The sequence below is a fragment of the Coloeus monedula genome (assembly GCF_965178545.1).
Source record: "Coloeus monedula genome assembly, chromosome: 3".
Classification (NCBI taxonomy): domain Eukaryota; kingdom Metazoa; phylum Chordata; class Aves; order Passeriformes; family Corvidae; genus Coloeus; species Coloeus monedula.
Window position 1 is genome coordinate 98,529,096 of NC_138783.1, and position 72,089 is coordinate 98,601,184.

General features: G+C 36.7%; 1 protein-coding gene across 4 annotated transcripts; it reads right to left on the bottom strand.

Moving 5' to 3' along the window:
* Positions 1–8,693: 8,693 nt before the first annotated feature.
* On the bottom strand, positions 8,694–41,578 carry PNPLA4 (patatin like domain 4, phospholipase and triacylglycerol lipase). Of its 4 annotated transcripts, XR_014226309.1 has the most exons (10): positions 41,230–41,578; positions 40,050–40,349; positions 39,215–39,341; positions 33,475–33,659; positions 29,477–29,571; positions 29,177–29,312; positions 25,837–25,902; positions 20,736–20,888; positions 9,545–9,610; positions 8,694–9,400 (listed from the first exon to the last, which is right to left on the bottom strand). XR_014226309.1 is itself a non-coding variant. In XM_082278932.1 (9 exons), exons 2-9 carry the CDS (start codon positions 40,206–40,208, stop codon positions 9,605–9,607), a joined length of 927 nt encoding a protein of 308 aa, XP_082135058.1. In that variant the 5' UTR covers positions 40,209–40,349; positions 41,230–41,578; the 3' UTR covers positions 9,537–9,604. The 4 variants fall into 4 exon arrangements, 3 of the variants coding, with proteins under 3 accessions (XP_082135058.1, XP_082135057.1, XP_082135059.1); XM_082278932.1 differs by lacking the exon at positions 8,694–9,400 and having other exon boundaries at positions 9,537–9,610; XM_082278931.1 differs by lacking the exons at positions 8,694–9,400; positions 9,545–9,610 and adding an exon at positions 17,999–18,840.
* Positions 41,579–72,089: the final 30,511 nt, after the last annotated feature.

A 72,089-nucleotide genomic window follows, 5' to 3' on the forward strand; every position in this document is an offset into this window, starting at 1 on the left:
TTAATGCCTTCTTGAAAGGGGAAAATGATCAGATTCTGTCAAAGGGATTGCTCCAAAGCGATTTAATATGTCTCAAGGTGAAACTGACAGACAGAAAGATCTCATAGTATTTTTATTCTTCCTGCCAACAGTTGAAGAACACGTACATTAGGCTTGATAAGTGAGTTGCTTACTTTTGATATGAGAAAGCACCTGTTGACTTGTCAGTGAACAGAGCTACTTCTGAGAAGGCTTCATCTTTTCTGTTTGAAGTTTGAAAGGATAGTTCTGATAAAAATGTCTTTTGTATCTCAGGTAAGGATTGACTAACACCTGGCTTAGTCTTTTCTCTGGCCAGTGAAATGTAAGACCATCTGCTCCAGAGTTTTCACTGTGGTGTCAGCATTCATGAGACTGAGAAACTCTTACAAGGACTATCACACACTTATCCAAGGAAAAGGTAACAGCTGGGCAGATGAAACTCAGTCCACATAACTTCACAATGCAATTGATAGGGTAGATGCTTCAAAACATAATGCAAGGTGAGGATTTCTCTGGGAATGTGTGGTTGCCAGTAACATCAGTTTACATCACAATTATATCATCATTGTGCAAGCAGGTTGTGCAAGAAGGTATTTCTTCTTTTCTGTGTTTCCTGCCACATGAACATGATAACTTGTTTCAAGAGGAATTCTCATTGGTTTTCTGGGACTCTTGTGTTTAGAGTTTTGAGACTATCTTATCACAGGGCACCCTAAATGTAGTTACATCTCAAGCGAGCTTAGAAACCAAAGCTAATATAAAAATCTATGGCTTCTTTACTGAATTGATTTCTCAGTGGGAATACATAACAGGACAATGTTGTGCTTTGCACTAGCTGCCTGGAGATTTCTGCATGGATTTTAAAGGTTTGATATTGATCTATAAAAAACAAAACAATTTGGTTTTTGGCTATTTGATAAACTGATTGCCTTCTCTGATGCATCAGCAGATAGTGAAAAGCACTGCAGTAAAGTTTCTGCAATTTAACAGGGGAAATTATACTTCCAGATCAGGCGATCTCCACTTTAAATGCAGATGAGACCAGAGGGAATGAAGATGGAGAAAAAAACAGCAAAGGAAGGGTGTTTCACCTCTATAATAGCTTGACAATTACTGTGTTCTGATGCTTTGTGAAATGCAAAATTTCATCTTCATAAGCTGAGGAAACATGGTAGCTTTCATTTCTTAAGCAAGTGCTGTAAAACATCAGGAAAAATGTTCATTACAGATTTTTTGAGACAGTTCAGAGCTGACCACACACATTAAGAACCCTCTGAACACATATGAAGGATTGGGCCTATACATGCAGTCTTAGCAGATCATATATGATTAGTGAAACTATGGAATTATCACTTTCAGGTATCTCCAGGATCAGAATGTTGAACCACTGTGTCAGTTTTGGTAGAAATATTTTGATTCATGCAGCCTGATAGAATTTAGTGCCACTAGCCAGCTTGAGTGTTTGTTAAAGATTTAACGACTGTTTTGGATCTCTCTGTGCTGGATCAAGAAAAAAAACCCCAGGAAGACTAAGTCATCTCAATATATTGTAGACTCCTATGACCTGGTCAGCTGAAGTGTCTCATAGACTCCTTTACATAAAATGACAGCATCTCCCCTGACTATGGTGACCGCTCAAATACCACTTACACACACACAGAGCTAAATGCAGGTGGTTTAGTCTAAGCTTTTTCCATGCCTACTCAGAGAATATGGAAGCCACCAGAATGTGCAAGCATGCTTTCTGTAGAGGGAAAAGCATGTAGATGTGTCCAGAGAGAGAAGTGAACTGGTGACAGGTTCTCCATTGCTCTGTGTGGAAAGTATCATCTTCTTTACCTCCAACTTTTCTGATTAAAGCAGCAGCTAAGAGTCCACCCAGTAATGTTCATTAACAGTTAGTTTTCTTACTTGCATAACATTTATTTTTAAAATTCAATCAAGCTATTTTCTTCTAAAGATCTTTGTTTAAACAGTAACTAGTTTACAATTTAGTAGTAATATGTAACAATCCTGGGGTAGCTGACTTCAGAAACAACTTACTCTAATTTCCAAGCTGCAGATCCACTACTGACATGCACTGTTGGCATCTCTATCCATACCTGCTTCTCATAGAATGATCTGGGCTGGAAGGGACCTTAGAGATCACCTAGTTCCAGCCCCCCTGCCATAGACAGGGACATCTTTCACTAGACCAGGCTGCTCAGAGCTCTATACGACCCAGCCCGAAACACTTCCAGGGACGGAACAACTTATTCAAGGAAAACTGCATAAATTTGGTTTCCAGATTTCAAATGATTAATGGCATTTTTAATTCATAGTGGCTAGTAAAGAGATGTATACTCATGGTAAATATTCTGGTGTTGATGGCATACCCTCTCTTGGCTGTAAAAATTAGGAACTGCGAAATAATTAAAATAAGCTTGTAAATTTGGTTAAATAAGACTACATGCTCTTCCATATTTCATCTGTGTTTTCATCTATTTTCTCTCCCTGTTGGGAATGTAGGGTACCATTAGAGTATTTGCTTTTCCCTTCTGAATTTAATTTATACTCCTTATGTTTCTGTTTTTCATTAAAAAGGATTGTGCAGTGACTCAACTTCCTACTAGGGCAGACATTGTTATAGAGACACCCAGCAGGAGCTTACATCCTTGGCTTTAACTGGAGAGCCTGCAGGTTTTGTCTGAAGTTTTCAGGAATAGCCACTGGTCATGGAGCAACTTTGGAGTTGGGTAGGTTCTCTCAGTCTGTGCTATTGCTGTAACTGTCTCTCACCTTGTACACCTGAGTAAAAAACACAGAGAAATCCTGAGGCCATACACACTCAGCAGCAACAAATCACATCCTCCATCATCAGCCAGTGCTGGATCCATGACATCTGTGTCATTCTTGCCTCATCTTTCTCAAAGGTCTCTACCCTTACCAGAGCTGCTATTCCAGAGGTCTGCTGTTTTTCACCATTAAGATTTTATTGTGTTTGACTGCTTTGTTGGACTCTAATGAATAAACCTAAACAATAAACTGAATGCAAGTTATGCTACTTGTTTAACATATGCTAAGGAGATGCCTATTTTAAGTTGTTTTATATTGTAAAGTAGCTGTTTTGGGGTAGCTGTCAAACTACAAAGCACTGTTTTATTTCATACAGCCACATCCATCTCCACTTTTAAAGAGTTCATAAAATGCTTGATTGCTTCTCACAGACAAATACCTCCAAATGAGGATTGGTAAAGGTTATTACTGTCTGAGACTGATTCATCCCTCATGTCCTGTTATCCTTTTTTACTTCTCCAGCTGGAAATTAGCACAACATTTATTTTATCATCTCTTGGTATACTGTTATCAAAACAAATTATATACTTGTTTTTCATTTAGCCACTACATAATCATGCCACTCCTCCAGACTGCAACCACAGAGCAGTGAGGCAGCCACTCAGTTACATTCTCAACTGTCACATAAGTGATAGTGTAAAATAAAAATGGAGGAGCTACAGTCTACTCATTACATACATCCATGTTTTTCTTCAATCCTGTGGGAGGACAATAATAAGGTGGAATTAATGCCTTTTTAGTATATATTGACATTTTTTATAAGCCTAAATCTAATCCTTATTTAAGCAGAAAATTAAAAACATACTTTTCAAGTAATCAGACTCAATTTTCTAAATTCCCTGGAATTACAGTTGAAGCTGGAATAAGAAACCACACAGGACTGACATGACAGAAAATCTAAATGCGATTGTATTTATATGTTGGTATCTCTATAATATCATCATAGACCCAATTCTTATTTTCATCATCATGAGATGGTCCTGAAATAGATCTACACACTGATCCCCTGATCCTTAGGGATCTCAAAGCTATGCACTTCTTTTTAAGATTTATAATGTCATTGCCCATTTCCTGACTGGTCGAAGTTTCAAACCTTAAAATCTTCACTGTCAGCCATTCAATGCACAGGGAAAATATAAAATATTTAAAGATTAATATCTCTCCTGTGCTAGAGAGTAAAAGCACTTTTTATTCAAGGGCATTTTAATAGTTCCTACTCTATGCCATAAAAGAGCATTTTTATATTTCATCTTATTTAAACTCTTTATTATTTCAAATCTGTCATCATGTTTTCTCAGCCACAAGTTTCACTTGCATAGCTAAGTACAAAAGTCACCTGATTTCTCTTCCTGAAAGTGCTTATGCCACATGCTTATCCCTCCTATGGGACACAGCTTCTTCTCAAACATGTTTAATGAATAGAAAAAGAATTAAGCACAAGCTTGTCTGTAAGTATGAACATAGATCTTGGTGAGCCAAACCTCGAGGCTATGGCAGGATTTCAGCTCATTAGTAATTTTCTCTAGTGTTTTAGAAAGATAATGCCTACTTTCTGCCTTGTATACTAGTAACACAGAAACTTCAAGCAATTAAAATAGAAATTTTTAATGGTTGAGTTAGTCACAACTGTAGGCAAGCCTTTCTGTTTTCTGAATATTCATCCACTAACCCAATGCTTATTTTTAGCCTGCAATTCTACTCAGTAGTATAGTTCGGCACTATTGCAATTACATATTATTAGGACCATGTTAAACTTTACCAGGACCAAATTCATTGAATCAAAATACTGAGATAAACACTGAGTTAAAGTATAAAATAACTTTGTTGCTATATCATTAATGAAATTAATTTTCAGGATAAACAAACAAAAAAAACCCCACCCTGTTTGTTCAGATACTGAATAGCTGTTTAAATGTACACGTGAATCCTAGACTAGCTTCATTAATTTATTTATGCTTGTCTTTGATCCATTTTCTCTTTTTTTTCTATTCAATCCAGTATCTTAAAGGGCTTTTATCACTGTTTTTCAAAATATAGATTTTATAGATAAAAGTAGACTGTTATCTGAGGAGTTACTGTCTAATAACGGGAAATTTGCTGGTTTGCACTTTCTTTTTTGTTTCTCTATTTAACCTGGTTAGTTTCAGATATGATGAATAAGAAGCCTATCCAATTAGATATTCTTATCTTCAAATGTTGGTAAAAATAATGAAATACATGTGTATATCTGCTGATAACAAAATGAGGTAACACAATTAGTATTTTTTTTTTCCCTGGGATGTACCTTTGAATGAATGTAAATTAAAAGAATGGAATTCTTTAATACATAAGTGCAAGTTATTACTAGAGTATAAAATCAGTTATTGAAGATCAGTTTAACAAAACACCCCTGAAAGTTACCACCCAGTTAAATAGCATCTACTGGAAAGCTGGAGGGTTTGATAGTAGCCTTAATTTTGTTTAAGGAATGTGTGATATTCCTGTACCACATAAGAAAGCAGTGGTTATGAAAAGATGCATTTCAAATAGAAAATCAGTTGACAGGGAATTCCCAGTAGGACTGTGGAGGAATATTCTTGTATCTATAAACAAGATGGAGGGATAAAAGAATAGAAATTAGATTTTTAACCCTGAATAAAGGGGTTTCAAATGAGTCCAGCTTTAAATCATAACAGTTGCAAGAAATTTTGGAATTTTTGTTTGGAAAAATAATACCAGAAAATTATCCTATATATAATGTATAAGTATCACCTTAAAAAATAAAAAAGGGAGGGTACTAAAGGGCTATAGAGGAGATGCAAAACTGTTTCAGTGATGAGAAGCTGAAGGCAGAGCTCAGAATACAAATTAAGGCACAGCCGTTCATGGTGACAGTGATTAGTCATTGCAGCAGCTGACCATTCAGTGTGTTGACTCTCTGTCTCTCAAAGCCTTCAGATCAAAACTAGATAGTCCCATGGAATTTCTCTCTTAGCCAAACCCAAACATTTAATCTGTAGCAGCAAGGCTGGGTAACAAGCTTTAACTAAGCCAAGGAGTAACTTTTTGGATGAAATTTAAGTCTATAGAAGATGCTACAAGGACATCAGCTATCCTAGTGGGCTTCTGTAAATTCTGAAGGTGTATATTAGGAGGTTAAATACATTGCCCTCTTTGCCATCTTACACTTTTCGGCAGCTAATGCTCACATGTCCTGGATTGCAGGTTGATAATTAGACAGTATCATTTCATCAAAGAGAAATAATGCTTCCTCTGAATCATTCCTGTAGTACATTTGACTTCTCTAATTGGATTAATACTAGATAAAGCAAAGTCATCTTCATCCATGTGGTGTTTAAGGTGCAAATGGAACTTCGAGGAAAAGCATCAGAATTAGGTGTCTGCCGCAAACTTTGTTATATTACATCATAGGCACTGCTCCCAATCTTAGAGGGTTTTAGTTTTTGGGGTTTTTTTTGAGATGAGCAGCTTCAAGAAAATCTGCTATACAAAACCAATCCTACTCCTAGTCATCTGAAGAAAATTCTCAGAATGTAAAAATAATCCCAGTGGAGTTAAATTAGAAACTATATTGGAAGCTAATATGTTGCAATGTCCAAGATGTCTGGTGGTACAAAGGGAAATAGTTACAGTGAATGAAACCACAAGAACCTCCCCTTAAAAACAAGATTAAAAACATGTTTTTAGCAGAGCTTGAATTTGCTTTTCAACTACTTGCTGAAAGCTGTGTTATCAGTAGTCTCGGCTGAGGTTTTAAAATCTCTGCATTAGCAATCCCAAGAAAATGATGCAATTTGGTATATTAATTATGACAACTTACTTCACTCACTTTGGTAAGTAGGGATTTTTTTGTTTATTTATTTTAGCCCAGAATTCACCAAGCCCTAACTGATTGAGGAAGGGAATGTAATTTAGCAATCAAGGATGAAAGTGTCATTTGCTCAGTTTTACTCCTTAAACTCTTCAAACTGCTGTTTTATGGAGGAAAGCAAAAGTTAGGGAAAAAAAAAGTATAAAAATACTTAAAAGCGTAGATAGAAATTAAAAATGCATCTGACACAAAATTTAAGTTGTATCTGAATGAAAACCTAAAAACCATGGGTCCATATCTATGTTGGTATTTTTATAATTAGTTGAACTGGACAATATATTGTTTCAGGACTTTTATAAAACTGTGTCTTGGAGAACTTTCAAAGGTGTCACACTAAAGAACTTAAAAAAAAGTAGTTATTTGGGACTATTTTTTTATAGCCTGATAAAAATGCAAAGGGTATTTCAGATATGCATCATCTCTTTCCCTTCACAAAGTTATCTACCCTGCCTTCATTCAACTGACGTGAGACTGGTTTTTCATGGGTAGTGAAATATTGCTATTGATGTGCTATACTGATGTTTTAATATATTTATTTTTCACCCAAATTAAAAGTGAGGCCTGGAAACTCTTCTGGATTATTATCAATTTAAAAAGTGTTTCATATTAGCTTTCAGGAATCTCTTTCAATAAAGACCAGTAATTTCTGAAAATTCATTTCTTAGTATTTATGTTCAAACTACATGCCTTTTAAAGGGCATGTAGTAATAGGACAAGGGGTGACAGTTTTAAACTGAAAGAGGTAAGGTTTAGACTGGATATTAAAAAGAAATATTTTACTGTGATGGCAGTGGAGCACTGGAACAGGTTGCCCAGAGAACCTGTGGCTGCCCCATTCCTGGAAGCATTCAAGGCCAGGTTGGATGGGGCTTTGAGCAACCTGATTTAGTGGAAGGTATCCCTGCCCATGGCAGGAGGTTGGAACTAGAGGAATCTTAAGGTGTCTTCCAACCCAAACCATTCTATGATACTAAGAAATGACAAAAAGTCTGAAAAGAATGCCTATATAAAAACAGGAATAACCAGATATTTAAAAACTCTTGTTAATTTGTTCTTATATATTTAAACAAAGTTTTATCTGCTCTTACTCATGACTTTCCAATTTCTTATACTCCATATAAAAATGCATATGCAACCCTTAACAGAAAAACCTGTTTCATTTGAAAGTAATTTTACAAACACAAGGACATTTACAATGGAAACCTGGTTTTATGGTTTCTTGTAAGGCTGTAGCAAAACTATTGTTTGCTTGACTGGAGTGCACCTTTCACTGTATGCACCTGTAGCTGTGGCTGTCTGTATATCCGTGTGTCAGCCACACCCATGCACTCCACTGGCCAAGACCACCCTTCTGACGAGAGCATTCCTCTATTTACTTGTATGTGCTTTATTTACACCCCACAGCCAGCAGCAGGCCAGAGCTGTCGGTCATGCAATACCCTGCAGATGCCAGCGTGCTCCTCAACTCCACAGTGTGGATGCTGTGTGTGTTTGAGTACCCCAGTGATGAGAACGAAGAGCCAGTCGTGTACTGGAGGAAAGGGCCTGACTGCCACAACCAGCCGAGTCTACAGTCGAGCCCCAGCACAGGAGGGCCACAGGTGCACATTACAAAAAACATCCTCAGGGGATTCTCCATCTTAAAACTGAGCAACGTTGACCAGAACACCAGTAACTCCTATTTCTGTGATGTGATGCTAACAGAGAAAATCCAGGGCAAGTGTGGAAATGGCACCAAACTGACTGTGCATGGTAAGGAGCGTTTGAGAGTGACAGAAAAGGGAGTGACAGAAAAGAGACTTGATGTGTGCAAGGTGAAATAAATTTTCTTTCAGCCTTTCTGCCTTCTCTCCCACTGCTTGTGTCTGCCAGAAGAAAGGTGTGAAGAAGCAGTGTACAATCATATGAGTAGGGTGGGGTAGGCACAACTTTTGTTTGGTGTTACCTATTTATACAGCTGGACAGACTTCTCAGTGACTGTGAGTTTCTGTGGATCTAAACCAGTTCAGTTCATTGTGCTGTGGAACAGTGACTATATATTTTATACAATTCTGAATATTTATATATTAAAATATATGGCATCTGAATTTATATATTTATTTTAATGATTTTTCTTAATCTCCTCCACAAACATTTGCTGAGTCTTTATGCCAAACTTAAAAACACCCAAACCAAGCCCCTGATAACCATTTTTATAATTTTCTTCAGTCTTTATAAACAAATGATCTCTTGAAAAATGAAGGTTTTACTTTCTCTTCCAGTTTGCCAAAATATGTACAGTAAAATCACACAGCAGTGTGAGTTTTTTAGAGAGCGTACACAGGACTAGGGATGTGTGGAAGCAGAGGTTTTTTTCCATTTGCTGGTAAAATGTTTTTCAATAATTTATAAACTTTCCCCGTCTTCTAATTATGAATTGAATTTCCACAACGCTGCTGAGCATCTGGCCTCAGTGACTGAGATACACTATTTCACATGAGCCAAATTTTCTTCATGTGAACTTTCCAGAAAATCAGGTTAGCAAGTGCTAAAATGCCACAAAGCAGTTCTCTCATTCCAGATTTCACATTGTATTTTGTATATTGTCCAGAAATTTTTCAGAGTCCCTAAAAAACCACAGAGATCAAGGAAATTCTATTGACAATTACACCATAAGCATATGTTTGATTTAGCCTGAAAAAAAAAAAGGAAGAAAAAGTTGAGACTTGGTAAGATAATTATCATTTACATTGCTTTTTTACATTACAGATGTTTTCAGATATCCCACTTCTACTATACAGAGAATCTTATTTACTTTCCATTGCATAAGTAACTTACAACAGGTTCAAAAATCTCATGTCTGGAGTAAAAAAAAGATGAGATCTCTCTTGAGAAGCTTTACTCCTGAAAAAAAAGTAAAAGAAAATGTGATTAAAACAAAGACAGCTGTGCTTTTTGGTCAGTTCTCACTAATTCTTCAAATGAAATCTTATCAGAAAAGCTGATTTTTTCTATCTCAAATACTTATTCAATTTCTATTCAAATACTTAATTTTCCTTCTCTTTGTTCCAGATTTGAAATGCAAAGACTGTACAACATCAGATGAGCTCTGGTGGGGTTGGTTCCTTCTTCTTGGATACACCATCTTTATCACCACAGTTATCATAGCTTTTGCTGTAAGTAATAACTTCAAAAAGAAATAATACAAACCTAAAGATGGGTAGTGTCCTCTGATGGAAAGAAACAATAAGCAAATTAGCCTGAATATTTACCTGTGATTAAGTAAAATCACAGGTAAATTTTCTGTTAACTAAAGAGTTAAAGGTGTAGCCCTCAATGTTTTGAGGGCATGGCGTAAAAAAAAGGGAAGCCGTGATGTACAGACTAATTACAAGGGGGCTTTTTCTGAGCTTGCTGAAAACAGGGAAGCTATTTTCTATGTTGCTGGCTGATCCCGTTACTTTTACCTGGAAACAAAAGAGAAAACAAATTCCTAAAGTGATCAGTAGTTTGAAACACATCCTGCTTGTTTCATGCTTCTGGGCACCAGCTCCTAATTTCATGAGCTCCTCTGGATACACATCACTCTCTGTTCATCTTTTTTCTTACTCATGTTCTCTCCAACTAACCAGCCGTACCAGGGCTTTTTGCCCACCTCCACCCACTAGTTGGTTTGGGCCACTGGTGGACATTTACCTGGCCAGCAGTGCAGCACCCTGAGAGCTGAAATACTTGAAAAGACTTTTGCAAGAGAACAAAAAACCATTTGTTTGTATACAAAAATGTCTAAAACTAGGGTGAGTTCGTATGCTTCCCATTGTATTTTAAAAATCCTTCACTCTTTTCTAGCTGTAGTTCTGCTCCCCACTTCAGGAAAAACTTCATAATCATTTTAATCGAGTACTTTTTATGGAACCAAATCCTAAAAAGCAAGTAAATGAATAGCTCTACTTTGATCCTACTTGGTAATATCCTTCATGTAAATGAAACTATTTGGAAGCAAACTAACCTGTGCTGAAGCCAGCTAAGCTATGCCATAACTTGAGGCAAATGAGCATCACAAGTCCTTGAAAGCACGGATGACACTACATTCCTGCCTAACCCTAAACACGCTCTACTTGTGTTTATCAGGTCTGTACCTGGAAGTGTAATTCAAAATTATAATTTATTTGAGACCTCAAAAACTCCTTCTGCTTCAGCAGTATCTCTCCTCAAAGTTACTATTGTAGAGTCCCTTAAAAGTTAAGAAACATGTACTAAATTGCATCAAGAGGGAATAGGTACCAAACTTACACAGGCTTAGGGGAACAAAGTTCAGCTCTGGAACAATCAATAGAGTTTTAAACCAGTAAGCTCTTCTTACTCTAGAGAGATGGATCTTTCAGAGAGCCAAATCCTGACTGTTCTCTCTTTCTCAGCTTGTGCTGCTTAAAGGTACTGCTACTTCAGTGTTACTGACTCTAGTATTATGGCATTCTCTCTCTGCTGATACTGCCAGACAGCCAAGAACTTCATTATCACAAGACTCTGCACCAGTGACATGAGTTACAAGAATTACAAAGATATTTACAGTATCTGATTGCCCTTTTAGGTCAAGGTTTGGGTTTTGTTTTCTTTAACAACCAGTTGTTAAGTACTGTTACCTCAAAGCCACAACAAAACAAGAAATGTTCACAGAATTCAGGCAGTAGGAGACAAGATATGAGTATTGAGTGGCACAGTGAACTCATGCCAGAGAGAGATGTGGTAAAGAGTCAAACCGTGCTAAAATTCAACAGCAGCACAAGCCTGACAGAGGACGTATTGAATCTGAATATACAAGGTGAGCCAACCAACTCTCTCCTAAAATTAATCACTGTGAGCACAATTAGCAAGCAGCAGCAGTAAACTCCGATGAAGTTTACTTTCTTCATAGCAGCCCAAATGGTGCTGGTTTGGATTTGTGGTTAAAAGTGTTGATATCACAGCAGTGATTTGGCTGAACAGTGTTTGAAAGGCATCAAGGCTTTCCTTGTTTCTCATTCTGCTGCTCCAAAGAGGAGGCTGGGAGCAGGCAAGAGATGCTCAACAATAAAAGCTAGGGTAGGGGAGATGTTTTTGAGCTACCTATTGCTCAGAGACTGGCTGGGCATTGCTTTTCTGGATGGAGATGGTGAGTGATTTCCCCTGCATCACTTGTGGGGGATTTCTGTTGTTTTTTTTGTTAGGTTTTTGGCTTTCTTTTTTTTTTTTCTTTTTCCCTCTCTCCTTCACCTGTTAAATTTTCTTTATATTGACTCATGAGTTGTTTTGGTTTTGTTCTTCATATTCTGTCCCCAGTCCCATGGGGATGGAGAAGTGAGCAAGCAAGCAGCTCTGTAGATGCTTGGCTGCTGGCCGGGCTCAACCTACCACATAGAACACTGAAATTTATAAAGTTAGGAACTTTTAAAGGTCATTTGTTTACTAAATGACAAATGTTTCCTGCCATGAAAATGCACATTGTGTAAAAACCAGAGTGTAAACTAATGAAAGTGCAACTGCATGACTCAAAGGTCCTTTGGCCCTTACAGTCCACTGCTTAAATCCAGTGTGTCATGACTGGTTAAAGGCAGCTTCTGTACACACCTCAAAAAGAAGTCTGACCTGCCTCTTCTGAGTCTAAAATCCACTCAGCTGTTGCCTTGCTTCTTACTTCTGCCAAACACTCTCAGGACTTCCAAGTCTACAGTAGGACACAGCAAGGCACTATCCCAACGACACCTGTGCCTGACAACTGTGTCATTACAAGTGCTCGCTTGGGGATCCTCCCCAGAAGACATCTATCTCCAGAAAACCCTGTCTATACCACCTAAGAATCAAGAATCAATGAAAATGTCTCTCCCACCACTCCCATGCCCTATTTTTTTCAAAAGCAACAGGACACAAACATTTTGAAGGATAATATTGGGAACTGGAGAAGCATTACATGAAACTACTGGTACACCGTCAGACACATTTTCAGCCCATTTCTTGAGTACAATATGAATCACCCTTATTCTGCTACCTAAAAAGGCTTAGAATTCTTCATATAAGATACTACTTAACTGAATTAATCTAACACTGTAAGATATTCATTCTAAATAATTTTAAACCAAAAGGGATCGTAATTATTCTGCTGTATCATAATGGCCCACATCTGGCTATATTCCACTTGTTTATTAAGTTAGAACCAAATAAGCTGTAAAACAATAACTACGTAAGTATTAGTAACTTAGCTTACCTATTACTAACATTTTTACTACTAAAAATAGTAGTAATTTATATTGTCTGACAATTCATTAAGGTGCAGTTAAAATCAGTATTTTCACTTTTCATTTTGACTGTGATATGTGTAACAACTTTCAAACCAATTCAGAATAAACACTGGACTGATATCCCAGTAAAGTCAGCCATCTGTTCTCGAAACAGATGAGGTATCTGATGGAAACATTTTTACTGCCTAACAATATATGTTGTTGTGCCTATTGCAACAGATTCACCAGTGCCATACAAAATGCAAGAATAAGAGAAATACAGATAGCAGCTCTACCATGCAAAGTGAATGGATTTATGACCAGCCATCAAGACCAGTTAATAATGGGTTTAATCAAGAATATGAAGATATGTCAGTAATAAGGACTCTAAGTGACATTGGAAGGGAGATGATATGAAAAAGAAGGTGTGTGCAGTTGTAACCGAGATACGAGCATGTGTGATGCTACTTCTATCAAGGTAGAAAAGAAACACATAAAATCTCTCCATTAACCTGGAATGTTTCTTGTTCATGTATTTATTTCAAGTTAAAGAACTTTGCACTCCACACAGCTACAAATGACATGAGCATTAATGTATGTTAACTATCACCAAAATACTGTGAAAGCTAAAGGTATTCAAAACTCTTTTCAATGCCAACATATCTGACCACGTGAATTGGGGGTTTTTTTCTAATTAAAACAAAAGCACACAATTACAATTTTGTTTTCACCCAGGTTAAGGCAGCTTCTGTGCTTTAAAAATGCAGTTCTGTAAAACAGTATCTGTCCACTGTAATAAGAGATTGTCAGAGAGGATTTCCTCATGTGCTCCCAGGAATTATTTCTAATTCCTTACTTATCCCCCACATTTACAAATCCCTGCAACTCCTTCCACTCTTAGCTATTTAGCCAGCTATGCCATCTTGTAATGCACATTTTCATTCCAACATAATGAAAATACCTAAAGTGGTTTTAAAAGTGCTAGCTTCTATGTTTTTAAAGAAATATTAATTACCAAAATAATACTGACAAGTAGATAAGCTACACAGTTTGCTGCTGTAGGGCTTATGTGCCATATCTGGGACTGTAACAGAAACTATTTGGATTAAAAATGTGTGTTTTAAACTTGTCTTAAAGTGCGTAGAATAGTTGTGGAATCTAAGGAAATAACAACAATACAACTAAGATACATAGAAAGAGATTATCATAATTTGCATAGTACTTCAGGAAATGCAACCTTAGCATAGTATGTATTTGTGACTTGAAGGAAATGGATTTTTTTCACATTGAAATGCTGCAAGCTGAATACTGTGTTTCAAAGTTGCTTACAATTGTAAATATGTGAAAGGAAACAGTTCATAGAATAAAATGAGTGATTACACCCTTATACTTTAAATGTGCTCTAAGAACTGATACACGCTGCTCACTGGATTCAGCTTCATCACTAGCCTTTTTTTCTGAAATTCTTCCTTTCTGTAACAGTAAAGATGCCAAATAATTTTAAGAAATTTATCTGAACATTTGTTTCCTTTTGGTGAAAGTGTTGGCTAACACATTTAGACAAAGTGAAATGTGACTTTCAGAGGGAAAGATTGACTGTGAGTATTCAGGTAGAGAAGAACAGTTATGAAGTATCTTTTTAAAAATTATTATTGTTATTATCTGGACATTGGGAAGTAAACAATGGTCTTCCCTCCTTCTCTACCTAAACTGGGAACTGACTCCATTTTCGGTCATACATATTTAGGTTTCCAGAGTCAGTAAATCAAATTTTAATTGTGGGTGTAAATATGTAGCTAATTTCTTTTCCAGCAAAACTATCTCTTCAGAAGCACTTCAAATTTCCTATTTTGAAACTCTTTTAAGAATAAAATCCTTATTGCTTATAATTTATATCCAAACTCGTCATTTTAAAGGTAAAATTATAAATTGGGTTAAATACATGGAATGTTTATATATTTAATATAGAGCTTTAAGGGCAGAGATGTAGCAATTCCATAATTTTAGATGTGAGGTGTGAAGTCCGTCTGAGCCACAGATGCAGTTCTTCGAAGAAAAGAACTGAAGGCAGCAGTCACTGAACCAAAGTTGCCTCCAAGTACACAAAGCACAAAGAGGTCAATGTCTTCAGGAAAGCCTTTCAGATCTGACATTTTGTCAAAAACTGAAAAGGGTTCATACCTAATCCAGCAGACTCAACTAGAAGGTGTGTTTAAAAAGCACCCAATTCAGATAACTCATATACTTAAATTGGGCTCTTTTCTTTCCGCTTGATAACACTGCCTCCACTTCAGATCAATGGCCCTTCAAATGAAGGTCAGTGTGATTTCTGCAGTTTTTCACAAGCTTCTCAGAAACAGCTGAAAGTTGCTTCCAAAGAATTGGACATAAACTTCCACTCTGAAAGGTTAAGAATTCAGTACGTTCTGAGGAACTGAAAAAACATAATATGTAATATATTCTATCATCTAACAACAACAGCAAAGATGTTACTTGTTATGTTCCAGTCTGCAATGTCATGGATTTTTATGGAAGCCTACCACAGAATGAAACATCAGGACTGAATTCAGAATGAGTTTAGAACACAAATAATTCTTAATATTAGATGTGTGAAATACCCTTTTTTTAAATTTATATTTTGTTTTTTAAATGCGTATTGTAAAGAACATTAATATTTATATGAAATATACATTTACTGCAGTAAGTCAAAGAATCACAGAACCACTGGTTAACAGGTGCTTTGTAATTAAAAAAAAATGTTCATTCTCGTGAGAAAGTATTACTTTAGCCTGTCTCATCTTCCAGATTTGACTGTGTTTGTACTAACGATTTTCAAAAGAATTCATGAAATCTGAATCAAAAAACCAAACAAATCAAAACAATGGTTTCCCAGACAACACAGCCCACAGAACTAGTAAGGTTTCAGCAGAAATGGAACCTTCTATTTAAATTATAAGTACTGTTTGCAATCATCTTCATTGCAACACTTATCAACAGCATCATGGTACAAAGTAGGTATGAATTTTTGCAAGTTTCATCTGCTTCAGCTTTTTAAGATATTAGTAACATTTTTTTTAAAAAATAGTTGCACAGCCTATTTGCGTAGTACGTCCATCAGAAGACAAAATTTTGATGATTGCAGGTTTTGCCTTCAGCCACACAAGGACTACACGTAAAACACATCTAAAAGAAGAGAAGCAACAGAATCTATCTAAGAAGTATTCTTGAAATTAAAAATTCATTTATTTCATTGGGGTTTATTTTGATGAAGAGATCACTAACTGATTTTCAACTCCAGTTATTTAGGACCTGTTAAAGAAGGCTCTCTAATACTTTAGGATTTTGTGAGAAAATAAGGTGGCAAGGATCCTTTTTCAGCACATCCGATTTACAACATTCTAACAAAAAAATTCCAGCTATTAGCCAGGATAATTAGCTAGGAAAGATCCATATCAACTGAAGAATTTGTGAAGTGGTAAAAAAACCCTGGTCTTCCTCCATTCAAAAAGGCTCATATTCACTCCCTGAAGAATACAACTACTGTAAATAGGAAACAAAGTCTAAGAGGATCTGATCTTGTTAGATTTCTCAGTTTCTCTAAGTGAAAAAGAGCTTTTTCAAGACTTCACCAGAATTCCAGGAGAGATGTTACCATTGAATCAGAGACTTTGACCATTGCAGATCAGCATCAAAGAAGAGATTATTTTTAATAGTATTATCTACTACTGCAATTCATGCTGGAAACTATCCTCTGTACAAATGAGAATACAAGCGAGCAAGGCACAGGTTACAAAGGTAACTTGTTTCAGTTTTACATGCAAAAATGCTATCCTAAGATCTGGAAGTCATGCAAGCTATCCTGTATATAACTATCACTGTATATAGAACTTCATGCATTTAGAAATGGTTGCTGTTCTAAAATGAATTTAAGGTGCTTTACATCAGTCTTTTCTTTTTATTTAATTTCTTTCATTATCAAAAACAGTAATAAAATAATTCAATCTCTGCACATGATTCCTAATGTGATGCAATCTAAATATTAATATAAATCTGGTGGTTACTTGCTGAAGAGGCTTTCAAACAGCTATAAAAGATTTATTTCTTAACCACATTCTTCAGTTTGTAGGAATTCTAAAATTTCATACATGCTTGATTCAACCTCCAATTTTTACTTTTTTTTTTTTTTACTTATTCATAAATCAACTTAAACCTCACACTTATAAACCAAACACTCTTTGCTTTTAAATAAACAATTGTGGATTTTAGCATTTAGGCAGTTGTTGCATTGGTTGAATCCACTGCAGGAATGACCAAGAAGCCAAGAGCCCCAAAACAGTGGAGGGGTCCACTGGTGGGCAGGCTCAGAGCTCTAAGACCCTTTTACCCTTTTTAAGTTCATGTTCTAAATAGTTCTCCTTTCCTTGATACCCCACTGGTTCCCGGGTCCCTTGTTCCACCCCTCGCCTTTCCCACTGGTCACTGTCCTGTCACCCCACGCCCTTTCCACTCCCTGGCCCCCAAAGGATAGGCTCTGATGTTCTGCCCCTCCCCTGGTGCTGATCTGGATAAAACCCCGGCCCTGTCAGTGTTCAGTCTTCTTTGTTCCTGGATCCCTTCAGGTGGGGACCTCAATAAACCCCTCGGAACTCCATACAAAGGACCCCTCCCATCTGTCTGTCCTCCGCGATGCCGCAGGAGCTGTCCGGCTCTGTGTGTGAGAGTGGCTGTGAGTGTCCCCCAGCTCCGGTGTGTCAGGGGCTGTCTGAGCGCCTTGGCACAGCACCCCTGGAGCAGCTCCGGCGGGACGCGATCGGGACGGACGCGACGCTCTTTCCACACCCCCGCACCCAGCGCGTCAGGCAGTGAGACTGGAAATCCTGAACTTAAGGTAGTCAATGCAAGGTGAATGTTACAATAACAAGATACATGAATCTGAGTTCATTACCTGCTGAGTCTCATCAACTACTCTCCAGTAGACTGACAGTAGATAATCAGGTTGTTATAGCATTCCAAGGAACATGTAAATGAACTCTTGACAAAAGCTTCAGGAAAATATATTTATTCAATTTTGGCAAAAGAAGAAAATGTAATAAATATAACAATTTTTTACACCCTTCTTTACAGTTATTTTTATATCACATTTCTTCTAAAAAATTCAGGTAGTATTTAAAATTTTAAAAGAAAACATTCACCGAAAAAAGAACTTTTAATGTGAAAAAATACGTAGGAGTGCAAATGTTTTATTTTCTTGTGGCTAGTATTTAACTTTCAAGTCCTTTAGAACAGTGCAAGTTACATTTTAGATCAGTAACACTATGAGCATCCAAGTAATACACAGAACTAATATGCAGAATTATGTTGAGTCAATAATACAGATTTTAATTTTTCATGCTATAACACCAATTCTCCTCTAAAATAACACTGAAAAAGACTTTTCCAAATTTCTGTAATTATGACAACACAAGCTTTTTGCAAATCCCACACTCAAGTCCCCAGCTGAAGCAAACTGAATCCAAGTGGAACCTCCTCAAAACAAGACATCCACCAGGCACGCCCAGCTCCCGTTCTGACATGTTTATACAGCTCTGTGAAGTGCAGCTGATACTTTCTCAGCAGCAGCAGATGCAAGTCCATTGGGACTTTTACTTTCATGAACATGAACTGGGGTAGCAATCCCTGAGATTCTCTAGGATGCCTGTAGCTGTGTTTTGGCAGCCATCATGTTTTGCTACTTTTTCTCTGAGCTGCCTACTCAAACCAGTTTTCTTTCAATAAAAAGCGTACAGCATCATCAAAGCCATTTTGGTACAATGATTCCATTTTCTCGTGGTCTGGTGGGAACAAAGCTTGATTAAGTCTTACTAGGTTGGCCAGAGACAGCTGCAACAGAGCAAGAAGCTATAAATTAGTTTATTAATGCAACTTACCTAGATGTGACTGTTCTGTCATCTGCTTCATGGAGCATATGTAAAATGAAAAGACCAGCATGGCTTTGTCTACACCAGGAATTAACCAAGTCCAGGGTCACTGCTGAGTGCCAGGACAAACTGGTATGAACAGTCCACACACACAGAATTAAACTCACAGCATCCAAGACAGACTGTCTGCCTGTAAAACTGCCCAAAGTTTCTGAAACACTTTTAACTTTGGAAACACTCCCAAAACTGTCTGGCAGAGTGGTAGCTGGCACATGTTAAACTTGTGCAAGGAAATATTTTGACAACTTACTAGTGCAAACAACCATGTTCTTGGGAACATTCCCAGGCAATGTTTAACATATGAGTATAAATGTAGCTTGTACTACCAACAATTGAAGAACTACTCAGCATCTTAATTGGTCACTCTGATCATGTAAAAAGCTTTTGGAGCTTTATTCTTGAATACAGACTTTATTAAATTGTTTACAACAGACTAAAAATAGATTTAATAATGTTCTGAACAATTTGTCTATATAAATAATGTAATACTTAGCCACATTATTATAAACAAATTTGCAAAACAGTATCAAAATCATCTTCATTATTTGAAGCAATTATTCAAATTCTGACACTAGGAGATGGAGAGATGGAAAACTATTCACATTCCAAAATAGATAAATGAAGATGTACAACTCTTAATTTATACAACCACAATTTGCCGAAATGAAATTATTCTTCGTGATCATTTTTACAGCCCTAAAAGCAGAGGTGCTTCAAATTGAATAGTTTAAAATGTTGCCTGGGATTCTGCACGAGTTTGCACATGACCCCAGAAGCAATTGAACTGTGCAATTAATTTTCTGTCTCTAAACTAAACTAATCACCAGCTCATTTTTCATCCTCTAGATACAAAACACAACCAAGAAATATACAGTGATTGCATAAATTTCCAAGATATATGAAATCAATAATCTCATACTTTATGACCTTTACAAAGTACTACCATGCTTAATACCTCTCTGTGAAACATCATAAAGATTCAAAAATTGGTCCAATTGAGAAAGGCATTACATAATACTAATTTTGGTAAAATTAAAAAAAAACATTAAAAACTGCTTACAAAGAAAGTTTAAAAAAGTATTAATTATTGTTAATCTTTCTTTCTAATGGAATATTATTGACCACTAGTCTATCACTATTCAAGATTTTCTTTCAGCACATTGAAGAAAGCAAAACTGTGGTTAAAGTTTGTGAGACAAAGGTTGCAAAGACACAATGTCAACAATGAAAAGGAGGCAATAAAAATCAGTCTCATATTTCAATATACAGAAATGTTTCTGCAACATCTAACAGAATTTCTGAAAAAGCATTGTAGTCACAAATGTTCACAAGCTCTCTTGAGCAATGCAGTGACAAGTCACTGTATATACCATTTCAAATGTACAACTTAAACTTGCATTTTAAATTCAGTTAGAGCAATTGATTTCATTATGTATGAAGAAATGTTGTGCAGTTTTCCTCTCCTCTGGTATTCGACTTTATTTTTTTCTATAAACATTTTTCCTAGTCAAAGACAGCTGATATGTAAAGCAAACCACTACACAAACCTATTATTTACACTGAACAGCCTGTTATAATTTGCTCAATTTTGTACTAGATCAATGCTTTTCAAACTTTCTTCTTTATTCTACATTTTCCTTTCCTTGTGTTTAAGAAAAGGTTTAACCTCCATTTGCAAAACAGAAGATGCCAAAACTTTACATAAGCTAATATATAAGCACAAAATAGACACTTCAATATGAACATAACTGCAAGAGTACTATTTAACGTTTTTAAGTTAAGAAACAAGCAACTTACCATCATATCTTGTTTTGCTAACTTAACATACAGGTCCACACGCCCTTTATCTTGTGGACAGATATCTAATCGACCGCTAAAAGGAGATATCGTCACAGTTCTTCCAACAGGCAAGATAGGAAGGCCATTGGTAAGGCCACCATCAACCCACTTCTATGGGAAAACAGAAATATTTTCAAAATAACACCAGCACAGTATGATCATAATGCAATACCTTGCCCTTGCTGACCCTGCCTCCTCCACTCTCAAGAAAACTTACAAGTTTCCCTCTAAGAATACAATGAATAAGCTTCAGTATGTGTCAACTATCAAGGAACTGACAATACAGACACAGAGATTTGAATCAATAAGCATTTGACATAATGTGCAGATTTGTGTGTAAGGTATTTATCAAGCCACTTATAAGACTTCTTAGTTAATTAAAAAATAAAATGCCCCATATGGAATTTTTCTCAACACATACAGGAAAAGACAAGACTGTTAATATTACACATAAACCATATCCAATAATGTATACTTCTCTAGAACATTATTCTGACTGACAACAGAAGCTGTACAATCTGTATGTGCAGGTAAACACTGCACAAGCTAAACCACACATGATTCCTCTCCTCTTCTATGATTTTTCTTCCAGAGCCTCATGTCTTCTTACATCCACTACAGAAGACAGCAGCAGCAGTGGAGAGTAAAGATGGGAAGGAGCCGAACAACTATCACATAAGTGGGAGCAGACCTAAGTCTGCTGCAGGAGTTGAGTATAGTGAAGAATGAGATCTAGGGGCCAAATTCCACTCCAATATAAACAGGAGCGCTGTGACATCTGATGTTAATGTATTTATATCTTCCTATTTCTTACTGTGCTTACATGCATAGCCCAAAATTTGACACCAGTCTGCTGGTTAGATGGATTCACTGACATCATACGTGAGGTCTGATGACCAGACACATCTCACTGAACTTTACACATCTAAAGGCAATTAGTAATTCTACACTTCCTTTATCATCAAGGGAGAGAAAACACTTCTAGCATGTGATTCACCTTATCCTAAAGTAGGTGATTGTATCTCATATTAATTGTGCTGAAAAAGTGCTTTTGTCTACACTAATTATAAAGGAAACAAACATTAACTATGTAAAATGTAGACTAATGCAGACACGCAAAGGCAGGCAAGTTGAAATGCTGTAAGAAATAGTAAGATTCACCTCAGTGCTTCTTAAGAGTTTCACCTCCAGAATATCATGCTCAAGTTACATTTACACAGACCACTGAAAAGAAATGGCAAATTGTACTAGTATTCTTCAGCACCAATCAAGCAAAAGACTGCTTTCCTGACATAAGTGATGCTCTATGTGACCATCGTAAAATGGCAAAATAATACCAATTTTGCATCAAAAATCCTGAAAACACCACAGGAACTTAGTCACACAAGTTTAAAAAACAAACATACATCAACAAAAACAAAACCAAAAAAACCCAAGTCAAAAAACCCTTTCACAAAAAGTAAATTATTGGCTGTTGGCAAGACACTAGCTCTCAGTGTAGGTACTGCTATACAGCCAGTTACAGTGTTTGTTCTTCAGAAGCCCCTGGGATTCTCTGAGATCCATCAGTTATATAGATCCCTCTCAGCTGTGTCCTTTACTCTCACTCTAAAGCAAACCTTATTTTAATTTTACACAGATTTCTCCCAGGGCCACATTTGACTTCCCCTGTGAACTCCTGTATCTGGTGATAGGTTGAGTCACTCTTTAACACACAGATACATAGCAAAGGAGTAGTGGTAGTATCTATCTATTTTTCTCTCTCTCTCCCTCCCCATCCATCCATCCATTCGTGTGTTTGTCTGCATACACAGTCCACCCACACCACTCTTTTCTTCACTCTCTCAGATCAGTTTTATGTTCCTGATCTCAAAATCTAAGCTACAAATATTAATATTTAGTAGTTTCTATGGCCCTCTTCATCCTGTTATTTCATTATATGCTATAGTACCTGACTCTTGACATTAGCTGATATCAGTACCCATAATATATTACTGAATTCCTTCACTTTGCACAAACATCAAATTTCTCAATGAGGAGTCAGAGAATAAAATTCCAGGATCATTTACAGCTATCTTTCAGATTTGTCAAACTCCCATTACAGCACTGTTGCAACAGCTGTGAGTAAAGCTGCAACATACCAGAACACTTCTAGCACCAAGGTTTTTTGTGTCTGTCTCTAAATAGTAAATTATTATTATTTATGTGCAATGTTTCTTGGTGTCCTAAGTGGCTTTTTGTTGTGTTTCCTACAGTGAAAAGTACAGTGGGATCCCTGTCTAAGCCATGTCAAAGACACCATAACAAAAGACATTATTGATGTTTTTTTCACAAGTAAAACTTAATACGTTTAAAACGTAAAAGTTCTCACATTTTTAAAAATTCTGATTATTTATGTTTTCTCCTTCTCCCCTTATGTAATTTCAATACTTATTTGAAAATCAAAACATTTACTAAGGCATGAGCAATGCTGTTAATTCAGCACGATTTTCTGTAGATTCTGTTACTTTCTTTTGAGAATTTGAGAGCAACTGTTTTTCACTCAAAAATATTCTAGCACTATAGTCCCTCATGTCTCCTAGTTATAAAAAATTTATAAAACATTTATTTGCTGCAAAAAGACAAGTGAAGCACCAGCTTCCCTTAACTTCGCTAATCAATTCTTGAAAAACGCTTCTTAGCTGATGAGGCAAATTCCTGGTAGCTTCTAAATGAGTTTCACTAATACTCTAGTACAATGCAAAAACAGAGAAAACTGTGAAATAACTTGCAATGAAACCCAAAGCAGACAATGACATCAAGGCTCGACTAACAGAACCTACCCATTTACCAGCAGATGGTTTTTACAAAGCTATTCCATGAGAACTACAGTCACACCAACTACAGACTCATCAGCAGACACAGCTAACTTTGTCATCTGCGGATCTTTATCTGTCTTGAAAATTAACCTTGTCAGAGACTCAAAGGACACAAAACCAAGTCAGAGAAAGATCATTTCACATGGAGCAAGTTTGCACTAGTGTTACTGGAAGCTTAGTCCCAGAGTACCTAAAATCCTCAGCCCTGGTAATAAACTAGTCCAATCTGGTTAAGGCTATAAATTCTCATATGTCATCTTAGACTTCCTCTTTTGTCAAATTATTTTTCGGCTCATTAATCAGAAGAAAACGTACTATGAGCAGACAGTGTTCTGTCCCTACTAACACAAAATTTAGCTTATTCATCCCAAGTGTCTAGCCTGCAGGCATGCACACTTACAAGTAAACTAGCTAATCTCCTGTGAAGCCAAATGCTTCCCAAAAAACACTCTTGCTAAAAATAAAACTAAAGTGCAATGTTTACCCTGGGGTTCAGTCTCTGTAGGTGTATGGGCAGGCTAGCAACAGGTTTGACTATTTTCTGATACCATTTCACAAAAGTGCAACACACTGCCTTACTTGCCATGCACAATGGTAGCTGGTAACAGCAGAGATAACAGTGAAATACATTTTAGAAACACTCCTGCATGACCTGGTGATGTGTGTGCAGATGAATACACATACAGCCCAGAGAAGATCCAGATCAACTGTTCTAAACTACAGATAAGGCCAGTAGACTCAAGCAGCTAGCAGACAGTAGTCTTGATTCTGTGCTGCCATGAACCCATGGCCTGAGGAAGTTACCTTAGACAGACAGACAGGACCTGGTCTGTTACAGTAAAACTTTCAGTAAAGTTGGAATATGGTGCTATATGATAGGTGACCTTGCAGACCCAAATCCATATCCAATCCACCTTACTGACTTGGTGCTTACATGTCTGGGCCATGAGAGTACATCCCATGTATGCAGCCCTACAATGTGTGCTTTGGGGCCCCTGCTAACACACCCACACATCCTTATTACCCACTATTCCAAACCAAAGAAATGCTATTGCAAGTGAGAGCTCTCACCCAGATCTAAACATTTGGGACGAAAGAATGCAAATCAAAAGCATTTACAGGCAACAGTTTTCTCAAAAAAAACTACAAAACAAACAAACAAAAAAAAACCCACCCACAAAAAACCAACCCCCAAAAAATTCCCCAATTCACAAATGCACTGCTTTACAGAGTATGAGAAAAGGCAGGGCAGACATGCAGAACTAATTATTCTAACAAGTAACCATAAATGCAAGCAACCTCATCCCAGACACTGCCTCTTCTGAATCTCACTAAAGGAGAGCAGTAAGCTTTGGGAATGACAAGAAGCTTTCAAGTAACAGAAGAACCAGTTTCCATGAAACTTTCATTGATTTAACTTTTGAATGCAAAAAGAAAAAAGGCTGCAGTAAAATATTAGAAGGCTAAAAAAAAATTTACAAAGGCTTCATTAAATACTACAATGGCTATGCAAATCATAATAGTTCATTCAGTAAAATGGGTTTTAAATAACTTTTGGACAAAACTGTGAGCCAACTTTTCAATTTCGTAATTGAAAGAATACCACAAGAAATTTAACAACGACACTTTCTTCCCTTTAACTAATGACAGCAATATATTCCCTTTGAAATTGCACAAGCAACATATAGACTCCAATTAACAAAATTCCAGACCCTGGGAAGCTGCAAGCAGTCTCCATACAGTCAAACAGTCAAACAATACTGATTTAAACCCTTCCAATATTTCAGTTGATATGTATTGCTGTATCTATAATTCTAAAGCTGCCAAGCTTTCTGATATAATGACTACCTAGCTAGCAGCAAATACATATGGTTTTGTGGGGCTTTTTGGCAGGGGGGCTGTGAGGTTATAAAGGTTCTAGAGGCATCATTTGTATGAATGGGGAAATGAAGTATCATATATTTCTCAGAAAGAAGAAATAGCCATTTCCATACTTTTAAAATTATTCTTAAAGTGTTAATATATTTATGTAAGAAAGAAAAAAGAGTTCTTGGAGCTAGAGGGAGTAAAGACAACTGTGAAAATGTTTTCTTATAAGAAATACAAAATATGGTATTGAAGTTCCTTTCCCTTAAGATGAAATTATTACACCATAAATGAAGAACACATAAAAAGAAAGCTGGTACTTAATGAAAAATTACCTGTCCTTTAAATTCCACTGGCTTAATTCCTGCATACACTGGTATAAAACTACTTGCTAGCAGGACCTAGACAGAAGAAAGCAGAAAGAATAGAGAAAAAAAAATCAAAAAAAGGAAACAAAGTAATTTAGAACCAATACATATTTTCATACATATTTACCAGTCAATATATTAGTTTTACATAAATCCACTGTCATTTCAAAATGTCTTCTTGTTGTGGTATGTCAAAATGTGATTTAAATTATTCAACAGGGTTTGGCTTTTTATGACTTCACAGTGACAACTCTCAAAACAAAGTATCAAAAATTAACTCAATGATTAATGTGATTCAAGAGTATGAACTTAGTTTTGCAGAATGTGAAGTAAATCTACAGTTTTCAAGAAATTAAATATGCACATGCTGAAAAAAAGCAGTATATTGTCAAAGAAGAAGCTGACCGAGTCATTCTGTTAGAATATTAATATAGTGTTTATTTTCCTAATAAATCAGATTTTCAAAGTTTCAAAAATACCACAAACATCCTGAAAATTCACATATGCATACCTTTATCAATGTTTTTATTTAATACATTCAAGTATTAACGAAATACTATTTCCCCTGTTGTAAGGCTTCATTGCTGTTTACAGCTGTTCTTGATTTTTAAGGTTTTTTTTAGACGAGGACACCTCTTCTGCCATGTACAGCTTTGCACACACATATACCGTCCTATCCATTCACAGCAATACCTATGAGGGAGTGGGTATCTCTATACCTATGTATCCACTCACATATACATAAGCAATCAGTATACAGAATTTCCAGGAGAAGAGGCAAATGCGTGGACGAAGTACAGTATGTCAGAATTTTTCATACAGCTAAATCGGGTGAATATGCACACGCTTGTGTGGTGGCATGAAAGACCAATCTGGGGAACAGAAGCAGGTCACAAACTGGTGTATACACTGTGCGAAAGATGATCAGCTGCAGAAAAATATCACAATCCATGGAGATTATGGAAGAAAGTGCTGGAGCTTTTTTGGGTGGAATTACATTTACTTTTACAAAATTTAAGCTACTTTCAGTATTAAGCACCTCTGTTCCCCTAATAAGTTTTAATTAACACTGTATATGTATATGAAGTCTTCAACTTTCACTTTGAGAACTGCTTTCCTGCCTGTTTCTTTTCCTAGTGATGTGGAGCTTTGTCTGAGCTCAGATAAAAAGGCTCTCTCAGTTCCCTTATGCAAAACTGTAGCTTTTCTCTACCAAACAGGCCTTTCACTCATAAAAGCATAAGACAAGGTTCCCAAAGTTCCCAATGTCCGCTTCTTCCCCAGCCCAACACCCTTTCTCCTCTCTTCAACTCCATCTCAGTAACTTTGGCCCTTCTAAACTAAGAGAAATGGGGAAAAAAAGATTTATTGAAGGAATAGAGTCAAAACCAGGTGACCCCTGCAACATCTGAATTCATTTCAAGAGAGGACTGCAGAAAGCAGTTGTTCTTCTTATAAAGTCACTCCAGAGATCTCCAGAGTGAGGAGAGGCAGGACAAGTTTGAAGAACAAACGCTTTCAGTATTTCCCTAGCACTAACAGACCAGTGTGGACTTCTAGGCACTGCCTTACATTCTCAAGCTAAATTTATCAGTATTTTGTGCCTTGCTCCCTCACAAACACACAAATCAGGCCTCTCTTCCCCCTCACCTCCATTTCTAGAACTACAAATCTATGAATGCTGATGCAAGATGATTGTCTTCACATATGGAAAGACTATTTCAAAAGTGGGAGATTATTACCTGCCTTTCCAAGTCCACAAGGAATAGTAAAACAGATAAAATCTTAATATTGTAGAAACATACATTCAGTTTAGCCATTATGAAAACCTTTGGAACCATAAGTCTTGTTTGTTAAGCATTGAAACCAAATCCATATGACGTTGAAAGATTTCTGGCAGAAGGTACAGAAGTTTTGCTGTTTATAAAACAGTCAGCCCAGCAGTACCTTTATCCATGCCTTGCGTGTAGGTCATGTCTAGGCACGATACAATAAAATAACCTAACAAGCTCAACCCTCCCTGCTCCTGTGGCAGCCACCAACATTCAGACAGCTGTACTCATGATACAGGCAGAGCTGAAGGCATGCACAAAAACAGGTATTGTGAGCTTCTGTGAAAGACCAGACAATATGAATGCATTCCAATGAGCAGTTATGTGTAATTTTATTACTATTATTCCAACCCACCTACTGCTACTAGAGAGAACAAAAGAATAGAACAGAAATGGCTAAATCAATGAAAAAACTATTGAATACTAGTAAAAATGTACATATTTCCAAGGTCATCCTGATGCTTCTAGTTGTCTCAAGGTTAGAAGATTTCACTGCAAAAACACATAAATGAAAAGAATAATAATCTCCATGCTTGTTACCGGTGGATACTATAGCTAGAAATAACAGTGCATAACTTCAGATAAACTTTTTGCATAATTATATTTGCATGATGAAGTCCTATAAATTTTGAGAACTGACTGTCCACGTAGAATATAACAGGGTCAAGATTTTAAAGGTTATTCTTTAAAGGCAAACTCCCAATGCACACTTTGAGATTTTGTAAAAAAAAATGACACTTGTTAAAAGTGATAACAGTAAAGAATCTCTTATTTGCTCTAAGCATCCACGACGATAGGGAAAGAAGGAATTCCTTCTTATTCTATTTCCTCCTTTATCCTGCTATATCTTGGTATGTCTTCCACTAAGATACGATCAGCCACTAGCAAGAACACTTGCTTTACAAGCATCTGAACTGCTTCTACCATCTCACATCAGCTTATCCTGATCCAAATTTAAAATGTGGCATTCAGATGAAGAGAAGGGCAGTAAAAAATCTTCCCAGCTACAGTTAAAATGCAGCTTATATACAGTACTTAGCATTACATTATAGCCATTATCCACAAGCACCTGTAGGAATTGTTCAATTTTTCTTAAACTTCCTTTATTTTCTTTTGTGATGAAACATAATGGTATCAGTGAAGAAAGAGATGCAAATTTTTTACAACATTTTGAGATTCTCTACTGTGTTCTCATATACTGCACAATTAGTTACCTGTTACTATTAGAAACACTTTGCCTACAAGGTAGAACTTGAATAACCAATGAAGGAAACACACACAAACACCAAATAAATTTTAGCAAAATTTTTGAAGCTATAGGATCGAATCCTGCTTTAAACATTGTTTATATTATGGTTGTAGCAAGTGGTTACCTGAGTAAACCAGTGATTTTACCGTACAATTAATAATATACTCTTAAGCCTTGAAGAAACTCCAGCATTTTTATTCACAACTGCCACATTCAACTTTATTACCTGAATGAGGTCGTCCCTGGATGCAAAATTTGAAACCAAGTGATTTTCCCCACTCTTTGAGTTAGTGACCGACACGTAGAGCCGGTTCTCAGCTATCTCATGAACATCAGAAGGAAGAATAGATTCTATGCCCTCCCTAGAGGAAAGAAAATGCTCAGCATTACTCACACCATTATTTAAAAACCTTCCAAATACATTAGGGCTGAGTACCCCACTGCGAAGAAGAAATATGCACCCTCTCCATTTGCATTTGGAGAGCTCAACACAAAAATGACCTTACAGAAGGATTAAGATAGGTACCTAAGTGTTTTCATAAAATCATAACCAGGTGTTACAGCACCAAAGTTCAATCTTCTGACTTCCTCTGCAAATCCATAGGCAAAGTGCTTACATTTCTGGAAATGGAAAATAATAACCATGAAGATGTTTTAGTGATCGGAAGCATGTTCAACTGCAGTACCTAAAATATACTAGAGGCTAAAGCTTTAAAAAAACAGTTATTAGATCAAACTGAAATATTTTCCCTTGCAACAAGACATGCATAACGAAACGTTGATCCTTTTCTAAGGATTAATTTATAAGAAAAAAAAATCCCTAATGAAAAAAAAAAATTATAAGCTTTCACAAGGATACCACTTTAACAACCGAAGAAAGTTAAAGGCTATTTTTCTATATACTACCACTGCTAAATAATCAGTTCCCTAGACCATGCCATTACAAGAACAATCATTTAGTTCAAAGTCTAAAGCCACCTTTTATTTTAAAGTCTATTTCAGAACTTAAACCAGACACAAGTACCTTAAGATGCTTATAAGCAATAAAAAAGAAAAAAAATTACAATGATTTCTTCTCACTAATACAAAAAATAAGCTACTAACAAATATACATATTTTATTAATAAAATACTATAGAAGTATTTAATGAATGGAAAACTATGATGGATGACATAGGAAGAAATGACACTGCAGAAAACCAGGCAACAGATTCCTGCACAAGGAACCTTTTACACAAGCTGTAATGCACAGCATTAATGACTGCAGGAAAATAGCTTGAAGTGTGAGTCATACCAACTCCAAAGGGACAGTAAAGGAATTGGTATAATTTATTTTTCAGCCATAACATGCTGAAACAATGAATTAAGATCCTGAGCGCCTAAGACTCACTATTCAATATTTGTAATCCTTTTTTCATCCTTTCATGCAGACTTCTCTAATGATTCTAGAGACTTTGAAAAAACTAAACTCAATCTTATGCAACCTTCTGAAATTGGTACTCTATAAATATATTATACCCACATTCACCTATATAACCACATGAGAAAAAGATAGTTTGGGTTTCCTGGATTATTAGGTCCCTGAATAAAGAACAAATATGTTGACAGTAAAAAAATGAATTATTCAGTGGTTAAGGAAAGGAAAGGAAAAAAAAAATAGAGACATGAACGTATTCTACTGAGAAGGAGGATACAGGAGCCAATGAAAGAAAAACCAGGAAGGAGTTAGGGTAAGGATTAACCTGAGATCAGAGCCAGCTGACTGAAGCAGTTAAACTTCCTCACATCACTTGTATGACAGAGCACTCATCTAAGTGAAAGACAGAAATACAGTTCTTGCATCCACTTTCTTTATATGGCCTTTGAATAAATGTATCAAAAAAGTTCACTAAGAGGTTCATACCTCTTAAAGAAACAATCACTGTAAATATTTGTGCTACTTAATTTCACATTGGTTAGATTTGTACCTTTACCCTATAACGTACTTGTCATTGCTAGCTCAAAGATAAAAGTAGTTACATGCACTAAGTCTTTAATTTATTCTACATCAGGCAGTTAGGCTTCTTCTGTAGTCAACCTGCTATAGAGGCACATTCTGACACCTCTCTCTTTAAATGCAGAAGAAACCCATAAAACCCAACATAGAAGCACCTCAGACCTACTATCTCAATATTTAAGATGCTTAAATAAAGTTACGAGGAGCTAAGAGTACCAGGGAGCTGGATGAATCCAAACCTAGGGGAATGACAGAGAACTACTTTCCATACTACAAGTGCTAGGAATGGACTGTATCTAGACTCTCAATTACTGCTCTCAAAAGAGACAACTTCTTACAGCTATGAATTGTTTTAGAATTTGAGTCCTAGAAGCTTTCAACAATACATCTGCATTTTAAATTTTGACTGAGGCCGTGCTTAGAAATTGTAACTGCTTGTACTGAGATATGCAAACTTGATATCAAACATGACCAAGGTAATTTTAAAATAAACAGTCATTTATCCATAACTAAATAAGCCTCCTTAGAATTCTCTAGTCCCGTGCCTTTTCAAACAGTGACAAAAATCCAATATATGACAGAAAAACATCTGGAAACTGCCTTAGAACAGCAACAGTCAAAACAATAAATCTTCAATGTTACATTCTCTCCAAGTAAAGACAGGCTGCATTAAAGCTTTGAGATTAGGAGATGAAGAAAGTCCTAATTATGGCTTGTCTAACATTGCCATCTCTGGGGAGAGGGGGGGAGAAAAGGAAAAAAATGATTAACTGATTAAGAGCTATATTTGTGGACATAAAATATTTCAAGCTAGAAATGTAGTAACGATAATGATATAATTATCCTGATATGAAAAGATAGTTCTATCCAGTACAGAACACTGCCTTTACTTAAATTCCATGAGAATTAGAAAGTATTATTCCCACTGCCAAAGAACTCTCAATTTTCCATTTAAACAATATAACAGAATAACTAAAAAGTACATAAAAAATGGAAAGGAATAGATAGTTCATGAAGCTTTCTTTAGTTTGCAATAAAATGACAAACTTTCAAGGAAAAATACATCAGACTCAATGTAATATAGACTTAGTTTCCAAAAACAAAAACTAAAAACTGTTCTAATATTTTTACGTAGAAAAATCTTTGTAAGTTGGACCAGGCTGAGAACAAGTGCTCATACCCAGAGTCTGCAATAAGCAGAAAAATTTCCTTGGGCTAACAAAGAGCTGCCATGCTCACCACAGAGGAAATTAAAGTCAGAGGTACACATTATATCAGGCAAACTTGAAACTGAACTACTGTCAGAGGTGACAGAAGGGGAGTAATGCCTGCACAGAATACAAAGAGGTTCCACACAACAGAGTGGAACTTGCCTAATACCAAGTCATATAAGGAATGCTCCCAGGGGAGTGGGGTGGGGGAAAGAAGCCAGGGACAAACCTATTGCTGAAAGTAACAGAAGTACAGTTAATGCTGCAAGCTGAGTTCATATCCCAGCAGAAACAACCAACAAACAAACAGAAAGATCAGTGGCAAAGTAGGGTTCGGCTGGGACTATTTTTGAATCAAATGAAGTGAAATAATCAAGGCCTAGAGAAAGTTATCAAATGCTCACTGGACTGAAACATAAGTGTAACTTAGACCAAAATCTAACAGCCTGTTTTCCCCACAATAATTAAAACTATTCAAGAAATATTAACATTTTGGCAATGCCTGGTCCTCTACATTTATTAAGGCAAAGTCACTACAGACACTTCAGGAGAGCAAAGCAGCCTTAACCTGTGGGGAAAATCAAGCAAAGAGACACCAAAAGAAACCCTAATACTCTCCACAGAATCTTTAACATTGTAGTCATTGAATATAACCTTGGTGTCTCTGCATGACACTATATCCATGGTGAGAAAGGAGTGGCATCTCTGGAGATGAAACAACCCAGACACATGTCAGAACAGAATGCTGTGCAGGGTAATCCTACTGGGTGCTGTTAAGGCATGGGTTGCACTGAGTCTAAAGGAGATGCAAAAGCATTTAACACTGTTCAGTGCAATACAGGCAGCAAGAAAAAATTCTGAGCAGGTAGGACCTGTTTATGAAGACACACTCCATCTACCATTTTCATCTCCTTTCAAAAAAGGTTGAAAGGATGGTGCAATGCACTTGCTTAACAAAGCATATCTCTAGCCAAGAGAACAATGATTCACTGTGTAATGTACCATCATTCAGTAAATATACATTTTGGTATACTGAAGTATATCTGTTGCCTACAAATCAACATTCACACACATGAGATTTTGTATTTACACAGATTAAAATATAAAGTTCATATGAAATATTTTTGTCATAAACCTTTTTGCTCATGAATCACAGATGTGGTCAATGAAAACATGATAAAAGAGTCCTGTTCCTAGCAAGTAAAAAGAAGAAAAAACAAGAAACAAAACATTTTAATAAACTGAATGGAAGATGATTATATTAAAAAAATTCCTTTAAAAATTATCATGGCCTATACCTACGAGTTTATTAATTTACCTCTATATTTTCTGGCACTGCTAACAAGACAGCGGCAGCCAGAGATCCCGCAGAAGCTCCTGCAAAAGCTTTCACATCTCTCAGTAACTTCTTACCATGCCTGTGAAAAGCAGCTGCTGCCCCCAAGTGGTAAATGCCCAGAAAGCCACAAGCCGCAAAGGACAGGTTGATATGTTTCATTTGGGCTGTGGACATAAAGTGTCACAGTCAGAAAAATTTTCTGTTGCAACATACATTTATTCTTTTGGCTAACTTACCCTATCTATATAACAAAAATCAGGTTACTTTAGAACATTAAAAGCTTTTGATTACTAAATACATCAAACAATCAGCAGTTAGTTGAGTATCTCCAAACCTGAAAACAACTCTAAAATAATCCTTAGCACAAATCTCTTTTTAAAGCAATTAAAAATATATACCTTTATATACAATGTAACTACACTTTTTCACCTGATTTGCCAAAGAAATGCAAACTAAGAGTAGCTACACAACAGTGATTAAAGAACACCTTTGGAGAACAAACATTGTTAGCCACCTTTATTAAGAAGTCAAATTAATTATAAAACTGCTGGCTACTGTCTCATCATGTAGTGACAGGACTGGGAGAGTGGATTCAAACGGAGAGAAAATTTAGATTGGATATTAGGAAAAATTTGTTAATGTGAGGGTGGTGAGACACTGGAACAGGTTGCCCAGGGAAGCTGTGGATGCCCTGTCTCTGGCAGTATTCAAGGCCGGGTTGGATGGAGCTCTGAGCAACCTGGTCTAGTGGGAGGCGTCCCTGCCCATGGCTGGGGGGTTGGAACTAGATGATCTTTAAGGTGCCTCGCAGCCCAGGGCATTCTATGATTCTATGATTCATACTCTCCTTACACAAGCAGAGCCTTGAATCCATTATAATTCTCTAAGAGACGAATTTTTTCTGTCATCTTTGAAACCCATTTGCTTACTAGAATTATTAATAGACAAATTTTTAAAGTAATTACTAGTTTAAAAAAGAAAACTACAAAACATACTGCTGGTACTATTAAAATAAGAAGGAATAAAAAAAACCCAAAGTAAAATACAAAGCACTAAATGTATGAAAACACACACACTCTGAAGGTGTCAAGGGCAGATTTTAAAATTAAGAAAAAAACACCACAAATGGTAAGCATAAGTTCAGATTATTAGGGATAGTTAATTAAATAAACAAAATAGAATGTTGTACATTATATTAGCTCTTCTGCTTCTGCAAATAACTACATTATGAAAGCAAGGTATTCCACAGATTATATTTTACAGATGTAAGAGATACTGCACACATTGAATTGAAAATAACCCCCTACTATACTTGGGTACATCTCAATATCAATGGGAATAGAAGACAGAAACTGTTGTATCAGTCCTGATGAAGAGAGGCAAACATATACAGCACCATATTTTTGTTAAAGATATTTCTTCATCTCTGAAATGGGAAGAGCAGGAAAGATGGGGATAAGAAACAGCTTTCAAAACCACTAGATAAGACATGCTAAACCCAATTGCTTTACCACAGCATGATCAAAATCAGACCTAATGATATAACCAGGTTTGCTATTTTACTGAACAAGAGAGAGAGATGGAGAGCATATCATAGTGCCAGGGAATATTTGGTGGATCAGTCAGTCTGCTAAAGCACGTAGTTTATCATCTGCACTGGAAACACTTCCATATCCACTTTTAAGTAGGAATACTTGTAACAAATCTAACACACGGTACTCATAGAAAGAACCAGAAGTTGGCTCTTGCTGTGACAATAGGAGAGAAAGGTATTTAGAACAAAGCAAGTGATAAACTGATTTACTATTTTTAAAAAGAAGGATCTTTTCATTTAAAGAAAAGTCACTGTGCTGAATAGAAGGTAAAAAAAGTTTACTCAGGATGTTACTGGAAAACAACAAACACAACTCTACTTTGATTTTTTAATTTTTTTTAATAGAGTGGAAGAAAACTAAAACAGTCTTTGAAGTTTGATGTCACAATGGGCTTTCTTTCAGGATAGTTATAACCAGCTGCTGCAGCTGTCTCCATACCTTCCACAAATTAGGAGCAAGGATGCATTTGCATCACGGGCCACTCTGACTAAAACATGAAACTGGTTAAAACAACTGGATTCTTACATAGGAATGGAAGAATCAACTCCCATTTCTGCCCAAAATAGACCTCAAGATCAAGAACTACTACTGTGAAGCATTACATGAAATAAGAACTATGTTTACACAGCTGATTGGTCAAAAAATATGCAAAGTATGAGTTCACAAATCCAAAGAATTACATCTAAGGGACCTATGAAATGTAACTAAGAAATACAACTGTAAGATAATAAGGTTATGTAAATAAAAATAAGTGTATGGATGCTTATGTACATGTATATGCATATTTAAACCTTCTACAAGGCTCATACTCCAAAAAGTATTTCTCTCTGCTGGAAAATAATTAAATTATCACAAATCAAAAAAAAAAAAAAAGATGAGAACTACAAAGAGTATCTATGGTTACAGTAAAAAATTTTAGATTAAAAGATTTTTTTTAAAAAGAAAAATTCCCAACCAATGTGGACAAAAAATCACACTTCATTATATAAAGAAGTGGCTGGTACATTTTCTCTACAGTGAGAACAGAAAAGGAGGTTATGTGAACTGAGGAAACTATTTGAATCTCAGATCAAAAACTACCAAACGTATCTGACTAAAGTCAGATATCCATGCCTCCTCTTACACACCTTCATAAGGAAACTGTAGTTTCTTATATGAGCTTTAGTCCAATTCAATTACCAGTTACTGCGAGTAACTACTATTCTCTTTGAGTGTCTGGATACATGGCACTCACTCTTTCATGCGAGTTAATTTCTTAACACTTAGATCCCATGCTTCTCTGCCTCCTTCATTTCCCTACCCAAGAGACAAAAAGAGAGATTATTGACTGAGTATTCACATCAGTCACTTGACTGACAAAAGGATTCAGTGAGAGGCAAACACACAAGAACAAACAGTGCTAAGATTTCAAGTCAAGGAATACTGTTCAAGAATGCTGCTAGTCTCATACTCTGTGAAGAGCAGACTAATTTCAAATCCAAAAAGATTAAATTAACACAATGTAAAAATAAGGTAGGTTTTTTTTTACTTTTAGTAAACAGAAGTACTTGATCGACTGGATTTGTATGGCATGCAATACAACACTGTTTTACAGATTCCCCAAGAGAACCTCAAATTAAGAGTAGCAATAGCATGGCTGTGTTATCCAGACACTACATTCCTATTAATTAGGATCAATTCTCAGGTATACATTAAGTATTTGTCATATACACAAAAAATTTTGAAATTCCTCAGTATAAATATTAATTGGCAGATGGCATTCATGCTCAAATGACAGATCCAGTGGTTACATCTAGCTGAATGACTGAGAAATGGGGTATGCACATACATCTATCAACTCCGTAAGCGGCAAATAATGAGAAGGAGAAATCATTGAATCATATTATCATTCAAGTGGCCTCTTTCCCAACCTTCTTATGCTCAAAACAGGGTCAGCTATCAGATCAAATTTTGTTGTTCAGGGCTTTACCCAGTTGTTAACTTGAAAATCTTGTAATGTTTAGCTCCTAAGTGATAGCTAGCATTTGTCTGTTGCTTGATGAAACAATCAGGTCTTCTTTCATTTGTTTAGAATATGAAAATCAGTAAAGTATTGCAAATACTCAGCATTACAGAGAAGAAACAGACATTAATATATTCAATCAGTACTATGCATCCACCTGCAAGAAAGTGGGTGGAATGAGGCCTCTTCAACAAATCTGTAAAAAAGCACTTAACCCACAAAGGATGCAGATGAGAAAGATGATACAGATAAATAAGAATCATGGTTCTGTAAGGAACTACCTGCTTCACAGATGCAGTTTAGCAATGTTGTTTTACCTCACAAAGAAATTTCAGAATAATCAGAAAGATAAGAAAGCATTTGTTGGATGAATGTCCTGTAAAATCAGAAAGGCAAGTACAGCAAAACCAAGACACATTTAAAAGAATATAAATTTTCCCATTTCTTTTGATGCTTGCAAATATGTCGTGGCATTACTTGATTTGCAAGTTATAACTGTGTATTTCAGAGAAAGTATGATTTAAAAATGTCTTTTGTTTTGATGATCTGAGAGATCACTGCACTTTTGATCAAAAAAAAGAATTGTATGATTATAAAAACTGCAAAGAGGAAACACAGAAATTTAATTAAGTTTACATTATGACTATTCCCTGACAATTTTTAATAGAGTAACAGGAATAGGGCACAGTCACCTGTGGACACAAACCACTTCTTTCAGCTGAGCAGAGAGCAGAAATCTTGCTATCTTAGAAATAGTATGAAACACCTGTTTCACAACACTTCAAAACAAATATTCTTAAGAGAGTTTAGCATGAATTGTGACTATTAAGGATATTAATACCTATTAACACAAAGCTGTCATATTGGCATGTCTTAGGAAAACGTTTCAATGAACCTTAAAAGATTCATAAGTACATTTCAGCTGGACAGTGCACATACTGTAGAGGTACGATATAAAGAGGACATAGCAAACACTTCTGCCACTGCTTTTCAAAACGTTATCATCTTACATGATTGGCAAAATTCAAAATATAAAGATTTCAACTGGTTAAGGGGATAGAAATGCTTCTGTTGTCTACAAGAGAAAAAACCAGAAGCATAAGAAAAGATATGTACAAGAAGAACACTGGGGCTGTTCAATTTCATTATTTTCCATATAACACAGGAATAAACATAAACCTAAGAGTTCTCTTTAAAAGATTACCCATCTGCAGGAAAAAAAAACCCACTGGTGATTAAAAATCTACTGGAGGTGGGGGCATTCCTGTTTACTCAGGAGTATCTCCATTTTGTAATGCAAACCTTCAAGAGAATGTATGTAAGGAGACAAGGCTGTACAGAAGAATTATGATACAGTACCACACAGCTTTCTCAGGACAGGTACTGTTTTCCTGATTGTAATGCACAAGAAATAGCACAACAGTTTCTCACAGGGCTGTTTCCTGAGCAATGTAATTACATAAACATTGTACCATCCCAGTGTCTTAACCTGTCGTAACTACCTCCTGTCATCCCACTTGTAAACAAAAGCTGAAAATGCCCAAAGCAACTGAGTACACACACCTTCACAAACAAAATTTAAATATACATAGAATGCAAACGACCAAGCACCCTGAAGCACAGGAACTAAAATGTATGAGGCATAACAGCACATCGGAGGATTAGTTATTAGCAAAGAATGACAGAACAAGCAAAGTCACAGAAAGAACTGTTTAGCTCGGCAGCACTGCTAAATTAAAGGTCATAAGTGTAACTACTAATTTACCTGAATCAAAAATCACCACTGACACAGAAAATGTTTGTTTTTTCACATTCCTGGCAGGGAAAAAAGCGCACTAGCATAACAATTCACAGTCTTCACTGAATATAAGAATTTGACAAAGTTGAAGGAAAAAACATAGTAAGTACATAATCTAACCAGCCATTAAGAACCTTAACAAAATCACTAGTCTTTGCAAACTGTAACAATTGCATGTAATCCCCTTAAAATTAAAAACAGAAACACATCACATGATACTAAACTTTCAAATTAAGATTCTAGACCTTGAGCCTTAAGACAAGGTGTCAACAGAGGGTAGGGAAGGCTGACTTCTTCAGAAGAAGGCAGCAAAAGGTTCAATACCTTCTAATGAATGTTGTCTTCCATCACATACTCCACTGGGACTTTTTCCAACAGCTATTTTGGTTTCCTCTGCACTAGTAGCCATTCTTCTATCAACCTCTGATTGTTTATCATTTACCTTGGAAACCTACAATCCGAGAGTCAGACATATTACTATTAAAAAGAAAAACAACAACAAATATGACATCGTTTAACAATAATTGTTAAGTCATCTAGATGAATTTCTCAGCTGCTTAGCTGCCACTAAACTAGTTCAAACCTCAATGTTCCACAACTTAGGCATGCAGCAATTTATATTTAAGATTAATTTACCTAGATATTGAAAATCCCTGCCGTCAGGATATGCCAGTGTCCAAAATGACATTTAGTTTGTGTCCTTTCCCACTATTTTTGTTTATATCAACAGATTTTTTATAATCAAACTCTTAAGTTTTTATCCTCCCTTACCAATCCATTTTCTCCCCCACCTTCTGTTGCCTAACATTGCATCTGTAAGTCATTTTCCAGAGAATTCTGGTCCTATTCTTCACTAAACAACTGTCACTCTAACTAATCACCCTGTCATTTATCATGCACTACTGTCTGAAGTATAGTTTGAAGAAAATTAATGTTTCTCCCGAACTTAGAACTATTAGACTCAAAACTTCATTCTAAGTATTGGTACTCCGGCACCTATTGCTGCCTGCCCCTTTACCTTGATAAATTGAAGGCATCTTCAATTCATAATTAATGCTGCCAAATCAAAAGCTTAGCTCTGCAGAGTATAAAATAAATTATTTTATCACTGTATTTATGCACATCACTTATATCTTTAGAGCATCACAGAAATACTTACCTGGAATTTAACTCTGTTATGTGGCACTCTTACAGTGCAACAGTTTGTAATTCCAATCCAGAACTGCTGAGTTTTGGGAAACATGCAACTACACAATTGGCCTTTTTTTAACTGGAGCAACAGTATTTGAGCACTACACAGTCTTTTGGCAGTCCACATTTTCTTAAAAGTGATCCAAGTGATGTGGTAACCAAACTGATACTCTCAGAAGCTGTTTTACCGTGAAGTTACAAAGGAAGCATCAATAGGTGAGCTTGGACATCACAGAAGTACAGGCAGAAACTTTCTTCTAAGCATTCCCTGTTTAAAGACATTAGGGGAAAAAAAGAGTGGTTGAAAGGTTAGTTGCACATGAAGGCCCTGATACTGTAACAAGGCTCTCCTCACACCCACCCAGCCCTAACACACAGAGGCATTGACAGCTGATTCGCTTGACAATGAAACAGTTTTGTTCAGTAGCTCCTCTCTCTCCCTCTCACCAGCCCCCATCTGGTACCGTGTTGTTCACAATTGACTATAAAGTCAATTGTTTATTTCAGAGACAGGAAGAACTAAAATTGTTAATAACACAGAGCCCGGAGCAAACAAACTGTCCCTTAACAACGTGAATACACTGCTCCTTCTACCTCAGCTGAAAACTGTGGATCCAGCAACTTCAAAGAACTTCTTCACTAAAACAAAGTGCTGGTGTCAAGATCCCAGTTAAGAGACAGCATGCTGGCTGGTACAAAGCAAGCCTTGTTATCTTCTCTGTTCCTAAGATAGCACACGGGTTACTCACACTCCCAGTGTAAGCCTGGTTTACACCTTGACCACAAAGAAGAATGTATGGAATTGTGCTCGTTCCGATGAAAAGCAAGTTCCTGCCTGACCATCACTGCAAACAACCCCAGTGTGACCCTCTGCCGCGAGGTCTCAGCGGAACACTGCCAACTTCTAACTTAATCCCAACCAAGTAAGTGAGTTACAGGTTTTCTGTTCCATCTCGTGCACCATGAGATCAGGTCTATGGTGCAACTGGATTTTTCCTACCTCCACTTTTGTTCAGCAAACAACCGAAACAAACAAGCAAAGCAGAGCCGAAACAGCGAGACAAGTTTTTTAAAGGTAATAAACACAGAACGTGAAGTGACAACCGCGGGGCGCACAATGCCCAAGTGCAGCCACTGCGCCTTCTAACCTTGGACACTTAAAGCAGGCGGGCGATTCCTACGCGGGACACGGCTCTTCCCGTCCCGATCATCCGCCGCCTCCCCGCAGGCCTCCCGCGGGCCTAGCGCGGCCTACACGAGGCAGCGGCGGCACTGTGCTCGCCTCGGGCCCACCTCCCCGGCAGCGGTCCCGCGGCAGCCCCCGCAGCGGCGGATGGCGCTCGGCACCGGGAGGTCGCGGCGGGTCCCGCCCGACCCCGGCCCAGCCCCCGCCCCCGCCCGCCTGCGCAGCGCGGGCCCGGCAGCGGCCACCGCCCGCGGCCGGGGAGGCGGGATCGTCCCGGGATCGTCCCGGCTTCGGCACCGGGCAGGCGGCGCTGGCTGTGCCGGCGGGACCGTCCCGGCCCTTCCGGGGGCTGTCGCTGCTGCCGTGTGGGCGGGTGTCCGCACCCCCAGCACCGCCCACCGCCCTTGTGCCGGGCCGCCCACCTGTTGGTGACAAGGTGGCCTCAGGGTAATAAAGATTATAAAGATTACAATTTTTTCTCCGTTTTTTTTTCTTTTCTTTTTTTTTGTGTCAGTGTTTCCGTTTTACTAAGGTGAGTCCACTCACCCCTCTGTCAAGCGAGAGCCAGAGCAAACACGGCACCCAGATTCAAAATGCAGATGGATCCTGCAGCCAGTACTGGAGGAAGAGGACATGCCGAGGGAGGGCAAAGATGCCTGTGGGACAGAAGTGTAGATGTGTGAACTCTCCCTGGAGTCTGACTGGGGTTCGAACTAAACTTGTGAAAAAACACTATGTTAGATTTCACACAGATTAGTCTCCTTCACCCGCAGCATCCATTATCCTTGCTTTTTTCTAGTATCTGAGAGATACTAGGATTTGGGATAGAAGGAGGTGCAGCTGTGTTGATGGAATCTTGGCACCTTCTGTTGTCTACAGGGTCTCTTCAGCTTAGCCAGCCTTTCAACTGCTAAGGAGCAATAGTTACAAAACAGAGCCCTGCCTGTCTTACAGCAATGACACTGTCTTGAGGAGTTACTGCCTGCTCATTTCATCATCCTGCACTCTTTTCCCATGTTTACAGCATGAGCTTTTAGATGAGAATGCCAGATGAGCCCTAGTGGTGAAAAAAATCTTGCTTTAATTATAGCCAGAGTTCTAATTTTTAGTGGTCAGTACTATCATTAAGACCACACTTGCATCTAAATTCATGCTTGGTTGACAGCTGTGGCAAGTCACAAACATGTCAGGAGGACCCTTCTTATTCTTTTAGATGCGGACTCAAGTACATTAGTTAGCCTCTTGTTCTTTCTGTACTGTGTCTGACCTATTAATGAATTGGAAAATGTGTCATGTAGATGAAGGTTTCTGAGTTGGTAAGAATGAAACATTCAATTCAGGATAGTAACAAGTATTAACACAACAAGTCATTACAAAGGACAGCAAATGAGATGGTGTCTCAAATTATAGCAGCTGGCACTCAAAGTCACAGAATTGTTGGGGTTGGAAGGAACCTCTGGAACCCATCTACTCCAACCCCCTTCCCAAGCCAGATTTACCTGAAACAGGTGACCCAGGAACACATCCAGATGGGTTTTTCAGAGAGGGAGACTCCAGAACAATCCTGGGCAGCCTGCTCCAGTGCTCTGTCACCCTCAACATAAAGTTCTTTTCAAGCTGAGGTTGAACTTTTTGTATTTTAGTTTCTGTCCATGAAAGAGAAACACTCATGTCTCCTTTGGCCTTTAGACTTCTTAAGGGCATTGAGGTGCTGGAGCATGTCCAGAGAAGGGCAACAAAGCTAGTGAAGGGCCTGGAGCACAAGTCCTGTGAGGAGTGGCTGAGAGGAGAGAGCCAAGGTTGTTTAGCCTGAGGAAAAGGAGGCTCAAGGGGAGACCTTATCACTCTCTATACTGTCTGAAAGGAGGTTGTTTCCAGGTGGGGGTCGGCCTCTTCTCCCAGACAACCAGTGACAGGATGAGAGGAAATGGCCTCAATCTGTGCCAGAGAAGGTTCAGGTTGGATATCAGGAAGAATTTCTCCATGGAAGGAGTTGTTAAGTGTTTGAATAGGTGGCCCAGGGAAATGATGGAGTCAGTGTCCCCAGGGGTGTTTAAGGAAATTCTGGATGTGGCATTCAGTACCATGGTCTAGTTGACACATGGTGATGTTTGGTCAGAGGTTGGGCTCTATGATTTCAGAGGTCTTTTCCAGCCTAATTGATTCTGTGATTCTTTGGCCCCCTATCTCAACTCAATCCATTCTCTCTCCCATAGCTAGACATGATCAGACCCTTATCCTCCAAGTGTCAAAGCTTATTTCATCTGCTGCATTTAGATAAATCAATCCATATTCAACCTTTTTATAGCATGACATACATTTTTCATTCTTTGTTCCTTTAGTTGTTCTTTGTAATACCCTGAAATTTTCTTAAGAATAAAATGCACCAAGGAAAGCTTACATGAGTTACATAAATGTTTAAATGGCTTTACAACATGGTGTTTGTCAGAACAGGTATTTTGGAGCACCCATATAGTTAAGGAAGAAGGCATTTAAAAGTGTGTGTAAAATCATTTCCCAAAACACACTAAGCTACGAGAGCAAAGGGGCTTTTAGTAACAGCACTTTAACTTAGTTATATATTTGGGCAGCACAATTAAGCTGGTTAGTGATGTGACTACTGTACTATGTCTCTGTCAGTAAGACTGAATTCTTACTTCAGAAATTTGAGGCCCACATGGAAAATAAGAAGATATATGGAGACAAAAACTGAGGGTCAAACTTAACTTAGAAGTCTTTTATTACTGACAAAGATGTGTGTGTAATTCAGAGGTAGACATGTAAAAAATATGTCTCTTTTCAATAATCTCTGCATAAAAAATTTTAATGGGGAGGATGCAAGATTCTAGTTATGGATAGATGTCGTTAAAGGATTTAATACAGTTTTTTGTGATGTTAATTCAAATTGGCCTTTATCCAAATCCTGATCAGTGGATTGAAATATTCAAGAAAATGTAATGATTTATGGCATTATATTAATATTTATGGCAGAAATGTATAATGGTGCATCACAAGGAAAAGGATAAGCTTTTTTTTATAGGATAAGCTTAAGAATAGTGATGAGCAACTGGTACTCAAAGCTATGGGTTTGACTGGTGACCACTGAAAACTTATTCCTTTCCTTATCTCCCCTGTCACCTTCATCTCAGTGCTAAAATAGAGTGGGACTCCCTCTGTCTAGAAGTCCATGCAAGTGTCTGTGCCTGAGGATACCAGGTCCATGGCTCAGTAATCTGAGGAAAATGCTAAGTTGAAGGGGGGAAAAAAAAGCTGTCAGAAAGTCTGAAAAGGAGATTCATGTGAGATGAAAAAGCTGAAATTGCAGACAGGATAAGACAAGAGAAAGCACCGACATGGGCAAGTATAAAATCATCAAGAAAAATCAGGGTGTCTGAGGAAGGCATGACTGTGGCTGTGCTCCAGGGAGTGTAGGACCTGCCCTTTCTCCTTCCTGACTTTTGCCTGCCTGGCTAGCAGAGACTCTGCTTATGTCTTATAAAAGGTGGTAAGCACATTAATGCCTAAGCTAGTAGTGATCATTTGGGCGTGATAACAAATAAATAGTTTTTGTACTTCTGAGTATGTCCTGCTCGCAGAATCACTTTGTGCTTGGCTAAGGTGTCCGAAAAGGGACACAAAGAGGAATGATTACAGGACACAAAAATTGACAGATAAAGCATATGTGGGAATTGTACCTCAAAAAAGTCAGCTCAAAAGAAAATGTGTGCTCCCAGATAAAACAAAAATGGGTTTGGAGGGAGACTGGTGACCCTTGATCTGGCCAAGGAGCCAAGCAGAAATTTAAAGGAAAATATTTTTAATAAGGAAAACCACAAAACAAAACAAAGGTTCAATATTGCCAAGGGATTCATTTGGGAAAAATAATCAATGAAAAAACTCCAAGGAATCATTATAAATCTGCAAATATAAAGCAGATTTTTGTCATATGTTGAAAATTGTCTTTAGAAATTTCCTAGTAATCTTATGACCTATTGAACACAACATGGGAATATTTAATGAAATTGTGAGCAATTACAGCAGGGGTAGTGGGTTTGAATTTTTGTTCCTTTTTTTTTTTTTTTTCTCTTCTGTTTTTACTTGACTTTATCACAGCTGAAACCACAGACAATGAGTATTTTTTTCAGCCAATCTAGAATTGCTCTTGTTTCTTTAATAGCCCCCAAATAAAGGGGGTTTTTGCATCCCAAAGGTATGTATGTTATTTGATATTAAGAGTTATTTTCCATAAATGTCCATATGGCTCATAAAAGGCCCAGCATTTTTTTTTCCTTGTTTCTTCTCATATAACCTGACAGTTTGATATTTTCACTCTCAGTTTTGGACATCTTGGGTGGGATTTCTCAAAGGAATGCAGGCGTGGGATACAGTCTAGACATGGGTATTTGAACTAGTCATTCTAAGCTGCTTCAATGGTCAATGAAGAGAAAAAGACACTTTTTGAAAGGAATTATTTTCAACATAAAGCACACTTTTGAAATATGTTAGATGCATCATTCTCTAAAACTGCTTATTTTTCTTTAGTGACATTGAGGAAGGTCTGAGAAGACCACCTCAGAGGTAAATGATTGAAGTTTTGCAAAAGGAGCCTCTGTCCTGGCAACAGTGTAGACTCTCTTGGCTGCCAAATGCTGAGTCTGCCATCACTTGAAATTCTGAGGTGAGATGAATTACTGTCTGGAATCCAGAGAGCAAAACATGAAACCATCCATTAAACAGAAAAGTCAGTCAGAAAATGGACACTATAGAAGGGGAATGGCTCAGTGCTTTTAAATCACTCCATCTGCTCACAATTTGTCTCATTTCATTTCCTAACACATCATTTAAAGTGTCTACTTTTGCATTTCATCTTTTTCCTCTTGTCACAGCCTTTGTGGATGCCTGTTTTCAGGTTCACAGCTGCCATGCCCATGAAGAGGTTGCCCAAAAAATGTGGATGCTCCATCCCTGGAACTGTTCAAGGCCAGTTTGGATGGGGCCCTGAACAACCTAGTCTAGTGGAAGCTGTTCCTGCCTAGGGCAGGGGGGTGGAACTAGATGGTCTTTAAGGTCTCTTGCAACCCAAACCATTCTTTGATTCTGTGATTTCGTTCCTCTGAAAATTCTTTTGGAGATGTTGGTTTGTTGTTTCTTCTGTTAAATACAAGCTACTGAGGTTCAGCACAGGAATGAGAAGAGGTGTATTTGTAAACAGCGAGAGGACCTAATCATCAGTATTGATGTGTAGGCTACCATTTCTTTCCAAATTCTAGTTTGATATGCAAAAAGGTAAGTTTTTTTGCATCTTTCACAGTCCCTAATACTTCAGGTTTAGGAGATTGATAAGTTACTACATTTTTGCCTGATTTCCTATGAAATTATCTTTATTTTTTTTCCCACAGTCCTGTACCAACTTTGCAGAAGTAATTTTTATGTGGCTCGGTAAAGATTTCAAAATCTTTATACTATTGATAAGTTCCCTGTATTGCACAAAGTGTTGTATATTCAGTTAGCAGGAGTTAATATTTTTCATGTAGTTTTTTTTAGTCTTCTTGCCATCTCTCCTCTTTTGAGCTATTATCTCACCTTTCCATTATCTTGCCTTCTTTATATTTTAGATGTTAAAACTATTGAATGTATGTACAATGGCAATGATAATAACTGTGCTTACATCATATCTGTATATAAGTATTTCCCACATATCCACTACATTTAGCATGAGACGTTTCTAAAAATAGTGCTGTTTGTAACAACATTTGTCTTTTGGTGACTCATTAAGCAAATCATCACTCAGTTTATTTTTTGTCATATGCCTTCTATCAATTTATTAGTCTTTGTTAAGCTTTTGTCCACATAGGAACTGTAAAGAAAATTAATCTAAATAAACTAATGGTGTGAGTATAGAGTGAATTATTTAGGCCCCATTAATTCTTTGTAGCTACTGATTCAGAATCAAAAAGGTCATAGCTGAGTTTGTAGACATAAAAAATGTTTGGATATTAAAATAGAGCTCTCAAGACATATTAAAGCATTTTCATCTTTGTTTTTTATTTCTATGCATAAAAAGGTAAAAAGAACAGGAAAGACTTTGATTCCAGTACTTAGATGGGAATTTGATCTTTGAAAAAATGGCAAAAAAAAGTATTTGAGGTAAAAGACAGACTCTTGAGATTGCTTCAGCTTTTTTGGGGGAGATTTTTAATCTTCCTATGACCTGTTATCTCCCCTCCATGTAGGGGAAGCTCCTCTTCAGCTTTGTATTTCCATTTGGTATGTGATGAGTCCACATAGCCTCAAAGGGCTCACAAATTGTATTCAGCAACTGATGGGACGTGTCCACTATTCACCATGTAACATACCTCAAGAGCACATAATCTCTTTCTACTCTCTACAGATACTAATAATTACACTATGCTTGACATTTAACTGAAATGTCTTCTTTTCTGTCTGAAACAGCACAAGACTGCAAGAAAGGTATTTGTTGATTTACCACGACAAAATATTCTTTTTTAAATATAAATATATTATATTATAGATTATAAATATATATTTAAAAAAATAACCTGTTCACAGGAAATTATGGCAAGTTCAGTGCAAGACTGGAAAAATGACTGAGCAGGACAATAGAAAACAGCTTTGAGCAACTGAATAAGAATTTCTATAGACAAAAGGCAAGAGAAGACAAAATTATCTCATTACCAATTCATATTTTGATCTGTTTTGGCATATATAGTGTTGGGTAATTTTTTAAAATATCAGATTTGTCTGTTCTGAGTTTTGCTGTGGCTCCAGTGCTGCTTCAACTCTATATTTCACTTCATATTTTATGCTTTTATATTTTAACTTTACTAGCTAATATCATCTCCATCACTATAAAATGTGTAAAGGACATTATTGATAATTGGCAGTATCATTAAAAGCTATTGAACAACATTTGCATGAGGCAAAAACTTGTTAATTGAAGCTTTTTTTACATTACTATAGTACATAAAGATCAGATTTGATTTGAAGTCTATCATAGAGTGAAGCCATAAATATGATGAGTTTGCATTACCTTTTCTTTCTTAGGAATCTACCACCAGTCTCTTAGAATGACTGCACTTTCATAGTAATTACCTGGTTAAATTACTTCTAGTTCTAGTAATCAACACATGTACATAAATACAATATAGTCATATAAAAAATAGTTTAAAAAAGGGGGCAAAGTAGATGTGACATTTCAGTCCTTCAAAGCAACCTGCCTGAAGTTCATGTGCTGAATGATTTGTATATGTCCTCCACTTCCCAACCATGACTCCAAGATAATAGCCATTACCAGACTCAAAGAAATTTAGTGAGGTACTGAAGCCAGACTAAAAAAAAAAAAAATTGTGAAATATCAACAGTTTAGTAATGTTTACTTTAAACTACCTTATGTCTCAAAAATGGAAAATTGAATCTGCCACTCTGAAACATCTTTGCTAATCAAGACTGCTGTAGTAATATTTTCTGACAGATTTCACTGAATTTTCATGAGAGGTAAAGGTGAACTAAGTGATTATTTTGATAATTCTGTCTACCAGGGGATCAAGATTTATAGACAGGGTTTCTGAGAAAATGTTATCCAGTTTTCTGCCTGACTTAGTATATCCTGAAACAAGTGGGAAGCTTCCTGCTGGGGAATATAGGGATGATGAAGGTATGACAGTTTAAATCAGAATTGTGTGAAAAGGATAAAAGAACATTCTGCTTCCATGAATTAACTTATGTTATTTTGATATTGTTTTATAAATATTTCTAGGATGTGAATTTTAGACATAAAAATTCTTGTTTAGTCGTATAACTTTTCATCTCCTTTATGTGAGTTTGACATGCGAATTCAATTCAGTAGACATTTAAATAGCTTAGCTCCAACAGAAACTGTGGAAATATACCTATCCTGAAATAGCTAAGTGATGAAAAGCTCATCTGAGTTGAAATCTGTTCCAGATGGGGCAGAGCTGCATATAGAATGAAGACCATTATCTAAATATGAAGTCACTTGGTGGGAGGCCACTCTATACTACCAGAAATGCCATCCTGAGGATTTTTTCTATGAACTCTTCATTTGAATGGTTTTGCTCCTGTAGGTAGAAAAAGAATTGTTTGAGAAGTTCTGGTGTTCTTGCATGTCAATGCTATCTGACTATAATTTCTTGCTGTGTATCCTCAGGAGCCTTTGCACCAGCTTGATTGATAATGCATAAGGAATATCACAGAGTTTTCCACTGTAGTGCGGGAAAGGGTCAAGACTTCCTGAATCCAGGTTACATGTAGCAGCAAGCAGCAGGAGCTGCCATTGAATGTCTCTGACTCTGCTTGTTTGGAATCCCAAGCAGGAGCATTGAGGTCTGCCCATGAGCTAGGAATTTGCACTTCTCAGCCCAGACCCTTCTCATACCAAGGCAGGGCTTGTCACTTCTGTAAAGCCTGGGGTAAACTGGAGAACTTTGGGAACAATAGAATAATTTCAGAGTGCAGGAATTCTTACAGATGAAACGAAATTAAAAATATTTCTTTCCTTAAAAGCACACTTTAAAATATCATAGTACTTTCAGTACAATTTAGTGTAACAGCTTTTAAATGCTATAGATAGTTCCTGGTGACTTTTGGCATCAATGTGTTCTAAGTGCATGATTTCTGAATATGGATAAATATTGGGATATTTTGCTCTGAGTACATGGCAGTCATCCTTTTTAATATGTTTTCACATTTGATAGTAATTCAATTTCCAACTTTTTGCCTGAAATGTTGTAACCTGGACGTGACCTTCATGGAAAGAGGGAGTGATACCTCTCTGTTTAAATCAGTGTATACTCTGACTGATGTTTTGATAGGAGTTAGACCTTCTGAAACGAATAGCATTTTCCAGTTGGTGTTTATTTATAATTTCATAGTTGTCTTCATCTGTATGAAGACACGCGTACTGGTTTGAGTAGCTTTGTTTATGACAGTCCCATGTTCAGATTATATGTGTGCAACTGGAAGTTTCTTAAGTGCAAGTTGTCAGATACTGAAACGCTGTAAATTCATCATGTGGCCATACAGGCTTTGCACTACAAAAACGTTAAGTTTGTTCAGCAAAAATCTGTGCCATTCTTGCAACTACCTAGGGAAAAATCTTCTTTTTTTGCATTACCGTTTTTACTAAAAGTAATCTTAGTACTTTTGTCTTTGGGCTTTTTTGCTACAAAAGGATTTTGCTTATCATCCTTTAGATTCTGATTTAATAGATTTTAAATTAAGATTAACAGACTGTATTTTGACAGTTTCTGGATATTTATGCTTTCCAATCTGGTGAATCCAGGAGGAAATAATTTTTATCTTATAATCTTGAATTGTACAAAATGAAGAAATTTGCATATTTTTGACTCACTCAGTGAGTTACAAAAATCCTCAAATGGGATAACCCTCTATAATTTTATCCTGCTTCTGGAATAGCTCAAACTGTGTGGTAATGTTCTTGGGATAAATTTGATTGCAGGTTTGCATATCTCCATTGTATTTTCCTTTTCTGTACAATTAATCTCTGTCTGTCTATTTTATAATGTGTAAAATGGGAAAACTTTTATGACACTATGAATTTTAAAGACAAAAGAGAACCCAAACTTTGAAGAAAAACAGAACTGAGATTAGGTTGTAAACCTTAATAAGTGGATGTCTTAAAAAATTCTCCCTTAATAAGAAGGTCAGCTAAGAGCAGAAATAACAGCATTTATTTAATTTTGGATGTCAGAAGTTGATCTGGGTATGACACAGTGTAAGACTGTAGTAGGAGGAAGGAAAACTGATTTACTTGAACATATGACCTCAGGGCTGCATCACTGGATGTTCTGAAAGGGTGTAACTGTGCATAACCCTTACTGAAGTTTCACTTTTCTCTGTTTTTATATTTTGAATTAAAATTGTGTATAATTATAAATTAAGCCAAGGAAATGTTAACATGGAACTAGATTTCTAATTTTTAAGAAATTAACAAACTCCAGAAGGCCAATGCTCTTTTATCATACTAGAGCAAGAGTTGTTCTTATGCCAGTTATTATCTTGTAGCTGCTCAGTCTCAATATTCTGTATTTATAAAGCTTGAGTGAAACATTTTCTTTAGTGTTCGATTAATTTTTAGCATTTTCAGTCAGAAAGAAAGGATAGATGCCTTTAGTCTAATTTCACTCAGATGTGCTGCATTTTTTTGCTGTTTTTTTAAGAAATGTAGTTAAGTGTCTTTCCTCTTTCAGCTACCAAAATGAAACAGCTCTTGAGCTGTTTGTAAGCAACAAATCAGCACATATGACTTTTTCAGCTGTGCCCTATCTGTTGTCAATATGTTGTAATTACTTCATGGAGCTTCTATTTAACATACTTGCAGAGTTTAACAAGGTAGGAAGCATGACACTTAACTAATACAATCAAATATTACCAGCCAACAACTGTGAAATCTCCTTGCTTTTTCTTTTTATGACATGCTTCCTTAGTTAAGCATGTCTGTGAGCAATTTCCTCAAATCCATCAGATTACCTAGTTTAACAGTGCACTTGGGATAGACCAGCAGTCACTCTAATCACACCACCATAGCTGCTGCTGAGGGCCACCAGGCCCACCCCTGGGTGTCAGATTCATGTTGTCTCCTCAGTCTTTCCAATTGTCTGCTACATACTCACTGTCTGAAACCTGTCAAAGAGGGATGAGCATCCATTATTTGTCAAAATATCTTCTGCAGGATAATGGTAATCACATAGCCAGTGAGTTTTCCTTTTGTCTCCTGTTTTCTACATTATGAGTTGTTTTTGTTGGTTTGGGGTTTTTTTTTGATTGGGTTTTTTTTTTTTTTTTTGTGATTCAAACAATGTTTTGCAATTAGCAAGGGTTTTGGAAATCATGAGTTTGTCAGATGAGATGCTTCCTCAAAGGGCTAAAGAAAATGCCGTGGAGAAACAGAGGATCTGTTATACCTGCAGGGGGCATTGCAATACAAAGAAAGGAGCAATGAAAGCTTCCAACCAACTTGTCCGATAACATTTTATGACACTCGACTGCCAGGTTTGGAGTCTTTTTTGTCTTCTCTTTCAAAAAGTGTCAAGTTGTTTTGAAGATATTAATGAAATTTTTTCCTAGTCGTTTTAAAAGAAGTTTTAAATTACATTTGGAAGGTTATTTTTCCATGTTTTTTTCACTTACTGATACTGATGAGGAGCATTGGGATAATGGTATTAAAATAGGACATAAAATGCCAGTAATTTTTTCAGTAGTATAGAAAAAGAGTTTGCAAATGATCCATTAATAACATTTAAACTTTTTCACTAGTTTAATGAGTCTAATTAATCTGTAAATATTATTAATCTTTCTCCATTTTTTTTGTACCAGTAATTTTATATATTAAAGGCAATGAGTCATGGCATCTAAGCTGGCCAGCAATTCTAATATAAAATCTTATCTGTTATGTTATGCACGTATATGAGAGTATATCTTGGATATCTCGTTGTTCCTCATAAAATTCATTGAATATATCTTTCTTGAAGTCTTGTCTGTAGTAGATTTTTATGGTTTTATAATCTATGTTGAGTGCATACAAACTGATATGTAACTTCTGCTTCACAAATGATAGAAGGACACTTATAGACATTAACAGTGGGAAGTATGGAATCACTCCTAAGGTAAAATATGTACATATATTTCTGTATACAGAAGAATATGATTTTCTTTGTCAACCATACCTCAACCTTTCTCATCTTCTCAATTATGGAGAAGCAGGCAAAAAAGCTGTATCTGTCAGCAAAAAAGGAAGGTGACCAGACTTGAGAGCTGTCACTTGGAGGAAAAAGATGATTAGATGGAGCTACTAACTATTCATAAGGAAAAGACTAGCCAAACCCTCAAGTACATTAGAGTGGCTGGTTTTGTAACTGCGGGATTGACAGTAGTTCTATGCAATTTCTGCTTATTTTACTCCCTTTCACTCCTAAAGTGACATTTTTTGTGTTTCTTGCCTTCTCCCACTAGCAGTCATGTTGTAATGAATTACAAGGTTTAGTTGCAATGTGATTTATGATAACAAACTGTTATTTTTTCAAAATGAATTCAGTCATCTTTTCAAATTTCTTTGGGTTCCATTGTACCAGGGGGAAATGGAAGACCATTTTTTTGGTAAAGCATTCATAGATTAGAGGCTTAGCTGAGAAGACATCATTTTATTTCCAGGATTTATCATCAAAGTGCTTGTGAAAGCTACTGATCTGTTGGCTGCTTCTTTATAGTCTTAAAGATTTGACACCATGTTCCTGATATTCTGCATTTTCTGATAGATTCCCTGCATTGCAATAAGCATTGTGTTCTTGCAGCAGATCCTTATCTCTAGCTTTGTCAAAATTGAGTTCAAGGCCATTAACATCCACTTACTATATTTTTTCCTGCATTAGTGTTTCAGTACTTTTGTTGCACTTTCTGTCACATTGTAAAAAAGAAAACAGTGATCTGGTTTTTACCATTTTCTTCTCACTTTGACATTGTTCTAGGGAAAAAAAAACCAGCATTGGAGTTGAATTACTCTTAGGCCTGGTAAACCGCTCTAGTTTCATATAATCGCCTCAAAAAGGAAAATACTTTATCCACACTAATAAGGTGACATTATCTATTTCAGATGTGCATTTAATTTATACAAATTTCTTAACTGACATAACTTCCACATTTTTTAAGCCGGTTGTGGAATTTTCTTACACATTGCCTCACAAGTTTATTCAAGCAAGGCTGTATTCTATGTGTAAGTACTTTACTTAGTCATCTGTATTACATTAATAGCACTCTAGAATGAAAGCAGATGTATTTTCTTTATTCTTACTGGAGCAACTGATAATTCTCATAGTTGTAATTCTCATAGTTGTAAATGCGATGATGATCAAAAGTAGGTTTTTATGAGTATTTTTGAGGTATCAGTTCCAAAATGAGAAAAATGAGGAAGGATCTCAATAGTATTCACCAAATAAAAGCTAATCAAATAGTGAACAATATGAAGCAGTTTAATTCTTAATTAGCTAAAGATTTGCTTGCATGATCTGGACATCACTTCTTATTGATGCAATAATGTTTGTGCTTGGGAGGGCACACATACTGCTAAGTTCCTTAAGATGACAGAGAGAAGAGTCATCACCTCTTGACACATATTTGTTATAGTTTCCCTTTTGGCCTAGGAAGTGTTAAAGGTCAGGACTCTGGCATCCAGACTGAATCCCAAGAATTCATACTTGAAATTTTGACTTAAAGTACATTTTCCACATTTACCACAATTTGAAAACCTTTGCAAGGGTTATGTGAATAAGATAATTAGTTCTTTTTTCTTAGAGAAATTACAAAATCCAAAAGCATAGAAATTTATGGACTAGAAGACTGCACATATACATTTGCTTATTTCCAGTTTGTACAGTTTTGAAGGGTTTTAGCTACTCTTTTCTCCTTCCATAACAAAAGGCTGACAAAGACATATCAAAAAGTGGTACAAAAAAGTGAAGACAGAAAATTTGTAGCTTGATATCAACAGTGTTTACTCATAAGTTACATAACAAATTCTTCAATATTCAAATTCTTTCACTAGGAAAAGGTGTATTTCAAAGGTACACAGATCAGAAAAGATGATTGGCTTGGGACAGTAAAAAAGTAGTTCCTTTATTACTGAATGCAAAAGGAATCTGAAAGCTTATGTTATAAAATCATCATGTCCTTGGTTAACCATAAAATATTTGATCACTTGATGCGGAGCCAGATATGTGCCTTCCTTGCCCTAGTCACAGGTGGTAAATACACAAAGGCAGCTGTGGATTTAATTTTCTAGTGACAAGTGGTTTGTTACTCCTAGATATTGCTCTCGTATCATGTATACATAGAATAACAATGTCAGACAGGAACTTTGGAAAAGTTGGCTAAATTTATAAACCTGGAGTTGACCAGATTAAACTGGTTTAGTTTGAATAACTAAAATTCCCCCATCTTAATACTGCCAGGACTCTGGGACAGGCTCCTTAGTACCATCACACAGAAAGATCTCTTGCATTCAAAAATTGTTCTGTCTCAGATGAGACTGAGCTATGAATCTTACTGAAGTTGTTTCAAACACCTTATTTAACAATTTCCATACAATTTCTATTGCCAAGGACCCAAGAATTTGTCACAGTGGAGAAAACTGATTTTCTGTGGTGTTTGTTACAGGCAGCACCTTGAAATAACTACGCTGTCTTGGTGGTAATCATAAGGCAGTCAGATCCTTAGTTCTGCGAGTTTTCCACATGCTGTGGAAGGTAGCTTTCATTCCCAAGGTAGGGACTTTGCAACTCCTGTTTCTTTTCTGCATATTTTGTGAGAATTCAAGACAGGCTTAATGCTGGAAAAGGGACTCTTTGTGCCTTCAGCCAGACTCAGCACACTGAGTTTATTACTTCCTTGCTACGCTGCATTGCACTAGGTGGTGGTGGAAGCCAAAAGAATATCTCTATCTCCATTTGTTATTATAAAATAGCCTAGTAACTTGGCTGAAGAGAAAGAACATATATAAAAAGAGCATTTTACACCCACAAACTTTCTACTGAAAGATTTCCTGTTGTTTTTGTATCCTGTCAATAGAAGAAGTCTTCAGGATGTGATAAAGTTCAGAGGACTGTACATGTGACTGAGTACTGGAACAGGCTGCCCAAAGAGGTGCAGTCTTCCTCTCTGTTAGATATCCAGGAACTGTCTGGATTAAATTCTGTTCAATGTTCAGGGATGACCCTGCTTGAGCAGGGAGGTTGGACCAGATCATCCACTGTGGTGCCTTCCAACCTTACCAATTCTGTGATTCTGTGACCTGGCATGAGGAAAGGTGAGAACTACCAAAGGCTTTACAGGGTTAGGACATGCCAGATCATGAGAAATAGAGAAATTCTTTCTTCATCCTAGTCTCTAAGGCAGGCATGGAATCAAGGAAATTAATCATTCAAAAGATTCTCAGGCACATAATTGTTACCACTCTCTTGGTGAAAGATATTAATTTGTAGTTTGGTGCTGATGACAGAGACAAGTACAGATGTTCCTGGCAGGCCAGCACCTTGTATCTTAGACCACAACAGAAGGTAACCCCAGACTGCACAGTTTTGACTAATAATTTCTAGGCAACTAAGCCCTGCAGTCCATCAAATTCTCCCTCATTCAAGGAGAGAATAATAGTGTATCCATTTTTTTATTATATATATTTTAAAAAGAATCTTCATTAGTTTCTCTGTTCTTCTTTTCAGTTTTCATTTAATCCATTCCTTAGTGTACATAAAGCAGGATCCTTTCTCCCAGATGGAGTATTCCCTGCTGAAAGAGCCTACTGCCATGGTGCATAGTAGTGGAAACGCTTCAGTGGATCAGGTACAGGTCCAAGAGCCTACAAAGTACTTCCAGGAAATCTGAGAGGTTGTGTTTGGTCAATCACTTTTCAAGGTAGTAGTGATTCCTCCATTCCACCAGGAAAAGAAAGAGTAATTTGTAACCAGAAAGTTGAAATCTATATTGCAAGGGGATTTCATACTTTGATATGAGACATGTAGTCCTCCCTCTTAAAAATATAGCTAGATACTTCATAAGATAAAAAAGAGATTTCTCTTGTTCCTGGAATATGTAGTCTCTTATTGGCCTTAAGAGCCTACTCTAGAAGGAGAATTAATTATGATCACATTTCCAAAACACATTCTTTAAACTTATAAAACTGTAATAGCTTTGTAGTATTTGTCTTGCATGCTAAGAATTTATGTACTATCAACTGGTGCCAATTTTCATAAAAAAAGAGCTGGTTTATGACAGGCATATTATGGATAAGTTTGCCTGTCTGTGACTTGATCTTATATTTTAAAACTGCAGCTATTTCCTCAGACCATGAGGGACAGACACAGAAGAATACAGTCAGTTTGTGACTATTGAGTAGGAATAGGGTATTCAGAAAAACAGGATGAACAACATGCACATATTTATATGAATGGTGTCACCTTTCCAATCTAATTTCAGGAAGACTTTCTTTTCAGAAAGGAGTTAAAGCTTACTGATTACTAGAGACAGACATTTTGGCAGTCCCAACTCATAAAAAGCACTTCTTAAGGATAAAATCATAGAAACAGCAAAATTAGTTGCATTATTTTTGGTTGAAATGATGAAAAAGTCCTTGTTTTTGAATCATACAATTCATGTTATAAAAATATTTTACACACCACAGTTAATTTAGAGAAGTGTTAGTTTCTTTGCATTGTCTAACTTTCTAAAAGACTTCTCAGGATAATGGTCTTTATTAATGTTGATCACATATCATACATACATGAAAGAAGAGAAAGAAATTTCCGGTTAGGATGTGACTGATTACATTTGGAAGGTGTATGAACTGTAATGGCATTTCTTCTCTGAGATTATTTTCACTAAATAAAATATGTCATTCTGTTCCAGAGAACTAAAGTTCTTATGGACATTTAGGCCTTTATAGGCTTTGCTATTGAACCAAGTGAAACTGTGGAAGTTTTGAAATATATTAAGGACTTAAGACTTCTGTATTCAAGTAACACTGACCTTTCAATTGGCTGCCACATGACAACAATTTTTTTGTCATTTTAAACTTGTGGTCATATCCTTACCACTATTTCAGCTCAACATAAACAATGTTGATAAATAAAAGCTGCATCTGGCAGCTGCTATTTAACATGAATGATGTCGAGAACCCCTATATCCACCTTGAGTCTTTTTCCAAAGTGCTGTCTTAGATTCTCAAGGCAATATCATGTGCAATAACTTTTGTCCTTGAGAAAGAAGGAAGTCATCTGGCTGCTGTCAGAGAACCCCGCAGAGATCAAGGCAACTATTCTCTCTTATCCATGTTTAGTTACCTGAAACACCCCAAATAGTCAATTCCTATTGTCAGAAGACATACTCCCTCAGTTTCTTTTCCTAACAGGTTTTATGGTTAGGGGGCAGCCAAGGGAAGTAACCAGGAACTGAGGGTGGAAACAGCAAGTCTGGGCCCTCCATTATGAGAGCCCCATCCCACAGCACCCAGTGGGGAAGCAGAGCTGGGGGTGGTATGGTGACCACGACCAGCCCAGAGCTGTGTGTCTGTCCAGCACATCCAGGTTGGTTGAGACTTTGTTGACATCCTGATGTTGCTGAAGAGCTAATCCATTTGAAATATGTGAACGTGTAATACATGAGCCCTAGTTAAAGTGAAGTTGTGGACTCTAAGGGTGGACTTCACTGTGCAGGAACCCCCCAATTTCTCATGCTCTCATGACCTCCAGCCACTCATGCACCGCGGCTGTTCTTGGGAACATTTCACAGATTTAGCAGCTGTACTCTTCAGGTTGGTAACTCTTTTTTCTCATGACCCATCGACCTTTGGGTCTTCATGCGTTATGAGTATCCATGGGAACTTGATAGGCTGTTATCCTCACACACTCGGCGTAGAAGATTTCTCTGAGTACTGTTGAGAAGTACAATGTGTCCGGCACTGAAGATTGACTTAACTTCCAAAATAGAATTATGTGACAATGATAGGATTAATTTTATCTTGTCTAATAAATTGATGATATAAGATGAACTTAAGGCAATCCATATCGTAGAAGTCTGGTGTTCTCTTAAGCAATGTTAAATATTCCTGTTTATCTCCCAAGAAAGGAAAAAAATAAATTAGCTTTCACTTTGGAAGAAAGAAGACTCCTCAGCATGTTATCAAAAGATGAAAAGAAGAAAATAATTCGCTTCCTTTCCAGTTTTTCAACCATCTTAGTGAATACTATGACATGGGGAATGAGCTGTACTACACTTTCAATTAACTTTTGTGGAGAGATATTACTGTCTTGGGGATGTTTAAGAGTTTTAAAGAAATAATAAAACACTTTTTACACAAATTCTGAGAGAAATTCCATTTCTACTTCTGTAGTAAAGCCATTTAAAGAGCTGCTTTTCATTAAGCATTTATGCTATCTGCAGATTGTTGTAGGTTTTGTTAATCATCTCCATTTCATTGCTTATTTTTGCTCCTGCAGCATTAATTATAGACCAAAATATCCATATAATGTAACTATAGTAAGGCAAAAATGACTTGTTTTGGGGTAATTGACCATGATATGTAGATGCGAGATTTACTGTTTCTTCACTTCCACTTGTAGAAAAGGTTTGGAATGTTAACAGTCCCATTTCTTTACCCTGGTTATTATGGAACGTATAAATTTAAGCTCCCCTTTATGGCCCATGTGCTGTTGCATGTAATCTAATGCTATTACCAGCTGATATATTTTCACACATTCTCTTGCTTCAGCAGACAAAATATTAGATTTATGTTTACAAGACAAAAGTTCTGCGTGTTTGATTAGACAAGAGAATTAAAAATAAGATTGTATTCTTCACTGCTATATCCTGTAATGTTGAAACATCTGTTGCCACCGGCTTCTCAGTATAAGAAAATATGTGTGGTTTTGTGAAACCCACTTTTTTCAGAGAGAAAGTCTGAAAATGAAGAACACCTTCTATTTGACAATACTGATTTATATAGTTTTATAATTTTTTTATAGTTTATATAGTTTTATAATGTTTTAATTGCCTTTAGCAAAAAGAACTCTGAAGCTCTGAATCTGAAGAAAAAGCATTGTGTAAAATACTAATTGTAGAAAAATCTTATACATTGTTTTTAATTTTGAAGTTGTTTGTTTTCCTACCACTTCAGTGTTGTATGTGGAATCTTTCATCTAGCTTCTGTTCTTATATTCATTGTGTTGAAGACAGGCAGTAGATGTCCTTTAAGTTTGTCAGTGTCCACAGAGCAATGAGGTCCAGTCTCTTCGGGAAAATAAAGGGGATGGAAAACACAGATACTTGAAAATGTTTTTCCAGATTATGCTCTCCTGATTCTGTATTCAGTTTCTCTGAGCAGCAAAAATTATTTAGGTGCTAGTGTCTGTGGAATCTGGTCCATCAAGTATGGTGAAAATTTTCTATCACTTTTCATTGTAAGCAGGAATGTGTAAGAGGAAGAGTTGGGAGGATTGGTGTGAGCATGAAGACAAATGGAACGAGAGCTATACAGTAGAGGTCCAAAGCCTAAAGCCAGTGGGCATAAATCCACCATCTGCAGTGCAATTACAATGAATTACACCAATGCAAGTTTTCTGGTTTCACTTTAAGCTGTACAAGTTGAAAGTGGTTGATAAAATTCAGGTCCTGCAAATTTTTGTGGTTATCATTTAAGTTTCTTTTCTTCTTGGATTTTCTTTAATATTGAACTTATTTTTGTCATATAAATGACAATTTTTTCAATGTTCAGGACAGTAAAGTTGCCTAAGAAGCTTTAAAAGATGGTTTTAATAAATATTTAATGTTCCTGTCAGCCATCCTAATATATTGCTAATAGGAGGCCATTACATGGCTGAGATGTTCCATTTTAAATACTTGTTTGTTACTCTCTGATAGACCCAAATCAGCCTTTGGTTATTCAAATAATTTCTCTTATTTGTGATTTAAATACTTAAAACAATTAGGTGTTGTTGCTTGAACTGATTACTGAGGAATAATTCATCAAATGGAGCAAAAAAATTCCGTAAAAATAGTTGAGCTCCTTTAATCTATAATCATACTCTAACCCCTGGTGTGCTGAAAACTGTTAAAACCAATAAAATTCAAGTTTCTTAAGTAACTGTTTCAATTAAGTGTTAACAGTCAATGAGTGCCAAGTGGGAAAACTGTGAAAGTGATCGGACACTGTCTGAGGCCTAATAAAGCTTCAAAGGCTAGCCACATTATTGAAGTGATGAGGTGTTTAGACTTTAAAGCCTCACTCACAGCCTTCACCATCAGTCTCTGTATTAGATTTCTAATAGACCTTTGAGTACAAAAGGACTGAGGAAACCAGGTCTAAAAAAAGATTAGTAAGAAGTAGGTAAGGGAGAGATCAAAATATAAGTGGTTTAATCAGAATTATGTGCACTATAGATTAATTTTGATATGAAATATGATTATTTATACCAAAGAAAAGAAGAAGAAAATTATAGGAACATTTGAATATAGGGCATTGTTTTTTAAGTTCTAAGGAAATCAATCATTTCATTAATGGTTGCTACTCTGGCACGTCTTAACATAAAACAAGCTCATCAGGAGTTTTGCCAGATAACCTCTGGCTCTTCTCAGGGATTTCTAAAAAACATGTATAAATTACACTTCGTGTGCAACTCTGACAGTCAAATACAAACAGTACAAATCTATAGCTACTGTTTGCTAATTTGATAGGCTTTTTCACTGACAATTTGGTAAATTATGAAATTGCAGTGAAGGTTAGTTCCATGTTCAAGTTGTTCAAAGTTCCCTTTAACTACTTCTCACAGAAGATTTTGCATGAAAGGAAACTTCAAACAAGATTTTAAAGAAGAGGCTGTTACTATGTTAGACAATTCAGAAATATTATGTTTCCAGTTCTAAATTTTTTTTCTCAGTTACCATTCCACACATAGTTGGGTTTAAAAGTAATTTACTGAGTAATCACTACTGTGTTAAAAGGGTGGGGATCACATACCTGAGATAATTTTATACTACTCCTCCTTTATTATTAATCATAACAAACCCAGCAAATAGTTCAGGATAGGCTCAAAGCTCATCAGATTCAATTTAGCTTCACTCAGTGTTTCAACCATTTTAATTGTTGAAAAAGCAGAGTGAAATAGCAAATACTGGTCTGCAAGATCAGTTCACATCTGAGGTGTAATTCTGCTTGCCATTTGGTGGAAGTCAATAAAGCTCTTTGCTGTCAGGATTGTTAAGAGACAGAGAGCCTGGAATAAAAATAAAAGGAGTTACTAAGTCTCTTTGAAAAGTCATATGAGTGGTTTGGTTGAGTACGAGGACTGAAAGGTTCTTCTGAGGAGGTTCTTGCTCAGAGAATGTGGTGGAGAAGGGCCTGACCCTGAGAAGTCGTTCTGGCAAAGAGGGACATGGTGTGGGCCAGCATCTGCTTGCAGGTTCTGGACTTAGAAAATGGAAGACGAACAGGCAAGAGACAGAAAAAATATGCATACTGTAGAATATGCTATAGGCCTGCTAATGCAAGAAAATCTGTCTATTCAAAGCTGTTATCATACATTTTCTTTGACAAATTTGACCCACTTGGCTACTTTCCCAGGTGACCTCAGCAATTTTGTTGTAAATCTGGTTTTACTGTAGCATCTGACCATATCCTCCATTTCAGTTCTTCACAATGATTGTCTCTTATATTGATGATCTTACAATCAGGTTAGCCACACACATTTCTTGACTGATCTGATAGCAGGAATATACTCACTCCCACTCAAGAGAATAAGGTGTTAATATATATATAGTATAAAATACAAATCAAGAGCCATATGCAGGAATCAGTCTGTTTGGCACTTCACTCATTTTCCACACTTTTCCCCTCAGAGCTCCAGCTCTAAGCCAGCTCCTAAACTGTAGAAATTGTACTTACAATTTGAAACTGTGTCCTCACTATTCTAAAGATGGGTCTGGATGCTAGAACCTGGACTTACAGTGGAGCCAGGAACCTTGAAGTCTTCAAACACACTGTAATGTGTAACTCTCCAGCTGAGAGACACTTCCCCTCCTGCCCCCAGTTGGTCATCACTTACTGTAGTAAAACTTGATATGGTTAAGATGTAACACATGGATATGTTATAGAAAGATGCCTTGCTCTACTTCACTGGTTTCTTGACTGTTGCTCTTCTGAAACCTGCTTGTGGCTGCACCAAACCACTGAACACCTCTCAGGAGTTCTGCACTAAGTATGTTTTCTTTATTATTTATGTTAAGTATCATAGATATATGTGTACACATATGAAGGGAAATATTTAATCCAATCTTAATAAACTCTCCTGAGCTGTGTTCTGGCTCTCTAAGGAACTTGTTAAGTTACAGTTTTCCTCAGCCCAGCAAAGAAATAAAGCACAACAAAGGCTGTTTAACACAGGTAGATCACTCCATCAGGTTTAAAATGTTAAGTGTCAATCATTAATCAGCCAGTTAAGGCATGACATATTATTCTTTTCAATGTTAAATGTTGTTAGGAAGTTAGCCAAGACTTATTAAATTATTTATTTTTACTTACTCACTTTAGGTCTTGCACGTGTTATTTCAAAATCCCTTGGGTGTGAGAGGAATTTAAAACTAATTGTGGCTTATTTAGTTTGTTTATAGAGCTAACAGTTTTCACTTCTGTGTCTTTACATTACCTGTGTAAGAAATTACTCTTCTGTGAAATTAAAATTGTAAAAATAACCAAGTTTAAAATAAATAGAAAAATTATTGCTTGCAGTATGTTACAACCTAAATGCCTAGTGAAAACTATGCTCTCTCAGGTACATTTTTGTAGAAATAAATTACTTCATTTTTCAAAGCCAAATTTTGCTGTCATCCATGCAACCTGTAAGATTCATATGGGTAACATACATATAGTAAGTGTCAGGATATTTTTATTTGGACTTTTTCTCTCAAATGTGTATACAAGGAGGAACATGGAAATAAGCTTGCAAGGGTGTAATTAAACTACATGATGAAGATGCTGGTAAATTTTTTGGACAAGTAATATACAATTCCTACTTTTTGTTATCTTTCTCTTTATTAATCACTCGCTACAACTGTCTGAAAGGAGATTGTAGCCAGGCGGGGGTCAGTCTCTTCTCCCAGGCAGCCAGCAACAGAACAAGAGGACAGAGTCTTAAGCTGCACCAGGGGAGGTTTGGTTGGACATTAGGAAGAAATTCTTCACAGAGAAGGTGATTAGGCACTGGAACAGATTGCCAAGGGAGATGGTGGAGTCACCGTCCCTGAAGGTGTTTAAGGAAATTCTGGATGTGGCACTCAATGCCATGGTCTAATTGACACATGGTGGTGTTTGGTCATAGGTTGGACTCAATGATCTCAGAGGTCTTTTCCAACTTAATGGGTTCTGTGATTCTGTCTTATAATTTCAAAATGAGCTTGCATGACCCACAGCGCTAAGCTCCACCCCACTCTGCAACCAGGACACACTGTAAACAACACAAGTGAGAGGAGCATTTTGCTTTTGGAAGATTTCTGTTAATTCACCCATTGGGGTTAAAAATTAAGAGTTTGTTAAAATGTTACAGCTTTGAACTGCACAGACATCTCTTTTTTTACAGCTTTTCAGATTTCCTTATTTATTTAAAAGACTTTTCCCTTAAGGCAAACAGTTGAGATACCTTAACTTCAGCAAGACTTTTTTTGTAAGGGTTTGACAAGATTCAGTCTGTCACCAATCCACCGAAAAAAAGTGGGTTTTGAATAAAGGCATTCTTATGTGTCCTTTTTTATCTTCAGCCAGGAAAGTTTTAACTCACATGACAGTATTAATCTTTTCACCAGTGTAGCCTCACAAGTGTGCTAGTCTAACCAATAAACTAAAAAGGCTGAAACCTAGTTTCTGGCAGCAAGGCCAGCTGGCGCGCAATGGTCTGTAGCAATACAATTAAACTTTGCTAGCTTCCAGAAGAGAGTGGTGGCAGGCAAAATAATTATTTGGAACGATCTCTTGCATGTGCTTATTCCTGAACCTGGCACAGAAGTTCTTTGGGAGTGTAATATTTGTTTAATTTACAAGCCTGGCAGGTCTCTTCTATCAATAGATGGTCAAGTCAGAGGATTCAAATCTGAGCTCTTGCTTTAATTACTTTGCTAGTACAGACATAACTGCAAGGACAGAACATAATATTTCCTTTAAAGCTGACTTACGAAATAATGAGTTCCACAAAGCAGAGGTTGTAGAGTCAGTAAAAAGCAGAGGCTGGTGATAGAACTGAGAGGAGGCAAACTGCTGTGTTGGTTTTGGCTGGGGGGAGTCGTGTATATGTGTGTTTCAACACTTACCTCTTTGAATAACAGACTTTACACTTTTCCTCTGAAACAGTGGGCTGTTAGTATGTATCAGGTATTTTTAGCCAAGCACTATGAAAACTTGCAAATGATACCCATAATTATTTTTAAATAATCCATATTTGGATCCCATTTTGCAGTGTCTTGGTTCTCTAATAATCTTCCACTCCATTTTGGTAAACTCTCTATTTGAAAAATCTTATAAAAGTCTGCACCACATAACAAAATTAACCTAACAAATAAATTTGTAATCCATGTAACGGCCATTTAAATATTTTTTCCCGAAAAAAAGATGGGAGCTAGGTGGACTCTACCTTAATTAAATCAACTGCATAATTGCTTGGAACATCTGAAATTGTTCCCAAAGTATGACTTTCAGAGAAAATGTCATGCCTTAAAGAAGTACGTTATCAGACTACTTTTTTTGTGGGTTGTTTTGGGGTTTTTTTAATATTTAGAATATCAGAGTCATCTGAAAACTGTTCAATCCCTGATTGAACTGTTAAAAAGAAGGCCTCTTGCTGGCCTTTATAAGGAGCCATTTTTGTCTAAGAGGTCAGTTTAAATTTTTCAAGTGCTGCTAATGAAGCAGAACTGCTAATGATTACACTTTGTTTTTTCTTTCAACTTCAAGAATGAGAACAGAATACAGATGAGTGAAAACCCCAGTGTGTCAGACACAATAAGCCTGCAGTGGTAAGGAAAGTTTATCTCCACTTTCATAGAGGTGACCCAAATCACCTTAATATTTCTGATTTGCAGAGAACAGGAGAGGGGAGAATTTCCTGGGTAGCATTTCTCTGAGGAAGATTCACACTTAGACTGATAGAAGATCCCACCAGCTCTGACTACCTCTTCCATTCAAAATCTTTCCATCCTGTTGGAGTGCTCAAGTTTTTTAGGGGCAATTATGTAAACAGAAAGAGAATATTTTTATTTTTGTTTTCCAATGATAGCTTAGGTTTTGGTTTTTAGAGGCAAAACAGCTTCTTTAGTAAAACCATGGACCTGATTTCCAGCAATCTCTCCAAACTAGCTAAATATTAAAATCAAAGTTGTTCTGCAGCTGGTGCCCATTGGGCTGGTTTTGTGTGGGATCTTCATCTAGCTGATTCCTATTTGGTGACAAGCTTTCTCAGTTTGGAAGTACCTTTTCCTACATTTTCTTTTGCACAAAGATGAACATCGAGCTTGATTGCTAAGTTTAGGTATAGATTATAGGACATAAGATGTAATCATCACTGTAAAGATTAGAGTTATTTTTATAGATTTTCTTTTATATATATATATCTTCAGGGGTATAGTAGTTTTAATACTTTTAATTTTTTTTTTTTTTACCAATCCAATGTTTGATTTGTTGGATAGAATTTTAATTTTGTTTCTTTGGTTTGGAAATAAGCACAGTACTTTTTTTTCCAAATACGAAATGATAAGATTTTTTTTGTTTTCTCTTCTGGGAGAGAGAATTTGTAGCTTTCTTGTTTTTTATATCCTGTAACAATGTAACAGAAATTTTGTATCACAGCAGCAACAACAAAAAATTATGACTACAGCTTTCATGCATCATATATCAACCTGTAAATTTCTGTGAACTTAAATTGAATATTAATTTCACCTCTTAAATAGAAATGTTTACAGACATGCAAATTTTAATTAATATTTTTTCATTTGGGAGACAGAACTTATAAATCTTTGATTGATTTCTTTTTGAAATCCTATACCTAGTACTTGGCAAGAGCCTGTATGATAGCCTGTAATTTGGATTCCTGCAAATTTTAATGCCTATTTCTGTAACTGTGTGCAAAAGCCTAAAGTGATGGAAGCTGTAACTTGTATGGCCTATGAATTATAAGCATTGTAAATCATAATACTTGATAATGTGTTGCATGGCAATCTATAGTGAGTGTTTGTACTTTACCCTGTGTTTTGTTTTTCCTGCCACCCTGTTACCATTTGCCTCCAGATTTCAGACCTCTTGTCTTACAGCTCCGCTGTAAATATTTGACCTCTCATTTGTCTGTTTTCTCCTGCTGAGCCTTTTCCTCTTCTCATAAAAGTTAGCTGGGGAGACAACAGACCATTGAGATATGGCCTGCCACCAGCAGCTGCACAGCACTGCCCCTCTGCAGGTCACATCCCGACAGAGGATGTTGCCAGTGTGGCAAGCTCCAGACAGAGGGAGGTTTCTTCAGCATTACTGAAAAGGACAAGGGTTGTTCTGCAGCCAGCTTGTATTGGGGAAGGACTAATGAAATGAGGCAGAGGGTGTAGCACATTGCCTGCCTGGCCTTAAAGGCTCAGTGTAAAATCTGCTTGTGACATTAGCTTTCAAAATTTGTTCTCCCCAGATGAAAAATATACAATACTTCCAGCCTTTTAGTTATATTAAGAATCTTTCATTTCCCCCACATTCACCTCTGTTGCATTGCAGGATGTTTTGACCTTTAAAAATAAGATTATTAAAACAATAGGTCAATAGCCTTGAGGACTTCTGCAATCCATATGTGTATTTATTCTGCTTTGGTTAATGAAACAGTTGGAAAAAGAATGAAAGTGAAGGTTCAGATAGTTTCTTACCAGCTTGAGACATCACATCAGTTTCAGGAAGAATATAAACTGAAGTAAATGACTCAAAGAAAATACACTACTGTACAGCCTTTGGCAGGGGTATTTTCATTATTACAGCATATAGGTTAGATCACAGATCTGGTAGCTCTTACACAATAAAAAAATTTCAAAGTATTATACATAGGGAAAAAGCACCAGAAAAAAAGCAAAAAAAAATCCCCTCCAGAGAAAAACAAAAATTAAATAATTTTTTTTCTATATAGCATTTAACATAACTGTCTCTAAACTAGTCTTTAAGTGGCAAAGATTGATAAAGCCCTACAATGGTTCTTTCTGACCTTTGCACTGCCTGGGTAGAACAAAACACATGTGCTAGGTGCCAGCAAGAGCTGTGCTCTTACAAATCCTTAAAGAACATCCTGCCAAAGATGGTCCCCTAATTTAGCTAAACTGTATGACCAAGGTATTACAGGTCTGTTCCGGAGCCAACTTCTGGCACATTTTTGTGTATAATATTCTCATTTTCTCCTTCCAGACTGTCTTTGATTCCCAAGACCAGAGAAAGCTTCTTATCTTTCGCATTACAATGACTTCTCAACAATGTCCTTACCATGCTTTCTTTGCAGTCCTCAGTAAATTAATGAGGATCTATATTTTCTTTTGTTTCTCTGGCTCCTTCTCTTCAGGAATACTTTCTTTTTCCCGACTACACACAGGCTTGGAAAACATGACAAAATGATTGCCCTCACTGGTCATTGGATGTCTGGCCTGATATCATAAATTATAATTAGTTGCCTGGGCCAGCCACTGGTTACTTCCAGAAGAAGCCATTTTGGCTTTTTGCTCTTAGTTTTTACCAGACAGTTATTCTTTACCACTGCCATGCAAGAACCACTTCTGGCATGCCTGAATGAGATGGAAAATATCACCAGCTAAAACATTCTTCTGAGTGAAGTGAACCTCTCTTCACTTACCTGGAGAGAGCAAGATAATTGCTGATATATCAGACATACAGTGATTTATTGTAACTCCATCAAAGTGAGCTGCCAGGCACTCTAATACAGGTATGCACTAGTACTGTTTTCATGATCTCCAAAGACTTTATAAAAATATTTCTACATAGCCTTTTGTAGAATATTTAATTGATAATTGGCTGCAAGCAGGCATATACTTTCTTCACCAAATAAAAGAGAGACATTAAAAACTGTAAATAGAAAGTTATCTTGAAGACAAATGCTCTGTTACAGCATTTGGCAGAAAATTGGTAAGAAAAATTCTTAAAGCTCATGCCGAGATCACCATGCAATAAAGCTTCAGAAAAATTGGTTCAATAAAGAGTTATTATGTTATAATAATTTATCAAAAAATTGTTCAATGTTTCTGCTAAATGCAAAGTTTCTTTCCAATTTATTTTTATGTAGCTAGGGGAAATAATTAAGATTAGACCTATGGAAGATTAGAAATCCGTGGCAAATCCTAAAACTAAATGAATGCATTTTAGTACATGGCTCTCAGTGCTTTATGACTGTGGCAACAGAAATTTGCATTGTGAAGAAGGCTATAAGCAAATCATATATTTCTATATTTATCCTCGTTCATACTACAAGTTTCACTTGATTGTTGAAGCAGGAATCAACAGTAAAAATCATGGGGTTTAATAAATCCACTTCTCTGATTATAATCTGTCAAAAAACTTAAGATAACAAGTAAAATCAATTCTGTCAGTTGCATTTTGTTGCGACATATTTGATAAGTTTTAATAAAAGTAAACAAGAACTGTTCCTAGAATAAATGTGTTTTCCAGTGTTTTGAATTCACTTAGAAGCCATTAGCTTCAGCCGATAGACAAAAGTTGCTGAGGACACTTTGAAAGCAGATAATCATCCTCTATCTCAGCTTCAGTCTGCTATTAGATTATAGTTAGCACGAAAAAGAAAAAACATGAGAAAGAGGCATTTGACCATGAGACCTGAATGTTCATTGTTTTCATACCAGCTATGGAAATTCTGGGTGTCAGTAACCTGGAGGCACTTCTGGAGTTGTATTTGATCATATTTCCTCCATCAGTATGGGCTTTTTAAATAGTTGTTTCTAACCTTGTGGCTGCTTGCATCTCAATTAGTCAGAAGAGATGATTAAATGAATATGCATCTACATACACAAATATTTTTTGATTTTTTCTTCATCTGGAAACTTGCTCCAGGACTGAACTGGAACCAGGGATCAGGAAAGATAGAAAAATTAGTTTTTTTCAGTTTTGCAGAAAATAACTATTTCACAGTCATTCTTCAAACTTCACAGAAAAGAGAGAAGAAAATTCCATATGTGGGAGGATAATTTTGCTGAAAGCACTGTTCAGTACTAAAATGTCAAAATGCCTTTAAAGACACAGCCACTGTTCCACCATGGAAGAGAAAAACAACTAAAATCTTCATGGAACATCTGTGGCCAGAGTGGAAAACATAAATGGAGGACTGGATTTATGAGCACATAGATTACTGCTTGGATAGAATCACAAGATACAGGTATTCTTACTCACAATGTCAGCAGTTTCCATGAAAGTTTTAACGTTTTCCCCAAAGAGAGTTCTTCTTGGACATCCTGAAAGGGTCAAACTAAAACTAAAAATTAAAAAACAAAGGCCTCTCAAAGTTCAGAGAAGTCTTCAGAAAAACTCCCTATGAGTGCCCTCTGCCCTAGTGTTGGGACAAAAGTGGAGTTTAACCATCCAGGTCTGCTGCCACAGGGCTGAACACTGGGCACAGCGAAATTCTTGGCTGGACAGGAGGAGCAGGTCTGGGACTGAGCACCAGCCCTCAGTCTGAGTTGGAACAACCTGGTGGTATATGTTAAACAAGCCTAAAGCTTATTATTTACGTGGTGTACCAATTATCTTAAAGACTCAAAGATCACCTGGAGAACATTTGAGTTCATAACCCAGGCTCCCTCAGCACATGTTACAGCTGGGAGAACTGACTGCAATTTTTTCCCAGCAGATTTTTCCCAGATCTGTTACACAAGTTTGATACTTCCATTGCCAAGTGTGTGAAGTAACATTTTGCTTTAAACTATCAGAGCTGCAGAAAATTAGCTGGAACACAGATAAGAACTGCAACAAACTGATTTTTCACTTTGGCTTTTGAGGCGCCAACCACAGCAGATGGAAAAAGGGGTAGCTAACAAGTTTCATGTCTAAAACACAACTTGCTCAGCCCACTGGTTGGTGGCCAACCTACTAAAATTGCTTCTGGTCAGTAGAAACTGAAAAACATAAAGTGATGCAGAACATAAAGTTTGCTGCAGTGGGTCACTTACTGTGCAAAGTTGTCCTCCCAAGGTTGGTGGCCTTGGTTCCAGGACGGAGCACCTGTTAACATTATTGCTCAAGACAAAATATGCATAGACTTCCTGCAGAATAAGCAGCCTATTCAGGCTGCAGGCTTACTGCACTGTGTGTGCTTCATTATTATTATTCATGTTTTAATTGTTATTATTTTACAGTGCCCAAGAGGAATGTAAGGGTTTTTTCATCTGTTAAAGACACAATTAGAAGAGCTAGGCTCAAAGGAGCAGCAGAGGCAGATGGTATATTGGCAGTTAAATTTGTAAAACTCTTCTCTCAAGTCTTGCCAGCAAGAGAAATAGCTTTTCTGCTTTTTCTATTTTTTCTTCCTTTTTTTTTTGCTTTAAGGCAAACAGTTTATTTCAAGAGGAGTATGCTGTAGTTGAGCGGGTAGAGAGTGACATGATTTTGTCTCTCAAGTTTTGACATTGAGAAGAAAAAAGAAACTAAAATTATTTTGACTGAGTCACAAATCATTTATTCATATGTTCTTGTCACAGAGAAAGCTCTGCAAGTTTCTAAGCCAAATAATCTGTGCCATGTGTCCAGCTTCTCTCTTCTGTCTGTCACGTTTCTAGTTAACCTTGTTAACTGGCTTAGTGGAAAAACACTGGTGTAATGTAACAGAGGCAGTGACCTCCCAGATGACCTATGCAGATCAGATGAAGCATATCAATTTCAGGGTTGATTGGGGGTGTGAGTAGGACCACTACTGCTAATAAAAACTAGGGGTTTTTACAATCACACCCTCACAGCAAAGCAGTAGCCTTCTGAGGAACTGGCACCTGAACTGAACTGCAGATGAGAGTGCAAGTAATCACATACCAGAAGGAAAAAAAGTTTACTGAAAGGGCAAATAGTAAGGCTGTCAGAACACTAGGATTACTTGTTTAAATGACATTCTGGGTTAGGAAGCAGCTGGTCTTAAATAAGCAAATAATGCTTAGAAATGTGCTCTGTAATGTGGTGATACACAGGAGTTAAAGGATTTAACAACCAAAAAGATATTG

Excerpts from the sequence above, each read along its gene's own strand:
- PNPLA4 (XM_082278931.1), bottom strand. The coding sequence starts at position 40,208 with ATGTGGACTGCCAAAAGACTGTGTAGTGCTCAAATACTGTTGCTCCAG. Across the intron at positions 33,660-39,214 it reads AAGACAACATTCATTAGAAG|CCCAAATGAAACATATCAAC; the intron begins GTATTGAACCTT and ends TTATGTCCACAG. Across the intron at positions 20,889-25,836 it reads CAGTGGAATTTAAAGGACAG|AAGTGGGTTGATGGTGGCCT; the intron begins GTAATTTTTCAT and ends GTTTTCCCATAG.